Here is a 72089-nt window from a genome sequence, read left to right as displayed (position 1 = left end):
ATATTGGCTTCCTATGAGGTATTAAAAACACGATATGGAAAATTATGATGACATATAGTAATTCCAATATTGAACAGAAGCGCATTGTGCAGCCAAAAAGTAAAAATCGCAAATAAGAGATTGTAAAGTGAAATGGGGGGAAGCCCGCTTGTCACATCCTTGGTAATCCTTAAAATAGTGTTTAAAAAATCCATGTTATATGTATATCCTTTTCTACAAAGATTAATTATTTCCCATCAACCTCTGGGTGTAGCTCTAGTAAGATATTTTTGAGTGACTGACTTTGCTTTTTCTACTAACATAAAATCTAATTTAGTTTGAATATAAATATATATTATATATTTAGATTAACTTTTTAGAGAAGTAGATACATAAGGCAGCTAAGTATAAGACTGTGTCTTTTCTGCTCTTTCTTCTGATGTGCTCAAGTTGAGTTTCCCACTGTGCCAAAGACAAAGCTGAGTTCTGAGGGGTTTCCATATTACGCAATGTTTGCCATAGACATTTACACTTCATTAGCATATTCCACTCCGCTCGAAATCCAGCTGAATGCTCTCAGTGAGCTGAGCTAATCCTCTTTAAAGAGCTGCAGGCTATGTTACATGTGGCCCAGCAGCCCGGCCATCCTGCGTCACTTTGAAGATGGTGAACAGAGTTCTCTTGTGCGTCTGTGTGTTTGCCACCTCATAAACCGCTGCTGTCTAAGCTGTGAAATCCTTGTTTTCATCAAGGAGAATTATGAGGAGGCCAGAATCCACGTTACCATGTCAAAGCTGGACTGCACTTGAAGAGGCGATATAATGATGCTGATTTCACTTCTTCCTAGGTGTCTATCCACAGTCTTTTTCAACTAGGATTGAAATGAACTATATCCAAGTATTTCTGGTCCTTTGATTAGGACCAAGTGCTCCCGGCATCTCTGTCTGGGGAATCTAATCCTGGTTAATCAGGGGAAGGAGACTCAGTGACGTCACAAGTCTTTTTTCCTTTACCCGTAGTTTTATAAGATAACGTTAAATATTTAGATACAGGAATTCATTGGTAACTCACTTTTCTATAAATAAAGATGGCTCGGCTGAAAATACCGAGCTAAGCAGCAGATGGAGAGTTCAGTCAGTATCCAATTTCAATAAAATATAGAAGACAGTAAAAACTATACAACAGGGCACAAAATGAATGTAATTTTTTTGTTAAAAACAAAGGATAGCAAGGGAAGTCTGTCATTCTACTGATGACATTCTCTCACTAATGCTTAGATTATTTTTTAAAAAGGAAAGTGCTATGTTATGAACAAAACTGATTTTGTTTGTTTTTCTTATTTAATGATAATTTGTAAAAAATTGTTTATAAATTTTTGTAATTTTGAAATAATTATTTCATAACAATTACTATTGAAGATGTTCATTATACTGCTTACTGTTATTTTACTCGCAGTCCCACATGGTAAATTCTCCAATGATTAGAGCAGGAGACACTTTGGTTTTCATGCCAATCGGAATTATTTCTTTTTATTAGAAATAACCATTTTTTCCTTTACTAATGAGCATTTTTGCCTTCACCTAATCATTTCACTCTTTAGTCACAGGAACCTCAGAACCAGATTTTGTGATCAGTTCCATGGGCGTCCGTAGTGCAGAGAGTCTGGTATGAACCTTCTAGAGTAGGTCCTATTGACTTGGGGTAATGGTTCTACACACATCAGTGTGTCTCCTTAGAGATCATTGCAAACATTGTTGAAGGTGTGTGCATGTTAAAGCACATTTTGCAGTTGTGTTCCTCATTTAATTTGGCCATTTTCCTCACCAGCACATGCCAGAGAGGCTTTATGGCGCAATGGAAAGAAGTCAAGGTTTGAGTTAAATAGGCTTGAATTTGTTGCACACCTACTATGTGCAGACATTATGTACCTATTCTTCTGAGGTGACCAAGCTGTGAGGCAGGTGACCCAGTATTTCTCTTGCTGGGGGCCAATTTGGCACTTTCAGACACTAAAAGGAAACTTCACTATGCATTTTCATGCGGTTCTCCCCTTAATTCTGGCAGCAGCTAAGTGCAGTCATGCAGACATTAGCAGATACCATTCTCGGTGGTGTGTCTCCATTCTGTATGAGTTTCCCGCTTATCTGTGTACCTTCCTCCCACACATCTAATTTAAACAAGGTAGGGAAAGATGTAGAGAGTGGGGTATATTTACAATGGAATATATGATATTTTTACCCCAAAACTGTAGACCTAGGGAAAGAAACCCTAAAATAATGAAGACTAAACTATGTCTTAAAATGGCTTATTAATTTTAAAATGCAAACCCTTCAACTCTTATCTAGAATAAATTTATTTTACTACTAACATTTATAAAATTTAATAATAAAGACCGAAAAGAAACTTGACAAATCCTCCAAAGGAAAAAAAATTATTTGACCACAATGCTTAAAAAAGCTCTAAATCATTAACAAAAAATTAAAATTGGCCCACTTGGAAATTTCAGTAGCACTCACAAGTCATTTTCAACACGTTTTTAAGCTTAAGGGTTGCAACCAAACCCACACTCAGAACAAGAGTCATTCCTTGTTCATCTTTTATAACAAAAACAAAGGAGTATAAACTGTGCTTTCATCTTAAGAAGTAGAAAGGGAGCAACAAACCAAGTCTTTGAGAAGCAAAAGGAATGAATAAACATAAAATGTGTAAAAATAGTGATTTATAAACTGGTAGATAGATCAAAATGGTAGTTCTTTGAAAAGGCCAATGAATTGGCTTTCAGGAAAAGAAGAGAGGACCCTTTCAGAAAAACCACTGTTAGCATTAAGATTTTAGGAGTATAAGAGACTATTATGTACAAATGCATGAAGTGTATATTTTCTAGTACAATTTTGATTTACTATTAAAACTGAAGAAAAATCTAAGATTTCATTAAAACTAAGAACAAGTGAAAAAATTATCTATTATTTACAACTCATTCTCCAAAATCGTCTACGTCTTCAATAAACAGAAAAAAACACCAACAGGATAAATGTATGGTAAATGTTTAACAACCGTTCTCCAGGAGAAAAAAAAAAAGCTCTGGTTTGCCAATTTCTGTGGTATAAACATCCCTACCAGGGCTGATTTCAAGCGATCAGTGTGAGGTTGCTGAACAAGAGTTGGGAAGAGACGGGCAGTAGCCACCATTATGTCCTGTGCCCAGCATGCAAACACAGTCGACATAAGTAACCTCAAAAGCATAGATAATAGTAAAATGCCACAAAATAAGTTTTGTTTTTGTCTTCAAGTAATTAACTAAAGTTTATTTATTTAATTTTTAATGATGACTGTGTTTAACAAATGGCTCACAACATTCCTGAAAATTTAATAATTGTCTCTCACAAGCCAGTACAAGACAGCCCCAGCATACCACTGAGAGGAATCATGAAAAAGTTTTAATAGAAGAGGAATTGTTTAAAAAAATAGAGCTTTAAGAAGATTAATATGACAGCGAGTTAGTTTTTGCTTCTTTTCAACTTTTATGAATTCCATTCCAAAAATTTTAAATGATCCCAATCATACTTTAGCCATCACCATTTCGTTAGTGAAAAAGCATAAACACATGATTTTTTTCTTCATAAAATTATGTTAACTATAGTCCAAAAGGCAGAAAATAATAAAAGTTGGCAAGGATATGGAGAAATGGAACTCTCGTCCTCTGTTGGTGGAAATGAAAAATGTTATGGTCACTTTGGAAAAACAGTTTGATAGTTTATTAGAAACTTATACATAACTTGATCAGAAAACCCTGTAATTCCAAGAAAAATGAAAATATATTTCCACCCGAAGACTTGCCCACGAATGTTTATCACAGCATTATTTAAAACAGCCAAAAAGTAGCTTTGGTGCAGTTAGTTACAGCTATGAGGGCTCATTCTTATTTGCTCTACTGTTGGTGGCTGCTCATTCCATTGCTTTTCTGCTGGGGAAGCTGTGTCTAAAAGGACCAGGTAAAAACCTAAACTTGAAACTTGTGATTCATTGTTCATTCATTCAGACATCCAGTGAATATTTAATGAGCACCTACTGTGTGCCACACCTGTTCTAGTCACCAAGGCTGCAGCAGTAAACCAAAGTAGACTTAATAGTTTTGAGAGACAGAGTCAAGTCATCCTGGATTTGTTGTTTGTTTGGTTTGGTTTTTACTTCTTTGTTTTTCCCGAATGCGAAGCCCATGAAAGCTGCATGGCAGGGGACTTTCGCTGTAAAAATAAAGAAGCCTTGCCCTTCCAAACTGAATAAACATCCCAAGAGCTCCTACAGTGACTCAGAGCTGCTGGACTGGACCTCTGAGAAAGCCTTGCACCTGCCCATCAGGACAAGTCCAAGAAAACCCAGGACTGCTGGAGGAAAGCCTTTGTGACTGGGGTCTGCTGCCACGTGACTAGGAAAAGCATTGCTCACCCAGGGGAAATGCATGCTGACACAGAGATTATATTGGCAAGTGGGACTGGCTATCACAATGTGGTCAGAAAGGAACAGCCGCGTAAGACACCATGACTAAGGGTGAGACGCACCATGAAAGGTCAGAGATCTACAACCCACCAATGTCCCTGGGGGTCTAGAGAGCTGGGTATCTTGAGGTGTCACCTCCGAAGTGGCTGCACGCAGTTTGGCCATGAAGAGAGGGGCACACGCATTCGGTGGGCTTTGGGGGTCACAGATGTGAAATAGCGTTACCCGGGTGTTGTTCCTTCCTGCTTACTGAGTAAACATGAGGTTTCTGTATTTAAGGAAGGCCCAAAGGAGCACAATGTTCTCCAGCCAATTCAGTTGACAGAGCAGGCCACTCTTGCCACTTAGACTTGTGCCCCTGAAGTGTGAAGTGCAGGTGCCTGGAGCAGCTCCCCGAGCCTGTGGAGCCCCAGTGGGAACAGCCGACCCGAGAAGATGGGTGACCAGCGTGGAGGTGCCGGGCTCCAGAAGCGCACGCTGTGCGGCAGGGGCGGTGTGCACGCAGTAGTTACGGCCGTGGCGAGAGGCAGGACCAGGCCCCACAGCCCAGACGTGCCTCGCGTCCCCCGGCGCACGAGCTGAGACCCTCGGGGACAGAGGCCCTGCTCTGTGCGCGGAGACCTCGCCGGACGCGCCCGGGATGTGCCCGCTGGCGCGGTGGCCGTGTCCCCCACAACAGAACCAACACGCCGGCTCTGCCCCGTGGGAACAGACACTTACTTTCCCAAAAAGTACGTATTATGTGCAGTTGTGACGTGGGACGGTAAAGTGGCACCCGAAGTGGGGCTGTAGGGAAAGGAGATGTTTCCCGCGTGGGGCAGTCAGTGGGTCGGTCCCCGCGGACTCCGGCGCTTGGAGGGCGTGGGGCCCGCAAAGCGTCTGCGGGGGAGGAGGCCGGTTCCCCCGGGCTTCTCGGGAGGCGGAGGGACCACGCGGCGGCCGGTGAGGGCTCAGTGCTGACACGAGTCCTTGTCCGTGTGCGGCGCCTTCAGATAAGCGGTGTTAGCGCGCTGTTCTGCGGGGTGACACGTGTGTCCCCTTGAGAGGCTGGCGGGGGCCCCTCTGCTCCCTGCCGACTCCCTCCTCGCTGTCCTGGCCCGAGCTGACGGTCCCCGGAGCGCGGTGGCTCCCCTGGGCCCACGCCCGCGGAGGAAGGTTGCTGTGTCACCGGAGCGTGCGCCACCCCCGGGCCGGCGCCACCCCCGGGCCTGCGCAGAGCGCCCGCGTCCTGCTCCGCGGGCCTGGCTCCGACCGCCGGCCACGCGCGCCACCTGCCGGCCACGCCGTGGTACTGCGTCTGGGGTCCCCAAGACACCCTGTGACAACGGGGGCGGCTCTGACGGCTCCCTCCTGATCCGTGCCGTGTTTCCCCGAAAAGAAGACCTCGCCGGACCGTCAGCTCTAATGCTTGTTTTGGAGCAAAAATTAATACAAGACCGGTCTTATTTTACTGTAACGTAAGACCGGGGCATATAATACAATATAACGTAACATCATAACATAACGTAATATAATAATATGACACCGGGTCTTATATTAACGTTTGCTCCAAAAGATGCATTAGAGCCGATGGTCCGGCTAACACTTCTTTTCGGCGAAACACAGTACCACAGGGACGGCTACAGACTGTACAACTGCTGCCCTGTTACTTATTTTCTGCGCTCTTCTTTTACCTTCCTCCGCCCTCTGGGGATTCATATTCACACGGTCATGGTGAGGACGAGCTATTAAGTATGTTTCTCAATTTTGACGATATCTTCAGTCTACCTTCTGGTGCACACAGGAAGAGCACACTGCCCATTAATGCTGTATCACGCAGAGCTCACCGTGCCAACCATCCCTGCACTCGCTGACCACTTAGCTTGGTACCACTGGCCTGGGAGCTTCCAGACTCCATCTCTCTTTATAGTCTCAACAAACTTGGTATGAGCTTAGTCATTCTCATTCTGCACAGGAGAACTCTGAGGCTCCACTGGGTCAGGCAGGGTAGCCGAGGACACAGAGCCAGTTAGTAAGTGGGACAGCGGGTTAGGGACATCTGTGTCACCTCAGACCCATGCTCTTGGCAAACCTAACATCCTCTTCCTCTTTCTCTCCCTCCCTCCCTTTCTCTCTTCAGTCTGTTTTATTCGTTCCACCAAGACTTACTAAGTGGACAGTTCCCCAACCAGCATAGGCCGGAGAAAGCGAAGGTCATTGTGGCCCTGTGGGCTGGGAAGTGCTTGCTGAGGTCCTCACCCCCAGGTTGGGGAGGACTCGGAGCCCTCGCCCTGCGGAGAGGGCACACGTTGTGGGGCTAACATACAGCTCTGGCGAATGACTGTGGACTATGGGGAATGGGCTCCATCCCTAATTTAATGGACAGCTTAACTGTTTGCTTGGGAACGTACCACCATGTAGTGGAACTGGCGGATGTTTGCTTTTGTGTCTCGACCAGCTGCCATGGAAAATATGTGAGAAAGACTGGCTGTGCCCAGAAACACTGGTGGTACCCTGAGAGGCCCTGGCTGTGCCCAGGAAGTGTGTCTGTGACCAGAAAGAGTGGCAGTGCCCTGAGAGCCCTGGCTGAGTCCAGGAAGTCTGGCTGTGCCCAGAGAGAGTGGCAGTGCCCTGAGAGCCCTGGCTGTGCCCGGGGAGACAGGTGGTGCCCTAAGAAGCCCAGGATGTCTGGCTGTGCCCAGAAGTACTGTGGTGGTGCCCTGAGAAACCCTGGCTGTGCCCGGGGAGACAGGTGGTGTTCTAAGAAGCCCAGGATGTCTGGCTGTGCCCAGAAGGACTGGTGGTTCCCTGAGAAACCCTGGCTGTGCCCAGAGAGCCTGGCTGTGTCCACGATATTGCATTCACCTCCAGGCTCCTCGCACAGGGCCCCTCGTGGAAGACGCTTGTCGCGTAGATTGTGAGGCGAGACCCTGCAGGGGTGGAGTGTGGGGACAGAGCAAGGAGTGCAGTTTCCAGGCTCTCGGCCTCAGGTAGAAAGGTGCTGGCTCAGGTAGTAAATGGCCATCAACCGTGACTGGATGGCCATCAGCTGTGGCTAGTTGGCCGTCAGCTGTAACCAGTGAGCCATTGGCCACTAATATAACTGCCATGGCTTCACTAGCAGAAAAATGGGGGCTAGCAAGAAGATGGGGGCTGAGCCTGCAAGCGGAGCAGTGAGGGTTGCGAACAGTGTGGCTCCTGCTTCCTGTGTCTCCACCCCAGCCGCCAGCGAGAATATAGTGGCATGGCTACCCTATCTATGGCTCCGTGGGTGTTCTTTTTGGCCTCACCACATCCTGCGTTCTTATGTGGGGAGCGGGAGCTGAGACCCCGCAGGCCGCCCTGCATGACAACTACATTTCCTGGTGCCTTACATTTTCCAATCACCCGGAAAGTCTCTCAAGGGGCAGCTTACACGCCTCCAGCCCCCAGTGCACGGGTTCTGGGTCGGCGGCCTCCTTCACCGCCTTCGACGGTGCCTTTACCCCCCTTGTTTAGTCTGCACACCCAGCCCCAGTGTGAGCATCTCCGATCATCAGCCACTGCCCCTTGCTGTTGGGGTCCACTGTCGCTGCCCAGAGCATTTTAGTTCCTGGATCCCTGCTATTCCACAAACCACTCCCATTCTTGGAGATTTCGAGGATTATTACCATTAACGCTAGTGAGCAGGGCCTCTAGGTTCCTTGCTATCCTTTGTGCAAAGATCACATTCTCCCCCAACCCCAAGCATCCACTCTTCGGGTGGCGCAGCGCACACCTCAGGGTTATTGCAGAGCAGCTCTTCCACACTCTCCAATCACGGAGCCCACTCTCCTCGCTACCACCCTCTCTGCCCTTCTGGTCTCCCAAATCTGACAATTCCCAGGCCCCAGTGGGACCGCTTACCCACTGATCCGACCACCTTTCCATGGGTGCCCCCAGGCCCAGCCCTCTCTGCACCCAGGCTGATTTCCATGATCAGGCAGATAACTGCCACCCGCACACACCCTTCACTCCTCATTTGCATGTCAAAATCATCACTCTAGTTAAATACAACTTTACACAGCTGAAAATGCTGGGAAAGAAACCATAACCACGCCTGTCTCACTTTAAATGGCTGACTCTGAACCTGGGTGATGCCGTCACTGCGGCCAGATGGCAGCAATGCGCTCCTGGGCCGTCCCCTCCCACTGTCAGGGGCCGGTCACACTGCGCCGTCCCCTGTACTCTCACTCTCAGCATAAGACTGGCTGCCACAGCCCAGCCCCCCACAGCCCAGCGCCCCTCTCTGCCTGCCACCTGCTGTCACAGACAGCCGCTCTTCTGGTCCCCAACCCATGGCTCCGCTGTCACAGTGGCACTGCCCAGCGGCCTGTGCACAGGCTTTCACTGAGCATTGTCTCGGTCTCTTCTGCCATTGAGTTTTTGCTCCTCATTAGCTTATTCCGACCTGTTTACAAACATGCCATTGTTTTCTCCATCTGAGACAAAAGTCAGTTAACTTCATTTCATCAGCAGCTATTGCCCTTTGCAGCAAAATTCTTGACAGGAAATGTTCCAACCTGAGCTTTCAGCCTGTCTCCCGTTCTCTCTTACATGCACTTGGGTCCGAATTTTGCTCCCTAGTTCTACTGAAAGTGCCCTTGTCACTTGCTAAAAGCAACGGTCAAGTCTCACACCTCATCTTAGTGGACCAAGCAGCAGCACGTGACACAGAGCCTGCCTGCTCTGTCGCCTTCCTGGTCGCCACACCCTGGGGTTCTCCTTTCCCAGACCCCTCAGTGCTGGGATGTGAAAAGGCCTGGTCTCCAGCCCTCACTCCTTGGCCATTCGCTCAGTTCGCAGTTTTAAATACCATGCACTAGTTGACAAACATCAAATCTCTATCTCCAGTTCAAATCTCTCGAACTTTCCATGTGCTTCTTTTCATCTGTTTATGTTTATGTTTATGTTTCTTCTTTTTCAAAAAGGAAACTTGCAAATAGGAAGGCCTCAAAATTCATTTCCTGTCAGCATGTTCTCATCAGCAGATTTGTAACAGAAATACATGCTGGAAGCCTGTAACATCTACTGACCCTTCACCGCATAACTGAAGTCCTATTGTGTTCCTTTAAGAGCAAAGACATTTAGATTATCAAAGAATGGTGTTTGTGTTTTTCTATAAATGCTATCATTACTCTGTTTAAACTTTGACCTTACCTGGAGTAACAATAAAAAAAGTGAAATATGTAATAAAACTGCAAAATCTCATTTAAAGATGTTTTTAGTGGTTTTACACAAACAGAAACAGTAATAAAATAAAGCACATATTACAAATTACTTTGCCTGATTTAGATATTAGTGATTTAAAATCGCTTCTTTTAACAGTATGCCCTAGTATCCTCAGAAAATTCAATAAATTGAAATTACGGTAAGAAATGGGTACATTTCTTTTTGGCTCTGGCCCTTCCAAGCTTTTAGAAGTTTCCTAGTCCTTCTGTCGATGTCCGTGTAGTTGGGGAGCCAAGTTGCAGATGCCACTGGGGGTGGGGATGGGGGGATGGCCATGGCCACCGTAGGGGAAGGGACAGGAAGTGTCCAGGGCACACTCGGGTTCTTTCTCGACTTCCACAAGCCATTTACTTGTAAGGCCCATTATTTTTAACCAGTTGTCAGAGGGAGAAAAACATACTGAGATTAGATACTGATCTGGATTTGAAGTCTTAGTCAAAGTCTCATTTTGGGTCAGTTATTAAGTCAAGTCATTCATCGTAAGGGAAACAAAAAATCAGCATCATGAATTTTAGGAATTGTTGCATTTTCTTTATTATTATTATTCATAACATCTACTTAAACAATCCTTTTCCGTTTCAAAACTTAACCCCACCTCAGAACCTCTTGCAGGTGGCAATCATCAATTTTATCGCTAGTGAAACTGACCCTTAAACAAGCACTGTCCGGAAGCCAGGACAGAACCATTCAAATGGGTGGCTTCCATGCGACATTCAGCAGAATTGGTGGGCGGTGTCCCAGGTGGGTAAGTAGGTCACCACAAGCTTTGGCGACCCTTTACCTCCTCTAAACACCTGCTGTCTTTAGGCTCTCCCCACTTCTTCCAAACCTTCTCCCTGAGGCAGAAAAATCACCCTGTCTGCTGTAGGGTACTTCCCATTGCACCAGGCAGACCCTGGGTGTTGCGTGAGAACTCCCTCCAGGTGTGGGGGGAGGGAGAGCAGTGTGGAATCAAGTGAGGGCAACTGGACAGTTGACAGGAACTCTGGAGCCGGTGCAAGTTGTGGGGACAGAGTCCCAGGAAGCAGTTTCGAGGCTCCTTGTCTCAGGTGGAAAGGTGCTGGCTTGAGTAGTATATGGCCATCCGCTGAAATCAGATGGCCATCCGCTGTGGCTGGGTAGCCATCAGCTGTTACCAGTTAGCCACTAGCCACTAATATAACTGTCACGGCTGTGCTGACAGGTGGGTTGGTTGGCAGAGAAGCGGACATCAGATTATGGCTCCTGCTTCCGGTGTCTCCGTATCTCCGCCGGCCGCCAGCGAGAATATAGTGGTATGACGCCCCTATCCTGGCTCTGCTGGTGTCCCTTTTTGGCCTCGCCATGTCCTGCGTTCTTGTGCCGGGAGCAGGACCAGAGGCCCCGCCTGACAAAGTCGTGTCTCTGCTCTGGCTCACAGACACGGCACAGTCTCCCGGCCTCAGTTTACTCCGCTGGAAGGAGACCTGCTCTCCCGCGGCAACAACAGGAGGAAACAGCAGGCTGCTCGGTGGCCGACTCGGCTGGCCGCCCCCCGCCCCCCGCCCCGAAGTCCCAGGCCCACACTTGGACTCGAGCGGGGGCGCCTTTATGTTTGAGTGATTGGTCCGCGGCAAAAACCTAGCTGTAAAGTCACGCCGTCCTCCGGCCGCTTGTTTGAGGCGGTGCGGTTCCCCACTGGTCACTGCGCCTGCGGCGGCGCGGCCGTGGCCGGGTGAGTGGCGGCGGCGCGGGTCGTGGGCCGGAGGGTGGGGCACGAGGCTCGCGTTCGTGGGCGGGGTGGGCGGGGCGGGGCTCGGGCGGAGGCGGCACGGGGACCCCTGCCTCCTGGTTCGCCCCGCGGCGCGGGCGCGGGGACCTGCGGGCTGGGCGAGAGCCATCCGTCCGCGTGAGCCCGGCTCCGCCCCTCGGCGTTATTTACCACGTGGGGTGGGAGGGTCCGGAAGCGACGGCAGGACACAGGCGGCGTTTTCGCTGCGCGTGGCTGGGCTTTGCGAGGCGCCTCCCGCGGTGCGGGCCCAGGCTCCCGGGGCAGCCCCGCGTCCCGCGCGCGGCGCTCGCAGGCCGGCGTCTCGCCGGGGCCGCGCGTTGGGAAGTAGCGGAGCCAGTCGTTTTCCGGGACTTTCCCTGCTTTCGGTTGACAAGTGGGAACCGCCCTGTCGTCTGCAGGCCGGAGTGCACTGCCCCGCGGGCGTCCCCGGAGCCCGAGCGCGGAGGGGGGAGGGGGAGGGAGGGGGGAGGGGGCAGGAGGGGGGAGGGGGGAGGGGGGGCGCCCCCCCAGCTCCTGCTGTGTCGGCGACGGAAGCTCTCTCGCGAAAGTGAAATTGCTACTTGGTAACAAGCAAAGGCGCGCGCTCGCTCTGTGATGGGGGGACGCAGGGGGTGGAAGTAAACACTTTAGGGGGATACACACACATCACCCAGAACAAACTGCTTTACCGTGGACCTGGTTTTAACAAACAGGCTCTTAAACGTGAGACACCAGTGGCACGCATGGCCACCAGCGGCGCCGGTTAACTGTTTCTGTTACACAGTTTGGCCACCCGGCTCTTTTCAGCAAAAATATCTTTGTTGATACCGGTTGAAGGCCACACACCCCTCTGCAAGGCGAGGGCCGAAGGTGTCTTCGCGGGGTTGGCACGACCTGGGAGGGTGGCTGCGGCGTGTGGGCTGCAGAGGCGTTTTGCGAAGAACCATCCCTGGCTCCCCGACCCGCGGCCTCCGCTCCCCGACCCACGGCCTCCGCTCCCCTCCCGCCCCCGCTCCCCTCCCGCCTCCGCGGCACAGCCACGCCCTCTGCGGTCGGCTTCCTGCCTCGGAGCTCCCGGCAGTGGAGCTTCCCGTTTGTGTGCTCATTGTAGTTCACTGAACACAGACGTCACTGTCAGACATCATCACAGTGCTTTGCAACTTTTAGCTGTCTATCAATTTACAAGTTTAATGATACTTAGCTAATCTCCAACTCCATTTTATTCAATGAAAATGAGATGGTTGGTAATTGTGTAAAGAAAATATTTGTGAAATGTCTGAACAGACATTAAATGCACCTGGTATAAAGTTCCAAAGGCACAATGTGCAGTGAGAGCGCCTCCACCGACCCGAGGTGACCTGTTCCCACTGGAGAAGCTCATTGCACTGATTTCTTTGATAACTTATGTCAAAGAGATTTGAAAAAGCTGCTTTTCAGCACCTGCGCACTAGTGATTTTTAAGATCCACCAATTTTAACTTTGTTGTAGTTTTTTTGTTAGTTTGTTTCCTACTGACCACTCTGAAATGTCAGGGATTCAGGCCACTTTATGGAAGGACCTTGCAGCTCTGCAGAGACCATGATTCAGTCAACTCAGGGCTCCCTAACAAGCTGCCTTAGCCGCGAGTGGGCGGCCCCTGCTAATGTCTACACAGCCAGGCTGAAAGGGGGTCATGCCCAGTGACCTCCTGCCTGGAGCTTTTTCCTCTTATGAGGGGCATCCACTCACTGTATTTCCCTCCCAAGTCTCTATTCAGGTGGGCGTCTTGCTGGTTCCAACACAGGGCTCCATGGCTCCTTCTCTGGGGGGTTCGCTGCCAGTTTGTGAAGTAGCTGGTAGCAGGGGTGGTGTTTCGTGGGTCACAGGGCCCATTGCCCATCTGAACCCTGCCTTTGCCACTGGCTTGTGACCTGGGCTACTCAGTGCCTTCATCTGTGGAGTGGTGAATCATTCTGAAAATTCTGTGTGTGGCACATGAAAGACACACAGTAAGTAGTAGCCTTGTCACTGTCAGATCTGATCCAGTCACACCTTCCTAAGGTAGGTGAGTGCACATGTCAGAAACAAGTGACTTCCTTGTAGAAGGGCTCATTTCTTGCTCTGGTCCTTTGTGGCTCAGTCTTTACCTCTTCCCGCTGGGCCCAGGCTGACCTGCTCCTTTTGGGGACAGCCGATGTGGCCGGGGAAAGAGGAAAGCTACACAGTAGCTTCCGTGTCTTTCACTCACGAATCATTCATACGGGGGTCAGTGGAGCGAGAAGTATCATCTTTCAAAGGGGCAGAACCAGACACGGGCCTGGCAGGGAGGGCAGCCAGTGCCTGACAGTGACAGTCCACAGTCCTGGTGGGAGGAGCAGTTGTGAGCCCAAGAGTTCGTGGAACCCTGAGAACTCATTCACACCGAGACAGTTCCCACAGTTCATGCCGACAGCCAGTGATTTATACACTGGAATGCCGCCCTCCTCCCTGAGCCTGTCTGGTGCAGTTTTCTCCGTGGCAGATGTGCTCACAAGACTGAATTCTAAGCTAACAGGTTATATAAGAAACACAAAACAGAGTCCGGGTGTTACCAAAACTCCGTCCAGAACACAGCATGGTTTTCATGCAGGTCTCCTTTTGCAACTGTTACTGTCCAAAGTCCAAGAATGAACTAGAATGCTGGCTGTGAACCCTAGAAAAGGCTGAGACCACTGACAGTCTTGCTCGTTGAGACTGTACTTGTTAACAGATCATTCTTTTCTTGCCAATCACTAATTGAATCATCTTAATTTATTATAATTATGCTTTTGTCTGCTTCTTGAATAATGAGTTTTTAAAATCATAAAGTATCTTTAAATCACAGTATAGGATGGATTAACCATTTCTACCCAGTATGTGTTTTATTCTTGCTGTCTTTGGTTTCATAGTAATTTTTACCACAAATTGCCCCGCGATTTTGCAATATGATGCAATAATGTCGAAAATAATCTATGGAAATTAAAAATTAAAATATATTTCCAAATAAATAAAAATTCTGCTTAGCTGTGTCATTTAGTGAATTTGTAGTTTGACTTTTAGCTGTGAAATAAAACAAAAAAATGTATGTTAAAAGTAAACAGCAGCAAGCATAGAAAGAAAATGAAAGGATTCTGTTTTTGCCAACCAGCATAATTTTGATACTAATACCAATGGCAAACAGAAAACAATAAAATTACTAATTAACCTCACTGAAGGCAGTTGACCTCCAAGCCCCAAATACAATAGTCAGGGAATGCAGGCGCACCACCATCTGTCGGTAGGCGAACTGGATGGGAAAGGTCTCCACGCAGCTAGTAAAGAAGTATGTGTGTGTATAGTGTGGCATGGAGAAAAACCACCCATTTGGATTATTAATTTAAAAACGCAAGCTCTAGAACTGAATACAGTATGTTCCTGTAAGACAATTTTGTTCTCTGCGTGTAGAAACGTGTGTCTGTGAGGACATAGTTATGCTTGTTGTAGAAAGAAAATTTCTGTGAGGATGACAGCAACTTGTACAGCATTGACTCTATAAGAGGAAACAAAGGATTAGGATGGAGGGAAGATACTGTTTAAAATAACCGTTTTACTCTTTGAATTTTTTAATCATTTGCATGTAATTCTTTTGAAATATATATATATATATATATATATATATATATATACATATATTTTTAAATATGTCTTTTTGGGGGAAGGGGAACAGGACTTTATTGGGGAACAATGTGTACTTCCAGGACTTTTCCAAGTCAAGCTGTTGTCCAATCAAGCTTAGTTGTGGAGGGCGCAGCTCAGCTCTAGATCCAGTTGCCATTGTTAGTTGCAGGGGGCACAGCCCACCATCCCTTGGGGGAGTCCAGGAGTTGAACCAGCAACCTTGTGGTTGAGAGCCCACGTGCTCCAAGCAACTGAGCCATCTGGCGCTGGCCCAGGTGGGAATCAAACCGGCAGCCTTTGGCGTTAGGAGCATGGAGCTCCAAACGCCTGAGCCACCGGGCCGGCCCTCAAATAGTTTTAAAATGGCAGTTGTGTCAAAATAACCTCTCCAAGATTTCAGTAATCAACCCCCGTCTCCTGTTCTACCATGAAATTGCTCCCCGGATGGCGAGGGTGCTGGCCAGGGGCATGAGGGCACGTGGGACACAGCTAGATGTTGCCGCCTGAGGCTCCTGACCATGTGTCCAGCCATTAGGACCACTGACAAAAATAAGTAATTCCAGGATGAGTACAGACTATGACATTTACAACTACCTCAGGGAGATTTATCTTTTTAAAAAGTATGGAATGTCTAAAATTTAAAATTATAGAATAACCTCTTATAGCATTTATTGTTTTTAACCATTTGCCTACTAGAAATCTACATGAGGATATAAAGGTAAATGTTGCGATTATTTGTTTTTATTCTTTTTTAAACCATGTTTCACAATTCATAGTATATCTAACTATAATTCGGTTTAGAAGCTGTAGGTTTTCTTTATGCCTCTCCTCTGAGGGCATTCAAACCAAAGGGACTTTTATCGGGACTGTTTTTTCCTGATTTTCTCTTTAAAGTACAGCTGTCATATTTTCTCTGGACCTAAGTTGGTCTATTTAAATAAGAAGGGAACTGAGGTTTCGCTATGCTCCCACAAGTCACTTACTTTTTTTTTACAATTATTTTTATTTAAGTGTGTTTTTCCAGGACCCATCAGCTCCAAGTAGTTGTTTCAATCTAGTTGTGGAGGGCGCAGCTCACAGTGGCCCACGTGGGGATCTAACCGGCAACCCTAGTGTTACAAGCATCGTGTTCTAACCAGCTGAGCTAACCGGCCGTCTCCACACAAGTCACTTATTTCAACAGTCATTCCTTTGGTTGTCTGAATTGTCTCTATGGCCTTATCATCAACCAGAAGTGAAAAGTAAAGAGATAGGAAAAGGTAATACATCAGTTCCTGTAGGGTTTGGTTTAAGATTCCATGTATAATTGAAAGTATTCTATGTAGTATTTTCTGAATTTAAAATCTAAATAAATAACCTCTCAGAAGCTTTTCATCAAGATATTAGAGTCAAAATCTAACGCCAAAGTCCGTGCTGAACTAACGTGCTGCTATGACCATTGCAGGTGGTTTGGGTCAGAGGTTGCACGTCATGTCTGCTTTCGAAGATGCTGACACAGAAGAGACGGTCACCTGTCTGCAGGTCACTGTGTACCACCCTGGTCAGCGGCAAAGCGGAACATTCCAGTTAATAAAGTTTCACCACCGAGAGAGACTGCCGTCCAGTGAAGTGGTGAAGTTTGGCCGCAACTCCAACACCTGTCGGTACACTTTTCAGGACAAACAGGTTTCCCGAGTCCAGTTTTCTCTGCAGCTGTTCAGGAAGTTCGATGGCTCTGTTCTCTCCTTTGAAATTAAAAATATGAGTAAGAAGAGTAGTCTGCTTGTGGACAACACGGAGCTGGGCTACCTGAACAAGGTGGATCTGCCACACAAGTGCATGGTCAGGTTCGGTGACTACCAGCTTCTGATGGAGAAGGAGGACGGAGAGTCACTGGAAGTCTTCGAGACTCAGTTTCTCCTGTCACCAAGATCACTCCTGCAAGAAAACCACTGGCCGCGAGGGAGGCCCGTGCCTGAGTACGGCGGTTACCTATCCTGCTGCCCCCCAAGCACGTCTCCTACAGAAACGGACGAAAGTGAATCGTGAGCAGAGGGCGAAGGGCAGTCCTGGATGAGGACTACAGACGCTCCCCATACTCCACTGTTCAGGGTTTATTAGCGCAGAATGTTGTCGCCACAGGCAGTGCTTCCGCATGGTGAGATCTCATATGCCACATGATGGTATCTCCACAGTCTAGACGATTCTGTCTTGACTACTTAATGCACTGACTGACTTGAAAGAGCTCTAACACGAGTGTTAATGTTGCTTCCAACATTGCCTTGTAGAAAAATTAGCCATAGTCTTACTGTCAGGAGATAACTGCTGTTACGTTGTGTGTGTGTGTGTGTGTGTGTGTGTGTGCTCATCTCAAGTTCTTATTTTTACTTTTTCAGTTATCTAACACTTGTTTAATTCCTTACAGTAGTTATTATGTTAAAATAGCAGGTGTGGTTACTGTTTTACAAACTGGGCCCTGATTGAAACAGTCAACTGCCATTTCAGGCAGTGAAGAAGGATGAGCACTGTGAAATGTGTGCCTGGAATTTACTGGGCTTCTAGTTGGTTGTCCTCACTTGTCCCCAAACACTCACTCACCCTGACACTGTTTCTTTGGCCTCGTATCTCTGAAGCGATGACTTGGGGCCGGGGACACTGGGGAGGAGAATGCTGTGTTGCTGGTGGAAGGTCGCGGAGGATCCAGTGGTGACCTGTGTGGCACCGCTTGCTACCATCTTCACAGAAGAGAAAACCCAGTAACGAGTAGCTTTTGCAATACTGTTAGTGAAATCCCGGCTCCTAAGCCAAAACCAAGGCACTAACGTTTTAACCCAGACAACTTCTGAGGTCTGACAGCAGGACTTCACCTTAGATGAGGGTGCCTTTTTATGACATCACTTCTGTTGTCATAAAACAATTTTTCAGTCATCCAGAGTTAGACTTTTTCTAACAGCTAAAAAAACCACCCCAAACCTAAAAAAATCCCCCCCAAAACAACACTGGTGTAATCTCTACAGAAAGGCATCGTGTGCAGCTTCAGAGGTGGGCTGACTCACTGTCCGGGGTGGCTAATCCACCGTTTCCTTTGCGATCTGTCACGGTAAGCTTTAGTTTCCTCTTCTGTAAAAAAGAGGTTGAAACGGTGTCTCCCTCACAGGGTTTGTGTGAAAATCAACTGAGACAAAGTAGAGTCCTCAGCAGTCCCCCAGTCACAGCGTCCACGACACCAGGAAAGCACAAGCACCAGTGGGTAGTCGTGGTCACTGAGCTGCAGAGGACAGTCCTGTGATGCGATGTCAGAAACCACTCCCTTAAATCATCTGTAATACAAAATACTCATGATAACTTAATGTCATTTTCCTAATTTCATTTCAGCATTAATATTTCCTAAGGAGTCAAGAATCACCCCGACACAGAATAATCTGTTTTTCACTAAATTTTTTTGTGATCTCCCTTACTGACAGATAATTAACCAAATGTACCAAGTGAATGAAGACGGGAAAACACTATAAATTTGATATAAAATCTTTTTCAAATGTGTCCTTAAGACTGGATAGCTTTAGATACTTATAAAATGAAAACTGGCCTCCACTAGAAAAATGTTATTTTTCCAATTACTGGAGGAAAAAAGCAGGCATAATTCCAAGTCATGTCATTTCAGAAGTTTGAGCATTGTAAACACCCTCGCATTATGGCAATCCCCTGTAGCTACCCTATTTCTGTCCTCTGACAGCACTTTTCAAATAATTGTCCACACTGGCCATTGTGACTTTTCTCCGCTTAGCTCGGCCTCCATGCCTTCACCTGTGCACATCCTGCCATGCACACTAGTCTCCGTGTCCCCAAGCCCACTGAGGCCGCCGTCCTTGCCTCTCGGTGCCCCAGCAGCACTTGAGATTGTGCCCCTCAGTCACTGGCTCGGGCTCCCTCCAAACCTCCTGTGTCTGTTTCTTGTGACCCTTTCTCTCCCCAACTTCCGAGTGTCTACACTCAGCCGGCTTCTCTGCCTCGATGCTCCCCGGGATGGCCTCAGCCACCTACGAAGGACCCTAAACCTATACCCAGACCTGTTCCCTGAGCTGCAGACATATACCCCATCACCTGCTTTCTTCTTCATTCCAATTTCTCATAAGCACCTCAAATATAATTTTCCAACCAGGAAGTTGTCATCACACAGGTGCAGCTGATGTGTTGTTGTCACACTTCTGTAGATTTGGCCATTAGGAAGAAAGACAATGAACCCAAATAGATTTAGAAATTTTTTATTACTTTTTATGACTTGCAAAAGCAAGGTCAGCATGGAACCAGCTTCCTGTATCCCTGGTCCCCAGGAGGGCACTGAACCAGGGGCCGGTCACAGAGGTCAGAGGGTATATCCACCACCCAACTTTGAATGACTGAGGTGGGGACCAGCGAAGTGGGTGAGAAATTGCCATATGGCAGCCTTCTGCAAGACAGGAAGCAGGTGACAAAGGGCATGTGACAGCTCCTCCAGGACTGCGTATCGTGCCACGTCCCAGGGAGCAGCACAGGCCGTTCTGTCACACCTGGGGCCTGACTCTGTGTGTCCCTGTGGACGTGGGCGGTCACCAGGGTGCCATGGTGGACGCGTTCCCAGTCACCCGGCTCCACCCATCTTTTGTCCCCATGTCTAACCCATTAGGAAATCGCGTTGGTTCTACCTCTCTGCATTCCTACAGCACTGTCACCCCGAGCCACACCAGGTGCCAGCAGGAGCCGTGCGCCCCCTCCTGCTCTCCACCCCATTCTCTTCCAAGCAGTATGAGAAGTTTTCAAGAAAGCAGATGTGCTCACTGTGTCCTCCAGCTGAGAGACGGCACTGGCCTCCCATCACCCTGGACCATGGCCTGCAGGCCCCTCCTTCCATCACCTCACCCCACTCTGCCTCCCTCGGGCGGTCATCTGGCATATTTCCTAATTGTAATCTGTGATTTTCTTATTTGTCCGTTTACTGGTTATTGTCTATCTCTCTCATCAGAATGTAAGCCAAAGAGGAGAAACTTTTATGTCTTTTCACGGCTATGTCCCTAATACACTACCAAACATAGTAGATTCTCCAGTAGCTGCTGAATGAATGTTAACTTCTAGTGTGTTTATAAACATACAAAGAAAATTAATGTCCTTTTCTTAGCAGTTAAAACATAAACAATTACAAGTTTAGTTCTAGACTGCTTTCCTAATTCACTCCTTTTTCTCTTCAAAGCAGATTTAATAAAATTACATCAGGAGTCAGAATTTTTACAGAGTACAAGTAATAATCAAATAATTTAGATTTTAATTCTAAAAATGTGTTTATTCACAATCCTTGAGAAGTTACCATTCCTTCAAAAATTTCTCTATGAACAAAATTCCAAGAAAAATTATAATAGTAGCTTATGCCAAACCAAAAATATATGTCCGATGTATACAAACTGTAAAAAGCATACCACAGGCAATGTGAATATAGGGTCCCTTTACAATGTTTCCAATGGCTTAGCTACAACTGAAATTACAGAAAGACAGAAATGCAGCATTACCTAATATGCTCACATATTTAAAGTGTCGGATTTAGTTCTATGAGATAAAAAGAGATGAAGCTATAGATGTCATGGCCTCGCAGGTCAAATATTGAAAGGACCACATGATTCTTTGTTTTTTCTAGTACAGCAGCAAGAACTTTAAATTACTATTTATATCTGGACCCTCCTATGTTTTTGAGAACATGCACTGTCATTGTTGCAAGAGATAGAAAAGAAAAAAGCACTACAGAAAAATCAAGAGTTTGCTTACTAAAATCATAATCCTCAGCAAAATCAAGACAAGCGGTTAGGAAATGTCGTATATCCTTGGCCTTTTAAATCGATACGTCAACTTTAGAGAAAAGAAGAGCTCACTGTACGTCACAAAATGTAGTTTTATATGTTGATACACTTAGTTCTGTCCCATTACTGCCTTGTATTACAAGGCAAAGGAAAGTTTAAGAAAATCAACGGACCTTTCATACCAGAAAGGATTTTATTTACTTTGAAATACCCGTATTATCTTTTTAGGTTTTCCTTTCTTACTAAATCATGCATAGAGGATGTTCTGTGTGAAATCCTTCTAAGACCAGTCATTGGAAATATAAAATTTAAAAACAAATGACACCTAGAAATTTAATATATGAAGTAACTTAAAGCCAATATTCATGTATAGTGGCATATAAGAGGAAGTGAAAAACCTAAGTATATTTCCTTTCCTCAATATTAGTTTTGATTACCAACTTTAAGGCCCAAACTCTGAAAGCTCATTTTATCATATGACACCCTGTGTTTCAGCCTGAACCGACATTATCATATGAGGATATGCAGTAAGTATAGGAAGAAAACGATGCTTCAGCGTTTCTCTAGGGTCATCTAGTCACATTCATTGTGCTTCCTGTTAGGTAATCACACTGAAATAAGCAGAGGAATGGGGAAAGGGACCTGCTCTAAATCTGACCGGCGCAGGCCGCTGCTGCCCTCCACATCTGCTGAGCACTGACACAAACGCCTTCCTGGTTTCATAGGTAGCTACAGAAAGAAGCTTACGAAAACACACAAAGTAAAATTTAAAAAGCTATGCTAAAAATGAAAATCTAGAAATAGTAAACAGGAATGCTATAGAGAAAAGATAAAATAAATTTAGTTGATAACATGACAGAACCATCAAATTGCTTTTGAAGACAGAAGGTAGATGATGAAATTGCACTTAATTCTGAAGCGAGTCAGATACAGCCTATCATCCCGATGCCCTTCTAACGAGCGTTTAAACACAGGTTCCTACCTGCCTCTTACAGAAAGGCTCAGCGCGACACTCCATACATTCGAGGTGGCTCTGACCATTGTCACAACGGCCGGGCAGCTCAGGCAATCGTACCGCTTCTGCTGGCGTCTGTGGGCTGCTTCAGGCCGGAGTCCGGCAGCTCCAGCACAGGATTGACGAAGCCCGAGTACTCGGAGTTGCCGTTGCCATCTACCTCGGCACTCACGAAGTCGTTCTCCCACTCCAGCCCGTTGGAGTCGTCGGAGGTGGACGCAGCGTTACTCACCGGCTTCGGGCCGCCGCACGTGAGCGCCGCCCGGAGAATGTCTTCCTCCGTTTTTGAGCGCTCTCGCATCGGAAGCATTCGGTTCATTCCTGTTATTGGGCAGTTATTAAACACCTCATTAAAATTACAAAGATGTGTTAAAAGACTTCCCTGTTTCACAATATAGTTTTTCTTTAGCAATCAGACTTGATTTGTGCACTAACTTAGTCCTACGGAGGCCTTTTGGAGGGTAACTTCTGGGGCCTAATCCTCGAGTGTGTCTTCGATAAAATAGACATTAATACTCAACAAATGACGGCTTGAGTGCAACACTGATCATTTAATAAGATGAAATTTCTGAAGAGCCATAAATAAAACAGTGGTTGGCAGACCTTAACTGCTGTCAGTCTCACACTCCAAATCCCCGGAGCTCAGATGACAGCTTCCTTTCCCAGAGGTGACAGTAACTCTAATGATTACAACACACACTGTTCCTGCTCTGAGGAGCTTCCAGTTAATGCTCACCGATGTTAACTAATTTAATCCCCAACAACTCAGCAGTTACGTGCACTGCATTCATTATGCTCCATCCTACAGTCAGGAAATCGGGGCAGAAAGAGGCAAGTGACCGGCGCAGGTCACAGGTTCTGGACGTGTGGGGCGTTCATTCTGACTGCAAAGCCCAGGCCCCTCCTATTCTGACTCCAGGACCGCAAAGCAGGGGACTGACAAGCTATCCAGGTCTCATTCTGAGCAGAAAGAATTGGTACACTGAACGTGCCAAAAATCTTGGAAGAAAAAAGCAATGTCATTTTACTGGCTGAAGGGAGGACAGAAATCAGAATCTCTAAGTGTAGAATCAACATGGTGATAGAATTAAAATCTAGAACTAGAAAAGAGGTTAAGCATATTTCTGCCTGCATCATGGTTGTCGGTCACTCCCGAAAACTCATGGAGACTCAGTGCAGCAGAGCAGGCTGTTCTGATAGACAAGATAAAAATATGAGCTGGATACTAATGCAATTTTGAGGATCAGGAATTAAAAGGTCCGAAAGACTTTAGATCAAATTGAACAAGATGCTAAAATAAAAATAAATTTAAAGTTTGCTGATTGGAATGCAAATGTGCAACAATGGAAACACAGAACTGGGGAAACTGTTTAGCTGAAAAGACTTACCAATCTTTGGTAAAATTATTCAAGTCCCCCATGTATTGGTTTCTTTACTGATAAAACAAATAGCTTGACCAGGGGATATCTAAGATCTATTCTATCTCAAAATTCTATGAAAATTTTAATGCTTATTAATTTTCTTAAAGTCCTATCCATTATTCCTTGTTGGACTATTTATTTCTTAAAATGATAATGAAACCTTGGGCCTTATTCAGCAAGAGAGCCTTTTTAAAAAAATCCACACTTCAGTTATCATTTTGAGTACTGACTATGTGTACCACCTGGTATGTAAATTTTATTTAACCCTCACAGCGTTTATGCATTCGTGTGTTTCAATACTTACTGAATGCCTATTATGCGCCAGGCACTGAGACCACACCAGTCAATAAATCACCCTTCAAAGCAGTTTTATTATGTGAACGAACCAGCTCAGAGAGACTAAGAAATCTACCTAAAGCACTACAGCTAGGAAGGCATGCCAGCTAAAGTCAAATGCATGCCTGTGCTGTAGCTTTTGTACTACCAAAGAAACTAACAAACTGCTGATTTACAACGAATGGAGGTGATTAACTGTTGGCTTTCGCTTGCCCCCAAGGGGTTAGTAATTCTTCTTACTGAGTAATCTCAGAATCGATGGGCTGGATACAAAACCCTTAAAATGAGAAATAAACATTTATTTTCTAAGTCTTAAGAAAGATTAAAAATTAAGCAACTTTCTAAACAATTTATCAACAAATGATAATCACTAGTACAAAAAAAGTTCAAGAAATTTTTATACTGATTTTTCAAAACCTTGCATTCATTTCAGTTTAAATAAAGTAAAATACCAAGCTGATTTCTATAAATTAACACAAGTTAAACTTTTTCAGGGAAAACTGTGTCCATAAAGTACCTTCTTCATCTTCCCACTCTAGGTCTAAGGAGTTGCTGTCATCGTTTCCACTGGTCGATTTAGTTTTGGTCATTAAATCACAACTGCTTTCTGTATTTGGTGTCAAGACTGTGGCATCTGATGAGAGTCCTAGAATATACACCAAATATAATTAAATGTGGTCATCTGACTCTTCACCACAATCATTTGTTTTGCAATAATTGTTGCTTTTCAAATATTATTATCCCTTTTAATGTCACAAGAAACAATGATTGAAAGCATTACACTGGTAAGTTTAAGAATTGTATAAAGGGCTTTTTTCCCTTTCTTTTTATGTTTTTGCTATCCAGCAGCACACTAAACATGCAAATTTAAATGAACTATAAACTTTTCTAATATGATGAAATCTAGGTAATATTTTTAATAGTCAATTAAAAAGGAGGGAGGCAAAACACAAATGAAAAGATAAAAATGAAAAGCAGTCTATCTCTTCAAAAGGAACCACAACCATGCTTCCATTACCAGGAAGAATAGGAGTTCTGACTTTTGAAATGTGAAGAAAAACATGTAATTTTATAAATCAATTTGTAATCATGAAAATAACTGCACTTTTGTACTACTTTCTCCCGCCTTCCCTTTTTCTGGGAGGAGAGGTGGAATCTGAGCAGAAGTGGGAAAGTCCTTCACTCCCTACATGAACCTATAGAAATAGCCTGAGACTGTTCTTTCCTCCAATTCCTTTTTAAAAGCAGAGCTGCGATTGTACGATGGCACTGGAACTGGCCTGTTGGGACAACATTCAGCGAGGGCTGTGGGAACAGAGCTGGGGTCTCCAATGATCATGCTCGATGTGGCATCGAGTCACCTTAAACTACACATATAATACTTTACAATTAGACTTACTACTACTGCGAAACACTTCGTACTGTGACTTCATATTCCTCAAACAAGATTCAAAGTCATCTTCTGGTCCTGGGCTGTAATAAAAGTGAAATAATGTTTTAAAATATGCACAGCAGACGTAACATAATGCATAATTAAGCTAATGATCCATTTTTGCTTGAAGGTCTATCCCACAAAAATTTGTAATTACTGTACAATCAGAATAACTGAATGAAAATAGGTCTTAATCCTCTTGATGCTGGCAATAATTTGGAAATAGCAAGATTTTGGTGAATCCTAACGCCAAATGTCCAATGCTAAGTCGTCAAGTCCAACTGTACAATTTGCAATAATGAAGCATGGACGAGGTTGTTTGAATGAGTAGGAAACAGTCATGGAAATGTGACATAAAAATATGTCTTCCAAGAAACGATCACACATAAACTCTGCTGTAAGCCAAGAGAGGGGCTAAGGAAAACACCAATAACCTAGACAGACACAATTTCTCCAGAGGCATTCTGTGTACTATTGCATCATTTCCTATACAGAAGATGTGACCACTCTCAAAAAATGCAATGAAGTCAATTTAAACAAATGACGATCACTTGCCAACACAAGGAAAGCTAATATTCTCAGAATCACCACAAGGCAGTGTCTTTGAGAAGCAGTAATTTTTCAGGGAGCACAAAACACACATACTCAGGGAGAACGTATACGAACGTGCTAAAGGCACTGGTTCTCTGGGAATAACATGTTCAGCCACAAAAAGCATGTCTGCCACTCACCTTTGATACTCGCCATTGTTGGGGGGATGGCTTTGCTGCACAGCTCTCTGCCTTTCCTGCTGTGAAAACGAAATGCAAGACAAAATCACTCTGTGCATAATATTTGTTAGAGCTGTCCATGCTTTCTAGTTTCTAAAGAAAACATAAGAAGGTACTCTGTGAAAGTCTTTTTCTTTAAATTCACCGCTGTTCATCTCTGCATTTTCTTACTCCTGGATAGGAGTTCTCTCAGTTTATCAGTGTAGAATCCGTAAGTGGTCAGAATATTCAGTATTTTAAAAAACAACTTTAAAAACAGATACAGAAACACACACACACACACACACACACACACACATCATTCTCACTGCACCTAGGACTTTCAGCAGCTGTAGGATGAGGGTCAGTAATGGAATAGTTAAAACAGTGCCTGAAGGTCTGTTCAGGGTGAAGTGAGCAGCACAGCTCTAGAGACCTGGCAGACGTGTGGCTCTGACAGTTATCAGCTGTGTGTCCCTAACAGGTCCTTTACTTTCTGTTTCTTCATCTGTAAATTAGGGACTGTAACACGGCCCTACATACTCATAGCGATACTGTGAAAATCAAATTAATTTGCATGCATCTGTATATCTTTTGTGTGTTGTATAGGGTACAGACTGTTATGTGTTCCTGTATCAATATTTAGTCAGGGAAAACTCAGACAAGCCAAATAGACGCTGTACATGAAGTGCTTTCAGTCTTTAAAAGGTAAGCAGTAGAGAACAGATTATGGTGAAAAGAGTTGTCTAAATTAAACCAGAAAAATTATTTTACTTCTTATTAGAAGGTGAGTTAATGTTTAAACTTTCCCACTATTTAGTACTAAAAAACAAAATACCGCCCACCTAACCTAATTACTCTGCTGAAACACACACACACGCACATACACACATCCCCGAGAGTGAGAGACAGAACTCACACAGCAATATGACAGACAACGGTTTTCTAAGGCACAGTAATTACGTGTGACCGGGTCTCTGCACTGCAACGGCAGCGGCCCCTACAGGCAACGTGTGGAGCAAGACGCTGAGGCCACTGGCTGAGTGGCACTCGCTGGGCCTGAGTTGTGGCTCTGCCGTTTAATGGCTGCAGTCTCCAGCAAGCACTTTGTACTTCTGTCCCTGGTCTCCCTTTCTGTTAGACGGGGACCATAAACACTCCTGTCTACTAGGACAGGACTAAACAGGTAAAACATGGAAACCATTGGGAACAGTCCCTGACACAGTCGCGGCTCCACAAGAGCTTGCTACTGAGGGCTGCCTGGCTTTCCGGTAAGGCTGCGACATCATCAGCACATGGCAGGATATTAGATCCGTTACCTTCTCCAACAACATGCCAAAGGTATCTCAAGACCCAAAGACACAAGAATGAAGGTGAGAAACATAGACATTCCTATGGGGCAAAACTGCGCAGCGTCCCAATTCTAGGAAGTATGAGAAAGTCTAGCAATTCAAGGACTTGTTTTTTTTAAAAAACCCTCACAGAAATAAAGTAAAAAAAGCTGGTTTGGTAGCATTTCCGTCTAAGAGTGTATTGATTCTTCCAAAAGAATACAGGATTTTAGAAAACTAAAGCTAAGAGTATTCACAACCGAGCATAAAATCTGATGCCATCTCCAGCTGTTAAAAGTTCAGCCCATTTGCCTTTAAGTCCCTAAAAATAAGGGCATAGCTACATTTGCAGTTGAACAAGAAGCCCTGACTGAGGGGGGAAAAGTCCCAACTGGGATTTGTCAGAGAGACTCAGAAGAAAGGTAGCCTGACACACGCTGGGTCTCTTCCCCTCACCTCTGAGAGCTTTCGGCGCTTTGCAGCCCTGGCTGCTTCACGCTGGGCAGCGTATAAAGCTTCTTCTTCTAGTCTTAACTTCTCTTCTCGTAAGGCTAACTGGACATGAACAAAACAGTAAGGGTTAACAAAAACCAGAACCTGTCTAACTGCTCTAAAACAAAAGGTTCCTATTTATAAAATAAAAAATAAATTATTAACAACTGATCTCTCTATAAATAGAATTAAATTTTTGTGAGTTCTCATTTCAATTGCTCCTTTTCAAAATAACTCAAGTGGTATCAAACATATCACAGAATTCTCCAGAAGCTGAAGTTGTGAGGTAGTAGCATCTAATTCGCATAAACACAAAACTGTTTCTTTCTTAGATTATGCAGTGATCAAGTCTCCACCATTGTTCCAATCCTGCCACCAGACTAGTGTCATGGCTCTGACACTCCCAAGTCCAAGGTCTGTAAAACTAAGGCTGATCAAATGCCCACCCACCAAAGTGAAGTACGTTTTCACAAAGTTCCACGTCTCCTGAATTGTATTACTATCATGTTGTTCAAAAATTACTTTCAAATTGAACTTCTTACAATTCATAAGAGCATACAAACTGCTTTAGTGATATCCTAGTGCATTTCAAGTAAAACTTAAGCATCAAATTTCAACACAACTTTTTTTCTTTAGCCTAATATTATTACCTATTATAGATTACCTATTGTAATTACAGTCTAGCCGTGAACACATTAAAATAAATACAACTTTTATGACTGTTAGAAGTACTTGGCTCACTACAAACAAATAAATAGAGACAAACAAAAGGACGTTAAAAAACTCATTAATTGTGAAACAGTCATTTTTCAAAGTTGGTTTTAAACACAAAGGCGCATGTACCCCACCAGAGCCCTACTTGTGAGTTAAGACAGGATTTTTAGGGTAATGTGTTATATTTATTTTTGGCAATATGCTTTCTGATAAATTAAACAAAACTAAAACAAACTATAGTAGACTGAAATTCTTGTTCTAACTTTAAATGCCTTTCATTTGTATATATCTATAGGTCCAATGGCTTCGACGGCGATCTATTACTTAATGACAACTTTCCCCTATAAACAGATGCTTTACAATATACATGTAAGTGACAGAAAAGACTGTTTACCTCTCTTTGAATTTTCATATCAAGATCCTTCTGCTTTTCAGCAATAGAATCATAATGCCTCTCTCTTAGGTCAACAATTTCTTCCTCAGTAAGAGGCCTACAGAGAAAAAAGAGGGAGAAAAAGAAAAAAACAAAACAAAAAAAGCTTTTGATGAGCCTGAGTCCAAATAAAACCAGTGAAATTCTGAATTTCTACTATAAAAGGTGTATTAAAGCAATGTGATGCTATCACTGCGTCAGAGGACAGGCGGACGTCACCCGGGCACTGTGCTGCACTGGCCACCTTGAGGGAACGCTAACTCCGCTTCCCTTCACGGTGGCTCTGCTTTGGCCTCTGACCCCTCCCAAGACGCGCGCCCTGAGACACCAGGAGCCCCCCTCACCCCTGGCCTCACTGCACCCCCACAGCGTGACACCACGCAGGCCCGAGCTGTTGTCTCACCAATACGCTCACCTTCTCGCCCACCCATCCTGTGCCTCAATCACCCAGTTTCCTCACTCTGACCATGGCCCATGCCGAGGACTGCTAGAGGAAATCCGCCATCGATGTGGTCCTCAGCTCCCAGCAGTGACCCTTTCCGTTCACACGCATAACTCCCTCTCACACCCTACCCCAGCCTTCAACATCTTCACAGGATCCTTAAGTTCCTTATACAAACTCTTCTCCTGTACGTCAGTTTCCCTCCCCTTTGAGAAACGGGGAATACCAACCACCAATTCCTTCACATTCCCGCCACTCCTCCTCTCACCTAAGTCACCCTCTAAAGAGATGGCGTTCCTTCACCTGCTCCACTGATACTCTTTATTCACCTCCCACTGGCGCCACCCCACCCCATTCCAAAGAGTTCTCTGGGGCACTGCTCCGCCAATTACTACTTCACTTCATCTTTAGCCTACTCTTTTTGTCTGGATTCCCCTCGTTTCCATGTGAAGGAAGGAGGGAAAACAGGAAATAAGGAGGAAGGAAAGCCCTTCTTCCTACCTATCTCCAGGTACTGCTCCTTTCTCATTTTCATTTCAGCCAAAATTCCAGAAATTAAATGTACTACATCACATCTAGCACTTACTAGTGTCAGGCTCTCTCCTTTGTGCTTCACACATATTAACTAATTTTAATACAACGACCTTAGAAAGTAGCTATAGAGATTATACATATAAGGGAAATGAGGCAAAGACAGATTAAGTCATATGGTCTGCGGCAGAGCTACAATTTGAACCCTAGTAGTCTAGCCCCTTACTCGTAACTACTGTGCTTCTCTTACCTTCTCTGCCCTTACCTCCCATCTTCTCATCAACTCAGAGCATCTAATAATTCTAGCAAAGGGCATCCATGGCTTCTATGGTGCCGAGTACAATACGGCATTTTTAAGTCCTACCCTTCAGTCCATGCGACCTTCCCACACCCCACTGGTTGGCGCATCTGTGTCCACCTCCTCCCTGGGCTTTCCACGCTCTCCTGGATCTTTTCACCCACTCTGTCTTGCTGTCTTCAGACTCCTTCTCCCATGTCTGCCTAGTAGGCCCTCAGACCACTGCACGCTCTGTGCCCCAGCCAGCCAGCCCTTCCTCCTGTCCCCAGACCTCTGGCAGATGTTGATAACTACCATAAGGCAATGTTTATACATACTCACTGCTGTTCCTCTAGCCCTGACTTCCACCTAGGACTTTAGTGGGGTTTTTTGAGGTATAGCTTACATAAAATAAAGTACAAAGTTTAAGTGTGCAGTTCATTAACTTTTGACAACTGTGTACCCTTCACAAGGTTCCCCTGTGCCTCTTTCCAGATAAGTCTCCCACTGTATTCATTCAATTTTTTCTGTGCAGAAGGCTCTCCCTATCTGGACAGCTATCACTAACCAACCATTCAAGGGTTGGCCCAGGTGCTATCTCCTTAAAGAAGCCTACGTGGACACACCTCCCTTACATTGTGGACAAAAGGGTCTCCTCTGGGTTTTCATAGCATGTTTTATATCTGCTGTTTAATTATTTTTCCTGCCTCCTGTTGAAATTAGTCACCTCCAGGAACTACCTCCCAGACCAGTGTATTCTTTCTTCTAATGTAGAGAACATGTCAGATTTTTAAATCATGTCCAGCAGTGCCTGGCCACATGCTATAGTTGCTTCATAAATGTTTGCTAAACTAAAAAGGTAATGAAACACACATCGAATATGTGAAACAATATCTGTTAAGTATTCACTTAAAAAGAGAGTAAAGAACTCTTTTTTGAGTTAAAGATAAATGGTCCTTTTTCAAGCAGACAGCTCATGTAATTTTAAAAGAGCATAAAGAGGTTGCTTAAATAGATTAGAGTATCAAGGTTCTAGTTATTATGGAAAGGTAACGACAGAGCCTGGATTCTCAGAGAGCTTCTGCAGTTCAAACAGAAGTTACTTAAAAGACAAAAACAGAACAAAACAATATCTTACCTATGACTGCTTCCTGGGCTTTCCCCCTGTACAAAAATTAATTAAACAATTAAAAATTTTCATTAGCTGAATATTATTTCAGTCAAGCCAATCAAAATTGTATCTAATCAAAAATATTTTTCATTTATCTATTTTTATCATAGTAAACAAGTTTCATTATTAGAAGTGTTTAAACTAAAAGCTTTAAAATTTTACTATTTTGCAAAGGCAAAATTTAGTTTAGCATCTACTTAATTAGTTAGCATCTACTTAATTATATAATGACCAATTGCTGGACATGCTTCTTCTAACAAGCGTTTCTTCTACACCAAGGGAATTCTGGGGTCAGGACGGTAGCAGACAACACAGCTCCTGTGCCTTCACGGCGCACAGCTGGTCCTCACTGTCACGGACTGTTTCTGCACATTCCCCGTGAGCTAAACGGTGTTTGTAAGTTCAGAAGCAAAGCTCCCTGTAGCTCTGCGCTAACTCAAACTTGCACAGAGCAGCCAAAACCCTGACCTGCTGGTGTGGTCACTCCCTGCTGAGCAAACTGCGATGCTGTTGCTTCCTGTTCAGCTCTCAGACTGTGTCCTCTTCCCAGTCTATTTCATGCCACTTTTTGCATTTTTGTATTTTTACTGGTGCTTTCACTGTTTAAAATGACCCCCACGCAGAGTGTGAAGTGCTGTCTAGTGTCAATAATAAACACAGCAGAGCTGTGACGGGCCTCATGGAGAGAAGGCCATGGGTCAGATACATTTCATTCCAGCAGGAGTTCTGGCCAGTTCAAAGTGAATGAGTGAATAATACAGATTAAAATAAGGTGTCAAACAGAAAGATAAGGCAAAGTTATGTACTGGTTAGCAGATGACCAAAAGTGTGCAGGAACCTAACTCTTACCTCCCTGTGGAATGTTCCAGCACTGAATAAGCATCAGCAACTCAGAACGTCACTTCTGGGAACAATGAGAATCAATGCCTTTGCTTCCTTTCACAGGACATGAAAGTACTTATAGTCTTTTTCTCCAAAGCAAATCAGAAATAATTTCAAGACTGGCTTCTGTTTATGCGTCTTTCTTATATAATTAAGCTATTCACATCTGACAGTCAAAACATATGCCTAAGTGACAGCAAATAAAATTCCAAATGAATTTAGGAAATCGCACGACAAAATAGTTCAACCAAACCAAACACAAAATATGACATGAGAGAAAAAAAGACTGGTTAGCAAAAACAAAAACAACCGAACAGAAGCCACCTTAGGAAAACATACAGAACCACAAATTCTTTTAACAAGCAGTAGGGTCTTGGGATGAACTATAGTGAAAGTTGCAAGACCTCTTACATTTATTTATCATTTGTCAGAAACTTAAAATGTCACGTTAACTGTTGGCTTACATTGTTTAAAAAAACACATGGAGATTAAAGTGACCCTTGAAAAGGGAAAGAAGCTAGGCTCTCTGAACCATTAAAGTATTTGGAAGAAATTTTACTGGGAAAACAAAGGCTAAGGTAGTTTCCCAAATATGTTCTATCAGATGGTAATAATATGTATCGCTATTTAGAAAAAGGATTTAGACTCAAACTGAATTTGAGAAATGCTGAGTTGAACAAGTTTAAGTAATTTTCTTCTCAGAACCAATCTATGTTCTGAGACTAACTACTACTCTACACCCACCCATCGGGCTAAGGAAGAATTTAAATTTGGTATATTTTTCTCTTTTCTTAGAAAACAAAAGTGACAAAGGGTCGCAGCTTACAGTGTTCTTCCAGTCTAACTCATTTTTAGAGACGTGGAATGTAGGCCTAAGGAGGTAAAGTGATTTGCACAAACTCAAAAATTATTTTAGTGAAGTTGAAAATACCACAAACTAAAACTCTTCTAACTATACCAGTACATCAGAAATAGACACCACATTTCACTAATCCTAAAAGGTACTTTTTAAAAAAATCTTAGTATTTTTGTATTTAGGATGCATCTTAAAATTGATTGAGTTGTAAATGAAAGGAAATGCAAAAATTCAACCAAAAATAACTGATAAAAAAGATAATAGCTAAAGTTAAAAAATGACTGTAGAATGCACCCATGTAAATTCCACCCACAGAAATTATGGTTACAGAATGGGTCTGCTCTGGATTGCTGAGATTTTACCTACCTATGGCAAGAGCTTAGAAATATCCTTTTAAAATGCCTTGACTTCTAAACAGTGCTTTAAAAACCTGTTTTGTGTACCTGATGTATATAATATACATAACTGATACAAATTAAACTACATATATAATGTTATATATGTTTTATAGTAGTACATTATGAATTATTTGCTGATAACAATTAACAACAGAAGGAGGAAATAAGAAACTAAAAAATAAAAAGTAAAAATAAAAACCAAAAAATAAAAAGTCTAAAATACAATGAAGTAAGTGCTACTTAAAAATAATTAATTGTTGAACTAATTAGATGAGCAATGAGAACCATATGAATTTTGCACTTCTATGGAAATACTTACTTCATCACTTTCTACTAGATTCTCAAACTGAAAGAAGAAGAAAGTAAGTGTTAGAAGAGATATCTGTCTAAGGTACATATCCCACAAAAAATTGTCACTTTTTCACCTCAAAAATAATGCACCTTTATTTGTATGATACTTGGATCAAGAGCCTTTGTATACATCAGTTCATTTGATATATTCAACAATCCCACAAGATAGCCAAGATATCTTTTTATGACTTTACATAAAACAAAAAGAATTACAGCAATTTTCTACTTAAAGCAGAAACTCATCAACAAAACTTTCACCTGAACTTCCAAAATTCATGGAGATATTTTAAACCCATACTGCCAGAATTTTCCATGTGAGTTCAGAATAATTTAATGTCATAAAAAGGAAAATTACACAAAAAACAGGGACTGAAAATACACCCAAGCAAGTATTTCTCTTATAATGTTTATATTTATTTATCTATTCATTCACACAACTATTTACTGAAAAATCTACCAGGTCATAGTCATTACTTTCAGTACAATGTCTTTCTAGAGATAGGAATGTAAATAATTTGATCATAATGAGATGAATGCCATGTCAACTCATCTAATAAAAGTGATTACTAGTATTATACTATTAAAATAGTTGTATTTTAAATAACCACTTGAAAAAAATTTTAAAAATGTTTTATTGTTAATATATTTTTGTATCTAAAGATTCAGAAAACAATCAATTCAAAAGGTTTAGAAAACATAGGAATCTTAAGGGATCACTTAAAACCTTAAAATTATTATCTTGAACTTACTCTTTTGTATTGGCTTGTGATTTAAAACAAAATAATTTCTGGTTTATTTGCTTCCTTATTTAATAAAGAAGGCAGGAAAGGTGAAGACGGGTGGCTCAGTTGGTTAGAGCACAAGCTCTGGGCAACGAGGCTGCAGGTTTGATTCCCACATGGGCCAGCGAGCTGCGTCCTCTGTAACTAGAATGAAGTCAATGAGCTGCTGCTCTCCCGGGTGGCCAGATGGCTCAGTTGGTTGGAGTGATGGCTCTCAACCACAAGGTTGCCAGATAGACTCCTCCACTCCTGGCAAGGGATGGTGGGCTGCGCCCCCTGTAACTAACAAGGGCAACTGGACCTGGAGCTGAGCTGCACCCTCCACAACTGAGATTGAAAGGACGACACCTTGATTTGGAGAAGTCCCCGAAGAACACACTGTTCCCCAATAAAGTTCTGTTTCCGTTCCCCAGTAAAAAAATAAATATAAAAAAATAAAAAATATAAAAATAAAGAAGGCAGGAAAGTACAGTGTTCAGGCTTTGGCAGTTTGGGGCTGGAATTTAAGTTCTGCCACTTCCAGGCTGTGTGATCCAGCCCAGCTTCTTCCCGTGTCTAGGCCTCCGCCGCTCATCCATGAACTAGAAAGACCACCACCATTCACTAGGATTGTGGCAAGAATTCTGTGCGATGACATCATAACGCACATGGTGCAGGGCTGGTCCCCAGGAGGGACTGAGACAATGGCAGATTCTGTTCTTGTGTTTTACATACAACGAAAAAGTGACTCAGGCGATTCTACCGGGAGTTGCTTCAAATCAACTGGGGACCGCGATTCGGCTTCGGGTCAGCCTCTTTGGGGGCAGGCAACCATGTGCCTCGAGCATCACTGCCTTACTGAGCCATGACCTCTGACAGGAGTGCACCTTGTCCCTGAGTTGTGCAGCGTGGGGAGAAAATGCAACAGCCACTTCTTAAGTAGAAATAGCAATTCTATTTGAACAGATGGTACACTTCTGCAAACTTCTCCCTACGCCCCCTTCCACACTCCAAATCGGCCCCTCTCATCAGCGTCAATGACACGGCCATATAAACAGTCCTTCCTAATCTGGACCCAGACCCTTCTCCCTTAATAAAACCAAGTGCCCCTAAGGTACTGTTATCCAATCAGACCGATGCCTGTACTCACCTCTATAGTTAAATGTTCACCTCTTGAGCACGTCCTAAAGTACTTGGATCTTGGAAGAAAACCAGAAAAACAACTTTAAAATCACATTTCATGCTAAAACTTAATTAACACACTGGGATAAAAACATTTCCTCAAGAGAAACTTTAAATTCCTTAACAGATAGCACCTTATATTTATAAAGATGACCCACCAAATTGGTCTAAGAATAGAAATATTCCAGATTTTCAAACTCAGGAGTGTTTAGTCAACCAATATTTCTCTACTAATATTTACTAAACCTATAATAATAAATTCAGTGTCCTATATTTACTACATAGACAGAATACAAATAAATTTAAAAATATATCCATCTCCCACCTCTGGGGGAAAAAAATCAATATAGACAGGAGACTGCTGTGCACTTCTGACAGTTATAAGAAAAAAGGGTATGAGTTCAGGAACTAAACACAATACAGATTTAGCCCTAACAGCTCCTCTTAGTAAAGCAGTCCTTCTCACATGTAACAATCACCTTGTTAAAAATGAAGATGACGGAGCTCCCCCCGCAGGTGGTATGGTAACTGTCCTGCTCACTACTTTGTTCAGCCTTAGAGCTTGTTATCTGTTAGTGCAAGTCCCCTTCTTCAAAATTTGCAGGCCATTTTTGGTCCTTTCCATACACGTTGCTAGAATCAGCTTGTCAAGTTCCAGAAAAATCCCACTAGTATTTTAATTGGAATCGCACTGAATTCAGAACTTTCTGTCTTTGAACATGGTATTATCCTCCGTTTATTTAGTTATTTTTGTTTTTAAATATTGTTTTGGTTTATTCCTAGTTTCTTATATTTTTCATTGGTAACATAGAAGGTAATTTATAAAATATGCATTATCTGTTTGTTGCTGGTATATTTTATACAAATTTTAATATTTAATACAATTAAGTTTTGATACAAATATTAGATATCATTTCACATTAACAGAATGGGGAAAATATCTGACAATACCAAGTGTTAGGAAGTGGAACAATGAAAACCTACTGTTTGTGAAAGTATAAACTGGTGTAATTATTTTGAACAGTTTGACATCTAATAAATTTGAATATGACCCACCAATTCTGCTCCTGGGCATATGTCCCTAAATAATCTCTTGCTCACTGGGACAAAGAGACACTACAAGAATGTTAACTGAAGTCTAAACTAATCTAATGCTCATCAACAGGAGGAGGGATAATTAATTATGGCCCAGTCACACAATGAAACCCTACCTAGTAGGAAAAAAGAATGAATGAGCCATAGCTACATGTATGAAAAGAGGAATTCTGAAAGAATCCTTCAGTTGAGAATCACTGCCCTAAATCAAAGACTTAATCAATCAGTGTTTACTATATTTAGAGTGACGATAGGGGAGTAAGAACACCCTTCTTTCCTTCAACTTGGAAGAGTAAACTTGGGTCCCGCGTAAGAAGCTGAGCCTGCCAGTGCCAGGAGCCATGTGAATCTGAGACGAGTGGGCGGGGATAAATGCATACAGAGGAGTGAATGCAGAAGAACGTGTGCAATTAAATTGGCGGCAAGGCAAGAAATGATGGGAGCCTGGATCAGAGTGGTGTCAGAGAGAGAAACACATTAAAGAACATTTAGAAGGCAAAAGTCATCTGGCATGGGGATGGACTGGAAAGTGAGATGGTGGGAAGGCACTTCCGAACCCCAAGGAGGACGGGCTAGGAGAGCAGCGGGAGTCAAGAATGCAGGTGAAAGACAAAAGTAAATGCGGCAAATCCAACACATAACACACACCAGGGGTGAGAAGAATAAGGGGCAAGTGATGGGAGACACTGGAAGAGTCCCCTAAGAACACGCCAGTATCACATCAAATAGAGCTGAACTGTGACAAAAATCGTTCAAGTCACATGATATGTACACAACTCTCATGAATATGTACACTCCCTAAAGGGAAGGGGGAGGTGAGAAATGATTTGGTCAACAACCCACCCATCTATTCAAGGGCATGTACACAGTATATGCAGGTGTATTATAATGAAAACTGAGCTGCTGAAACAAAGAGGCCTTCAAGAACAAAGAGTCAAAGAAAACAGAAGTCTACCTTCCCTGTTTCTGAAGAGTCTAGAGTCCCCCCAGAGCCTTCAATGGACACTCCTTATATAAATATGCCGTACGTCCCTGAGAGCTGCCTGTAAATGAAGTAGAGTGAGTTTCTGTGTCCTGTTCTGCTTCTGAAGAAGTGGGCTCAAACATGCAACGGACACTCGCGAGGTAGGAAAGGCAGGCCACACACTTTGAATGATGGTGGCATGTCAAGGAGTTTGGAAGAGTTTGAAAGTAATGTGGTACAAAAGTGGAGATCTTGCATGTTTATTTATTTATCAAGGTCTATATCAAGACAACCTTTTATTAAGGGCAGTATCAGTCTCATCAAGAATAGGCTGAAAAGGCAGGTTTTCACGCTTCTACATGTTCTTTTGCATAGCAGGTAAAAACTCCTACACCAGAGTGACAAGTAAAAATAACCGACATGTTCTCACAAATCCGACATTGGTATTGTTCCTTTTCTTCATATTCTATGTAGTATCTACTAAATTAGTAAAATCTTTCCCTCTATCTTCTGTTTGACATTGTAAATAAATGATGATGAACCATAGTAAACTGTTCCAAAGTATTAAAAATTAAAAGCGGCCCAAGACTCTTTTTTTCTGAACATTAGGTTACAAATCAGATTCCTGGCAAAAAGTATTACAATCAAGATGATGAACACATCGTTTTTCAATTATTACCAAATACTTCAATGGAGGTTTAACCATTCCAAGCTCAAGGGATGACCCATCAACAGATTTTCCATGTACAGGTAGCACCGACATAGGTCTTAATAATAACGTAATCATATTTACTGTTTAATAAGCCCCTCCCTAGTGAAGGCAAATTTAGAAAGAATGGGTGTTCAGAAATTTATTTCATGTATTGGAAGAGTAGAGACCAATCTTCCTGCTAAACATGAAGACAGAAAACATGGCTTAAACAAAAGTCACTGCCCTTTAAGAGAAGCCTGATTTAGAGGAAAATAATAGCTTGAAGGGCATCTGATACTGTGGGCCATCCGGTTCTTTTAGAAACTGCTGTCACTTACATGTTTGTGACACTGAGCCTTCTAATTCCTACTTCCCTGGGTTACTGAATAAGAGACATAGCTATGTATTTAAAGTACAAAAGTGAATAAAAATTGACCCATGTACCCAAGAGGCTTACATTCTAACAGGGTACACACACAGGAGAATTAACAAGTACCATGGTCTGAGAAGGATGTGTTCAAACGAGCGGCACCAAAAATCAGCTTGAGGAGGAGGAATTAGCTGGCTCCGCAAGTAGTAAAAAGGAATGTTTCAAGGAACAGCAGGTACCAAAGCAAGGGAAAGGGAAAAGATGAAAATACATTGAAGAAGCCATACTCATTCATTCTGTCAACAAGTATTTACTGAACATCTACTATGTACAAGGTATGTATCTTGAAGCTGGGTGTTCCACAGAAAGCAAAACAGGGGGGCCGGCCTGGTGGCTCAGGCGGTTAGAGCTCCATGCTCCTAACTCGGAAGGCTGCCGGTTCGATTCCCACATGGGCCAGTGGGCTCTCAACCACAAGGTTGCCGGTTCAACTCCTCGAGTCCCACAAGGGATAATGGGCTCCGCCCCCTGCAACTAAGATTGAACATGGCACCTTGAGCTGAGCTGCCGCTGAGCTGCCGCTGAGCTCCCGGATGGCTAAGTTGGTTGGAGGGTATCCTCTCAACCACAAGGTTGCCAGTTCGACTCCCACAAGGGATGGTGGGCTGTGCCCCCTGCAACTAGCAACGGCAACTGGACCTGGAGCTGAGCTGCGCCCTCCACAACTAAGATTGAAAGGACAACAACTTGACTTGGAAAAAAGTCGTGGAAGTACACACTGTTCCCCAATAAAGTCCAATACCCCTTCCCTAATTAAAAAAAAAAAAAATACATGAACTTTAAAAAAAAAAAAGAAAGAAAGAAAGAAAGCAAAACAGGCATGGACCCCTTCCTTCCTTTACACTGAGCATAGGAGACAGGCATGAACCAAATAATCGCAGGGCCTGGTATACGAGGCCTGACAATTAAGTTCGCGAACTCATCCTAGAAAAAGTGCTACATACCTCATTGCTGAATATCACTTTGGTCACCTTCAAAGTACTCCCCTTGGGAAGCTATGCACCGACACCTGCACCTAGTCCACCTAGCAATTTTGGGATTCTTTTTCTGGAATGGCCATCAGAGCTGTCATCATATTACCCTTGATGTCCTGAATGTCATCAAAATGTCTTCCTTTCAATATTTTCTTTCTCTTCAGGTAAAGAAAGACGTCATCGGGGGCCATTTTAGGTGAGTAGGGAGGGTGTTCCAATACAGTGACTTGTTTACTGGCTAATAGCTCCCTCACAGACAGTGTCGTGTGAATTGGCTCATTGTTGTGATGCAAGAGCCATGAACTGTTGGCGAAAAGTTCAGGTCGTCTAACTTTTGCATGCAGCCTTTTCAGCACTTCCAGGTAGTAAACTTGGTTAACTGTTTGTTCAGTTGCCACAAATTCATAATGAATAATCTCTCTGATATCAAAAAAGGTTAGCAACATCGTTGCTACAAGTTAGTGAACTTAATCGTCAGACCTCGTAATTAAACGCTCAGAAGAAAGGAAGAAGGTTCCAGGATGGTGGGAGGACTTATCTCCTACAGGAGACCATTTGGGAAGACTTCTGTAGAAAATAACCCTGGAGCTGGCATCTAAAGATGGGTAAGTAGGAGTCATCTAAGTGAAAAGGGCAGAAATGGATTCAGGGAAGAGAGTGACACCGATGAGGATTTAAAAGGTAGGCAAGGAATAGGTAATGCAAGGCTTTGAAAACTACATTAAAGATTTAAGTCTATTATTGTAAAGCGCTACTGAATTTAAGCTGTGTCTGTATCATAGACCTGCATTTGAGATCACTTTGACTCCAGAATGCAGGATAAACTGAAAAACGTCAGGAACAGACGTGGGTAGACCAGTTGGTACTCTGTCTACTCAGTCAACAAATATTTATTGAGTGCCTGCTTTGTGGCAAGTTCATTGTTGGGGCACTGGATATATAGGAATAACCAAATCCAAGTCCCCGAACTTATGGAATCGAGACTCTATTAAGGAGCGGACAACAGACAAATGAACAGTCTACAAAGTCGTGGAGTGGCAAGTGCTATGAAGGAAAGTGGTGTCAAAGAATGATGAGAAAGAGTGCTATTCTAATACAGGAGAACTGAGGCAAGAAAGGACGGTAGCCTGGACTAAAGCAGCAGTAGAGAGAACTGGGGAGGCGGAAAACCTATTTAGGACGGACAGAAAAGTCTGGTTTGGGCAATGGACTAGAAAAGCAGGGTGATAAGGAGTAGTGTCCAGTGCTCCTAGGCTAGTGGCTATATGTTTGCTAGTCTTTAAGGAGCATACAACAGGAGACATGTGTGACTCCAACACAGAATGACCAGGGCGAAGAAAATGAGCACTCATAGGAGACAGGATACAAGCATTCAAGTCCACTGCCCAGGTGGTAGATGCAAAACACAGTGAGTGTGAAATCACACGAGATAGGAAGGAGTCAAGAGTACCCAGCGCTGCTACAAGGGCAAGTGTTTTGATATTATCACTATAGGAATAAGAAGGGGAGCAGTAAGAGTAAATGTTAGATTACCTTGAAGACTGAGTGAGAAGGAAAGCAAAGAAGATAAAGACTAGACAATTCTTTAAGTTTTAAAAGGGAAAAGACAGAAGACAGGGTAATAGCTAGATGGAGATGCGGGAGTCTAAGTAAGGTGTTTTGGTTTTTTTTGGTTTTCAGATTAGAGAGGCACACACTCCAAGTCAAAAGGGTAGCTGTACGGAGAGGACTGACGTTTCTGTATTAAGGCAGCGAGGGTGTAGAGGTTAGAAAGACGTACGGGCCACTTCCAGGGTATATGCCACAGGGCTTGATAACCTGGATTTGGAGCGCAGTGAAAGGGAAGCGTTTAATACTCAGGCTCACAGCTGCAGTGACAGTTGACCACGCACAAGGTAGGGCACAAAGTAGCAGGAATGGTGGGCTTTTTAAAGAGAAAAAAAGAGGAAAGGACTGTGAAAAGAAAGATGAGCTCAGTTTTACAATCTAAGGTAATGTCTGATATCCAAGTAGAAATATTCAGTAAGCAGGTATTTCTGACCTCAGGCCAGGATCACTGGGCTTATTAGTTTGCCGGTAGCAGATAACGCCAAGTTTGCAAGACATCACTGAGGGCAAGTACATAAGGAAGGAAAATACGTTGAAGAACAGTGTGGGGACAGAACCCCAAAAAGCAGTTTCCAGGCTCTCGGCCTCACATAGAAAGGTGCTGGCTCGGGTAGTAAATGGCCATCAACTGTGATTGGATGGCCATCAAGCTGTGGCTAGTTGGCCGTCATCTGTAACCAGTGAGCCATTGGCCACTAATATAACTGCTGTGGCTACGCTAGCAGCAAATAGGGGCTAGCAAGAGCAGATTGCAGAGAGGCAGATGCCGCCAGTGGAGCGAGAGAAGATAAACACAGGAGCTCTCAGCCAGTGCCATGGTCTGTAGTGGGGCTCAGCAAACGATGGCCGAAGGGTGGCTCAACGCCTGTGCTGGACGTAAGTCTTACTGGAACAGTCATGCACGTACACACTGTCGATAGCTGCTTTGGTGCTAAAACGTGCAACCTTGAGGAGCTGCAACAGAGACTTTACGGGCCTGCAAAGCCTAAAGTGTTATCTGACCCTGTACAAAGAAGGTTCGCCAATCCCTGATATAGAGCAGATTTAAACCTGGAGTAAATAGTATTTACTCGCGGAGGTAACTGTCTCAGGGGGCTGGAGCATATTTCAGAGGGAAGGTAAGTAACAGTTAAGGATATGCAAAAGCTTACCAAGACAGGAAGGGGACCAGCATACACAAAGGCGAAACAGGGCCGAGCCCCGTCTAGGTGGTACAGAGGGGAGGCTATGGAGGGCAAGAATGGCGCTGACTGCCCCCTGCCCCTTCCCTATGCTGCCAAACTCATGCTCAGCAAGTAAAACCTACAATTCTAACGATACAATCTGAGGAAAACATAATCACGGCGCTAAAAAAGATTAAGGTACAATTATCCTGTCAGGAGTTTAAACTTGATACAACCCTTAACTGGAAGGTTATCATTTATCAAAAGAGTTAAAGTACTAAGGTTTAGGAATGACTTAAGTTTTTTGAAATTAGACTAGATTCAATGTTTTCCTTGTAATGTTATTCTCACTGATTTGTATGATGACATGATTTTCTGAATGAAAGAACAAAGACTACACTGTTTACCCAAATGCAGAACTGCACCTAATCCTGACTACATGAACAGACATTACGTTGCTCCTTTGAACACCCTGTGACTCATCAGCTGTCACAGAAGGAAAAAAGGCTGGGCAGTGGAGCGTTCGAAGTCATTCGGCAAGGGGAGGGCATGACCCCAGGGTGGGTGTCAGAAAGCCTCAAGAGTGACAGGAAGGGAGATGGACTGGAGTGTGAGTCCCAGCAGGGAGAGCGGTGGAGAAGCGGTGCCCCGCAATTTGAAAGACAATGTGTGTGGCCTCAGAGGTAGGGAGGAAGGAAACAGGCTCAGTGTGTATTAAGGCGAGATTAAGCAGCTGTCAGAGAGGTGGAGGACAGTGCAGTGAGTAGTCAGAGACTGTGAATGAACTCTCTAAGGGAACTAGGGGGTATGGCAGAAAAAATCTGGAGGGAAGAAGATGTGCTGTTTACAGACGTTAGGTATGTTATACAGGCTGACTGAGGAGCCTTGGTACCCCAAGTGCATCTCTTCAGGAGGCAACTGAAAATACAGCGCTGAACCTTTGAAAAGAGGTCTGCTCAGACGACATGACATCTGCACCTGGCGGATGAAATTTCTTCACGATCAGGTACACATGTGAAGGGAACTAAACAAGGAAGAGAAGAGACAGAGCAAAATTCCTAATTTAATTTAATAGGCAGATAGGATAAGAATGTCCAGGACAGGAACAAGAAAACAAGAGAAAAGTGATGCTGCAGAGGTCAAGTGCACAGTATTAGAGAATAGCTTCTCACACAGACTAAAGAGCTAAGTTGTTGACATAGATGCATATGTGTTCCAGTGACAAAGTCCAAAACGATGCACTGAGAGATAACAGCAACCAAATCTGTATCTAGAGAATAAGGCCCAGGAGCCACTAGTGGTTCCAGTAAAGGTCCTGAAGTCAGAGGGACCTGGGCGGCAACCCCAGCTCTGAGATGTTGGGCAAGTTAAACTTTTCAAGCTTCAGTTTTCAACCTGCAATCTATGTAACAGTACTTAGCTTCCTAACAGGGTTGCAGAGAGGAATAAACGAGGTAAGGTGGAGTCCTTAGAACAGTGCCTAACACATGGGAAGTAATCGAATGTTGGTAGCTATCATTAGGATCATTTTTACTAGGAAAGAAAACAGCGAATCCTCGTAAATTATTGCCTGAAAGCAACTTTGCTCCTAGAGCCCACATGGCCAAAACACGATCCTACCTCTATGTAAAACTACAGTACATACTGGAATCGCTGTGGGGAATTACATGGTAAGATTAAAATGGGAATTAAGATAAAACAAATATAATTGGGTCTTCAGTTTGAGAAAGAAAAGGAAGAAAAGAACATACTAACTGTCCATACAAACACTTCTAGCACCGCCCCGTTAACAGGAAGGTTGGCCAGCAGGTAAAGCGGTGGAGAACGTGCTGGTTGGCAAAACCCACACTGAAGAAGGATGACTCACTAAGATGTCTCAATTTTATTACTTAAAGATATTTAACTCGCTCTGCTTAGTTACCAAACAGCTTTATTAGTAGTAATGTTTCCCACATGCCTCAACACTCACATTGATTGATATTTTGACTAGATGACAGCAGACTCTGGCTCATACAGGCCCTTGTGGTATCTAGCTTTAATCTGCGGGAGAAAGTCCAGGGTTCTTCTATCTGTGCTCACCATAGTGACAAACATAACTCATATCAAGTTTTTTGTGATTACTCCTAAATTTTTTTGCCCTTACATGAATTATTAGTTAACTGTCTAGACCCAGAGCTGAAAGAAAATCAAAACTATTAGTTAAAAAAAAAAGCAACTAAAATGAGGTAAGGTTTAACCTTGTTCTGTAAATAACAATACACTATATCCACCTATCTCTGCACGTTTACTAGACGCTCCTGAAATAATTTAAAAATAATGCAAAATAGTAAGTTAATCAGAAGATTCAAGTAAGGGAACTGTCCAAACCTATGTTTATGGAACAAAAGAAACAGGACTAACATCACCATTACACGATTTTAGATGACAATGTCCACAACCCACAAACTCCCGACAGCCAGCGCTACTCTGCTCACGGTATTTTGTCCGCTGGTCCGTTTTTATGTCACACCACAGACAAGCAACCTTGGCTGCGCTGTATCAGAGGTGACACATGCCCGATGACGGAAGGAATCATGTTTCAGAAGCACTCCATCACCAGAAGACCCAAATTATAAATCACTTGGCTTCAATTTGTTTACGCCGAACATCTTATTACCTAATAATGTTGGTTACACGGAACAGAGCCTGAAAACTGAGCAATCTGTTCCAGAAACTGCAAAATAGTCTCATGTCTTACACAAAGTGGCCCGGCTCGGATTTCCAAGTCTAAGTTTGATTTCCCGGGAGATACTTATTTAACAACAAGGCTAATTTCTAAGCTCTTCAACATCCTACGAAGTAAACACACAGATGCAATGATACGACGTTGTTAGTCCGTGGCTCGTGGGAGTGGAAACCCCGGGTACGTACATCCCAGTTTGGGCGAAGAGAAGAGAGGTGCAAACGACTGTGATTTCGCAGGTGCCACGGGGCTCAGGGCAGCACCAGGGCCTGGCATTGGTCCCCAAATGTCAGAACAGTGAAAAGGCTCCACGCGCGCCCGTCGTTGCCGGAAGCCCACGGACTCGGCCAGTCTTCGGACACAGCCCAGCCATTCGGCGTCCGGAGCGCCGCTGAGCTCCAGCGTCGATTCTCCAGGAAACCCCCGGCGTGCACTTGTCCGAGCCAGGCTGTCACCGGCTCCGTCGGCGCCAAAGGGGATCACGCGGGAGCTGCTCCCTTCGGCGTCGCCCGCGGGGCTGTGGGCCGGTCCCGCCGCCCACTCGCGGGCGGCCCTGCTCCCTGGGGCACGCCCCCGCGGCTGTCCTCGCGCCCGCGCCGGCCCTTCCCCGGGCAGCCCTCCGACTCCGGCCTCCGCGCGCACCGCCCGCCCGCCCGCCCGCCCGACGCCGCGAGGCCGCCCCCCGCCGCCGGGCTTACCCTCCGCCGCGCCGCAGCCGCCCCGCTTCCCTGCGGAGGCGCCCGAAGCACTGCGTCCAGCAGCAGTTCCCCATCGCATGCCGCCCGGCGCCGCCGCCCCTCCGCCTCCTCCCGCTCCAGGCCCAGGCCCAGGCCCAGGCCCGGCAGCCGCATCCGCGCCGCGCGAGCCGAGGGGGCCCGGGACCTCCGGCGGGCCGGCGGCAGCGAGCGGCGGTGCTCGGAACAAAGGCAGCGGCTACTCCAGACGCCGCTCAGTCGCCGCCGCGCGAGTTGGGAGCGCGGGGCTGCGGGCTCCAGACCCGCCGCCCGTCCGCATGGCACCTCGCTCGCCTCAGCCCCAGCCCCAGCCGGGCGCCAGGGGCCGCCTCCCGCCGCCCGGAGGCCAGGCCCCGCCCCCGGCGCGCCCAGGCCCCGCCCCGTACGCTCCGGGCCCGCCTCCCTCCACGCTGCCGCCGACGCCACGCCTCCGTCCTCTCCCGGGTCCCAATAGGGCGCGCTTCCTCGGCGGCCCCGCCTCCTCCGGCGCCTGGGCCTTGCGTCACTTCCGCCAACTCCCGGATCGGCGCTCCCGCCCTTCCTGCGCCCCCAGCCCAGCTGCTGGGCGTGGGTGTTTGTTTGATTGGACCTTGCCCTGCCTGGGAAGTCTCCTCTGCACCTAGTGTCCCGCCTCTGGGTCCCGACGTCTCCAGGTGTCCCGCGGTCAAAGCTCAGCTTTCGCGCTTTGTACCAAAGCCTCGCGCCCCAGGCCTGGCGCCAGCGGGAGTGGAGGGGCGCCTCTCTCTGCGGGGCGGGCTTCGGTTTTGGTGACATTGCACCGTGACAGTCAGGGGACTGACTGAAGTTTTTTTCAACGCCCCAAGAATTTTCTTCTGGTGTGTAGTTATTGCTTCAGTCGCCATAGTGTCATCATTGTCGCGTCACTTATTAAGGGTGCCGTGCTGGCCTCGTTTTGTTTAACATCAAATCCTCAAATGATGTACGATGGGGCAGTTGGGGTCCACCCGAAACGCGCTGGAGGACCACGCTGGTCAGAGTCCCCAGCCCAGCCAGTCCGAGCGTGCTGCCCAGGCCGCGGTGTACAGGAGCCGCTCCGACGCGGCCTGGCCTGCAGCACCTGCCCACGTGCTCCGTAAAACACGGGTTTTGTGGTCGCCTGAAAATGGGACGTACGGCGGGGCTCAGTGAACTCCTAGTCCAGTGGATGGGGGTGCTTTTATTTACAAACGAGCATGTCAGTTTTTAGCTGTTTTTAATTTATCCTAGGAAAATTGTTATATTTTAGAAAATTGGTATTGAAAAGTGTTCTCGCTTCCTGAAATCTAAACTCATTTTTCGCTTCCTGAAATTTAAACTGACCTGGGTTTCAATCTTAGTACTGATAATTAATTTTGACCTTTTTGTAATCAAGTGCCCAGTAGTCTTCAATCAGTGAATGTTGGTGGAATGACTGAATGACTTCCTAAATAATGACTATATTTTCTTTCCCCCTTTCAGCCTCTGAAATCAAGCTAATGTATTTCTGAAATAGTCTTTAAAATTCAACTATAAATGTTTAAAGAAACTGGTGTATTCATCCTATGGGATACTACACAGCAACAAAAAGGAACTTACTATTGATACACTTACTATTGATATCAACTTACTATATCACCTTAAATGAATCTGCAGGAAAGCATACTGAAGAGAAAAGCTAAAGCTTACATATTGTATAATTCCATATATAGTACACTCTAGAAATGACAAAATTGCTAAAGCTTACGTATTGTATAATTCCATATATAGTACACTCTAGAAATGACAAAATTATAAAAATGGGAAACCAATTTCATGCTTGTCAAGGTGTGGGGATGGATCCCCGTGGTGATGGAAAACCTGTCTTGGTTGATTCAGTGTCAGCGTACTGTTTGTAATATTGCACCATAGTTCTGCAAGATGTTACCATTGGGGAAAACTGGGTAAAGAGTACATGTGATTTCTCTATATTATTTTTACAACTGCATGTGACACCTCAATTATCTAAGTCAAAAAGCTTAATTTTAAAAAATAGAACAACACGCATTAGATAGACACGTGTCTATAAACATTTATTGAAAGTAAATCTGGTCTCCGTGAAGGATATGAATGATCCTCAGAATCGATACAAATGATTAAAACATTAAAAAATTGACTTCACTAATCAAAACAATGCAAATTAAAACACAGTAAGAACTCATTGTTTACTTGTCAGATAGACAAACATTTAAAATTCAAATGTTCAGTCTTTGCAAGAGTACAGTGAAATAGAATTCTGAATATCTGGGGATAGTGAAAATGAACAATCTTTTGGAAATATTTATTGAGAATTAGAAACAAACTAAATGCTCAACAATCAAAGGACGGTTAAATTCACTGGTATGTTCTTACAGTATTATGTAACCATCAAAAATGTTTTTTGAAAAAACTTGAATAACATGGCAAAATGCTGCTGAATAATGTGTGGAAAAATCAGAATAGAAAATATGTATTATGTATTCCAAATGAGGTTTAAAACAGAGCATATACATTCTTACAGATTCATAGGGGAATATAAAGGCTAGATGGTAAATATCAAAATATTAGCAGTTATTATCTCAAGATTGTGGATTTGGGAGGTTTTTAAATATATTTCTCTGTGTTTTCTCAATTTTTCCACAATGATCATTTAATACTTCTATAATCAGAAAAGATATTTTTTAATCTGGCGTATCAGCAGAAAGGATTAATTGATAGCCAATTCAATTAAGTTTGATAACAAATGGAGACATTTAGAAAGTGATGAGAACTTGAATGTGGGTAGATTATAATAAATTGAGTTGAGATACTTAATTTTTTTTCCTAGAAATGTGTTAAATATTTTACTGCCGGGGTAACACGGCATCCTGTTTTACAGAAAATGTGTTACCAAGCTGAGATAAGAGGTTATTGGAATTTACCATGCAGTTTTCACCAAATTTGACATCAAGAATCTTATCTTTTTTGTAATGTAGCTTTAACTTTTTTTAACTATTTAGTTGAGTGATGATCTATTAGTTAAGCAGGATTAGCAGGGAGAAAATCCATAACTGGAAGGGATGTTTGAACTCCATAATTTTACTGGTGAGAAAGAGGACTCCTGTCATGTACTACATAACAACAGGGATGGGCTCTGAGAAATTTGAGTTTTGGCAGTTTCATCATTGTGTGAACATCACAGTGTAATTACACAAACTTGAATGGTGTAGCCTATTACACACCTAGCCTGTGTCACCTGGCAAAAATAACTCCAGAAAATACACCAAAAGAGTGGTTTATTCAGGAAAAGAAAAAGAAACAAAAACCTCCAAGTCAGGGCTGCAGCCAGCTGCCCACCGTGAGATCAGCCCCGGTCCAAGGTGGCTGTTCTATGTATTAGCATCCCTCCCCCAGTAGTTTCCACAAAGTCCAACAGGAAGTCAGGGCTGTAGAGTCAACCAGGGGCCCAGCTCTATCGTATCCTCCCAGTTCTATGGTTAAGCATTTTTTAAGATGCCAGTTCACTTTTATCACCTGTATGGTATAGCCTATTGCTCCTAGGCTACAAACCTGTAAAGTTTGTTACTATACTGAATACTGTAGGCGATTGTAACACAATGGTATGTATTTGTGTATCTAAACAGAGAAAAAGTACAGTAAAAACATGGTATAAAATATAAAAAATGGTACCCCTGTATAGGGTAGTTACTGTGAATGGAGATTATAGGACTGGAGGTTGTTTTGTGTGAGTCAATGAGTGGTGAGTGGATGTGAAGGCCTAGGAGATGATTAGACACGACTGTAGGCTTTAGAAACACTGTCCACTTAGGTAACACTGAATTCATAAACAAGATTAAGTCAAGCACAAGAGAAAATGATGCAATAACAGATGTGATAAATGGAGACGCTGCCAGTGTAACATGGCGCACTGCTGTACAGCCAACATTTTGTAGAAATAGAGGAAGCACACCCTAAAGTAATGATAGTATAGTATCAACATAAGACACGTCCAAACCTGTAGAGAATTTTTGTAAGAGTTTATTTGAGGCAAACTGAGGACATACGCCGGGGATCCCGATCTCAAATGCTGCGGAGAACAACAGTTTTGCAATTTCTTTTATGTATTTGAAATTAAGGAGGGGGTGTAATGAAGACTGGAGAAAGCAAGGCAGGGATGGATTACAGGATAGTCAACAAGGGTATTACTCTGGCATTTCAGAGATGTGTTAACCTGGGTATACAACAACTACGGACAGGGCTGGCTTTCAGACTGTCACAAAAGAATTTGTAGGTCAGGAGGGGTAGAGGGGCAGGACTAACCACCAAAACCTGCCCAAGTAGGAATTTATGATCTTATCACTCTTTGTGGCTACTTTCCACAGAACCCCTTTTTTCCATCCACATAGTAAATACATAATCCAGTAATATATTCCTTTATCATCATCATCAGGCATTCTACACTGTACGTAATTGTAAGTGCTGCACTTTTTTTATATGACTGGCTGCTCAGTGTATTCACACCAGCAATGCCACAAACACGTGAGGAATGCACTAGGACTTTACGACAGCTACAATGTCACTAGGCAATAGGAAATTTTCGGCTCCATTACAAGGTTAGGGGATCACTGTCGTATATGCAGTCTGTACTCTTCAGTTGTGCAGCGTGACACCATTGTAGACAGTAATTAAAAATAGCGAAAGTTATGTTTTTATTCTTTTTTGGTAAAATTACGGAGAAGTTTCTAATGGCATTTGGGGTAACACTACATTGTAAATAGTTCAGAGAGTGATCTTTATTAATCACTTCCTTACAATTCTGGGGAGTTTATCCTTTATAGGAATTACATTTTCATATGTTCAGCCTATTAAGTTCAGTGGGTACTTGTTATATTTTGTGATGGATAATTTTTCAGCTGCTTTGCCAAAAATGATAGGTTTTTTTTCTTGAAGCATGGTCAATGACAAATAAGGAATGTTACATCATTCAAAAGATACAACTTTTCAGGGTTTGAGGTATTTAAAATTTTTTCAGAGTGATTTGAAATATGCTGTAATATTTTCTGTGGTAATATTTTAGCTCATAATTTCTTGCATGATATAAAATGACAGCTGTTTGAGGAGCAAGAGAGGACAACACAAAAAAGTTCAGAAATCAATTGTCACCCCAATAAATTTAATTTAAAAAAAAAAAGTCCAGAAATTTACGGCAACGTGGTCCTCGACCTGTGGACAAAGGTGAGGCCTACAGACACTAGAATGGAGCGGCAGGGTGAGCAGCAGGTGGGTCCACAAGACAGCTGTGCCGTTGGCAGAGGGCTGTGTGACATGAGGGTCTAGGTATGGGGCCGCGCTGGGCACGTGCTGGGCAGCTTCCCGTGACCACACCGCTAAGGTAGGATTGGCAATGGAGGACATTGGGGTTCTATGAAGAAAAAGAAGCCAGCGAGAGAGGTGTCAGAAATAGGTACCCTTCATAAGGGATGGAGGATTTGATAACATTTCTCATCCCGGGGGTCCTTTCTTCCAGGACTGATGCTACACAAGTATCTGCAGTAGCGGGCAATAAAAAAAACCCCAAACTCCATTTGACAAGAAAATCAACTTCTTTACAATGAGTGAAGTTAATAACATCGGCAAACAAGGCAGCTGCATGAGGAGCTCATGGGATGGAAATGCAGTAGGCGCGGCTTGTGGGTTAGTTATTAGGCCAAAGTCCTCAACACTCGAACATTCTTCGCTGTCAGAGGGGAAATCCTTCACTATCAACATAGTTTATCAAAGACTATTCTGTTTTAGAATAAAAGTTAATTATAAGGCAATTTCTAGAAAATGAAGCCTAATCTCTACATGTTTCAATCTTCAGGGAATTGTTGAAAAACTTTTTATTATGGAAAATTTCAAACATAAACATGCGTAGAAAAAGAAAAAGAATATGCGTCTCCATCTGCCCATCACTGTTAAGACAATTATCAACACTTCGTCGGTCTTGTTTCATCGGTCTCTCCACACAACCCTCATCACAAAAACAAACAACAAAACACGTTGCTCGCACGCCAGCCATGAGGAAAGGGCAGGTAATCTACAGAAACCAACCCTTCCCGAGCCTATCAGAGAACTGAGGTGTCAAGGCAAACAGATCGATTCTCGAGGGTGACAAGTCCCTCGGAGGAGAAGTGGCTCACACTACCCGGTTAACCTTGGGCAGAGCGCAGGAGGAGGTCGCTGCCATAGAAGCGGGCAAAAGAAAACAGCTACAGTTGCAGCAACCCTGCACTGGCTATTTGGGATCCCGGGCCGCCAGAGTCCTCAGTTATTTGTCTATCCTTTGCCACGGTCCTCCACGTGCAAGATTGGGTGCAGGTGGGGAGGTCTGAGCCCACGTCCCCTTGTGGCACACAGACGTGGAAACATGTCTAACTTCTAGACTTTTCTCACTGCAAAGCCCAGGCCGGAAACCCCTGGGGGAGGGGCCGGAGCCCTTCTCCTCCGAAAGGGCTTCTGCCTCCTGGGAGCGTGAGACGCAGAAACCGCCGCAGCGGGAGGAAGGGAGGAAGCCTCCGGCGCCGGGCCCAGGCCCAGGCCCAGGCCCAGGCCCAGGCCCAGGCCCAGGCCCAGGCCCAGGCCCAGGCGCTGCTGAGGCGCCGGCAGAAGCCCAGGCCGAGAGACACGGGGACGACGCGGGAGCCCTGGACTCCGAGCACCAGGGACGGCCGCGCAGAGAGCTGCAGCCCGAGGCTCCTGGGCCAGGACCCGCGGAGACACGCGGAAGCCCACCCGTGACGGCCTGCCTACGGCTGGGGGAGCGCGAAGAGCGGTGAGAACCCTTTCCCTCCCTCCGGAGCCACCCACCAAGTACAAGCGATGGCAGTCTGGTGCTGGGGGACAAGGAAATGGATGTCAAGGTATAGACGTGAATTCAATCATAAATAATGTAATAATTCACTTATATTTACATTAAACATGTTTCAATAACCCACTTGATGATGTTGTTAGACTGAGTATAAAAACAAGACCCAACTATATTTTGCCTAAAAGAAGCCCACTTTAAATTTGAAGACATAGACCAACTAAAAGAAAAACGGGGTGGCCGGGTGGCTCAGTTGGTTAGAGCCCGAGCTCTGGGCAACTGGACCGCTGGTTTGATTCCCACATGGGCCAGCGAGCTGCACCCTCAACAACTAGAATGAAGTCAGAGAGCTGCCGCTCAGCTCTAGCGGTGCCAGATGGCTCGTTTGGATGGAGCGCGTCCTCTCAACCACAAGGTTGCAAGTTCCATTCTGGCAAGGGATGGTGGGCTGTGCCCCCTGCAACTGAACCTGGAGCTGAGCTGTGCCCTCCACAACTAAGATTGAAAGGAGGACAGCTTGACTTGGAAAAGTCCAGGAAGTACACACACTGTTCCCCAATAAAGTCCTGTTCCCCTTCCCCAATAAAATCTTAAAAAACAAAAACAAAACCACACGCACCCCAAAAAGCAGGTGGCACAAAGGTAAACCAGGCAGTAGCTAATTAATAGTAAATTATCAAAGGAAGTAGACTTTAGAAGAAGAAATTTTACCAGGGATAAAGAGAAACATTGCATAATGATGAAGCAATTGATGCCTGAAAAAGATATAAATTTGTACCCATCTAATAACAGAACTTGAAAAACGCTGAAGTAAAAACTCATAGAACTGAAAGAAGTAGACAAATCCACAAACTGAAGTGGAATTTCAACATTTCTATCTTAGTAATTGATAGAAATATTAGCCCAAAAGTCAGTAAGGAGGTACAATTAACTTGACCTAACTGACATTTATAGAGTGCTACAATAAATAACAGCAAAATATATATTATTTTTAAGTACAGATAGACTATTCACCAAAGTAGACGGTATATATAAATCTTAACAAAGTTAGAATTATTGAAATAATACAATGTATGTTCTTTGACCACAAGAGAATTAAACTAGGAATTAGAAGTGGAAAGGTATCTGAAAAGATCCTGAAGTATTTGGAAATGACACAGTGCAATTCTAAATACAGCTACCATGGGTCAAAAGAGAAATCACAAAGTAAAACTGAAAAATACTTTGAGTTGACTAAAGGTAAAAATACAACATATTAAAATTTGTGGGATAGCTAAAGTAGCTATTAGAGTGAAATGTATAGCATTAAATGTGTTTGTCAAAAATGAAAATTCTCAAAAAAAAAAATGAAAATTCTCAAATCAGTGATCTCAGTTTTTACCTTAAGAAACTAGAAAAGAACAGCTTAGTAAGCAGAGGGAAAGACATGATAAGAACAGAATCAGTGAAATAGAAAACAGAGATATAGAGAAAGTCAGTGAAATAAAAATATGGTTCCTTGAAAAGATTAATAAACTTGATAAAGAAAAAAAGCAAGACACAAATTACAAATATATGAAATAAAATAAAGGCTATCACTACAGATCTCACAGACACTGAAAGGGAAAGAGGCAATTCTGAACAACTGTATGCTAAGAAGTTTGACAGCATAAATGAAATGGAAAAATTCCTTGAAACACCCAAACTACCAAAGTTTACACAGGAAGAGATAGATAAACTGAATAGTCCTGTACCTACTAAAGAAAATGAATTTGTAGTTAAAAAAACAGAATTGCTCTGATTCCAAGATCAGACAAACATATTTCATGAAAATATAATTTAAATCCAATTACACAAACATAGATGCAAATATCTTCAGCAAAATGTTAACTAATTAAATCCAGTAATATAGAAAAAGGATAACACTTCACAACCAACTTGGACTATCCCAGGAATGTTAGCTTGCCTCACGTTCAATAATTATCATTGCAATTCACCAAGCCAATAGATTAAACAGGAAAAGCCACATGATCCTCTCAGTAGATGTAGAAAAAAGTATTTGACAAAACATAACATCCATGCATTATAAAAATTTTCAGCAAAGTCAGAGTAGAAGGGAATTCTCTCGACCTGATAAAGGGATTCTATGAAACACCTACAGCTCTCATCATACTTGACGATAAAGGAGTGAATCCTTTCTTGCTAAGATCAAGAACCAGGTAAAAGATGCCAGGTCTCAAATTTCTATTTAGCTGTTAGTCTTAGACAGTGAAATGAAGCAAGAAAAAGAAATGATAGGTATACCGGTTGGGAAAGGCAATACTTGTGTTTATTCAAAAGTGGCATTATCATCTACATAGAAAATCCTAATGTATCTCCAAAAAATATACTAATGCCAACAAGTGAATTTAGCAAAATTTCAGGATACAAGGTTAATATACAAAAATCAGTCATATTTCTATGTATACTAACAGCAAGCAATTGAAAATGAAAATATGCTATTTGTCAAAACAAAGCCATATAATAACTTATGGATAAACACAAATCTACTGTATAATTTTCTCCTTTCATCTTCTATCCCCAACCTCATTCCCTCTCCTCCAGAGACTAGATTAGTGCATGTGATTATACCCTTCCAATATACCCTCCTAATACTGAGAGATATGCGCATCACTGAAAAAATATACAGTGGTTTCTGTATATGTTTAACAGTTTTAGTATAATTAGTATAGTGCTATGCCACCCACACAATCCTGGCATCCCATGATCCGGCCTAGAGCACACCGGGGAGACCTGACAATTCAAAACTTGCAAAAAACAACAAAACAAACCAAAATAAGACACAAACTCAAGAAGTTTAAGAAGCAACTGACAATTGCTATGTTGGAAGAAATATACAAATATTTGCTATTTTCTATTATGCCCTGGAAGGTATTTGTTTTATGTTTTTCTTAGAATTGAAGCTATTTTGAAAAATTCCTAGTTTGGTACCATATTGAGAAGTGACTGAAACACAATTTTGGCTTCTTATTTTATTTATTTATTTTTTTTAACGGATAGCCTGGTTTCAGTTCTCAGGATTGCCCATGAGAGAACAGTGTGGAAATGCTTTGGAACATTCCTATTATGTTATATATTAGCAGAGGTGCCACATGCAGGCAAAAAATAAAATAAATTCAATGGGCCTTTTTCTTTTTGAATGGGATTGAACTCTTTATCAGCACCCGTTTTTCTTCATTGAACATGATCTGGCACCTTCTGTCTCCCACTGACCTACTAGTTTTTCCTGCTTTCCCTTTGTTGTCAGTGTTTCTGATTCTCAAATCTTTCTCTCATTCTTTTGAACAACATCACCCTCTCCATCTCCTTTATTCAAACTACCCTTTGTCACAGAAAAAAACGCATGTGACAAGATTTCTGAAAGATAATGGTTGAACCAAGGAATTTTATTTTAGAACATTTATTATGTAAATAGCTTGGTTTTGTCACATGCAAAATATAATTTATCTTAGATTTTAGTCTCCGAAGATTAGGAATATGCTTATGTAACAGATTTCTTTCTTCTATCTTCCATGAATTATTTTGTGTATTAGATTCAGCTTTAACTTTTTCACTGCATTAATTGATTTCAAGTTTGTTCTCCATAATGTGTCAAAAATCTACAGAAAATAGTTACAGTATTTATATTTTTAAGTAAATAGTTACACTGCTACATTTTATTAAAATAAATGATTACTTTAAAGTATTAAAATTTCCTATTTTTATTAACACTTGAAAAGCACAAAAATATAGAAAAATGTACATCTGCTTTCCTAAACTTTCTTTGTGAAATACTGAGCTCGTGGGGTAAAGTTGAACACCACAGTCAGTGGCATGGAAATATCATTCGACTATAGACGAACATCGCAGCAAAAACGTTAAATATCAATTTAGAGTGAATTCACACATAAGGTCATGGTCTTCTTTTACCTTTTTTCAATGTCTGGGTTTTTCTGAGATTGAATTGCCAACGTTAATTCTTCCTCAAAGTTTCTTTGTACCTGAGGCTATTTTTCTTTTGGTCTACAATTAAATCATTGCTAACTGATTCAATTTGAGGCTCAACTGACTGGATTTAAATATTCGTGTGTCAGTTGCTTTTATTTACTCTTGAAAGGAAGTTAACTTCAAACATGGATAAAAACATTCACGTAGGACGCAAGAGAATTGTACTTTTAAATATTTAAGTAAAGTGTTAGCAGTATGGATTAATCACTCTATGCTATACTATGCTGTATAAAAAAACAATCCCTCCGTTTTGGGGGCTTAGAACAATGAATGATTCCTTTTCATCCACAACACAGTCCAATAATCATTGGGGTACCTTCTACTTGTGGACCTCCCAGCCAGAACGTGAGGTTCAAGAATGCATGGCAGAGAAAGACAGAGCTAGAAAAGGGCAACTCAGTGCTTCACTATCCCCCCATGAATGTGACAGCCGTCAGCACCACCTACATTGTATTGGCCAGAACGTGTTATACAGCCTCAACCTCACTGTAGGGAAGACCATGAAACATACAGAAGCATGTGGGTATTCAGTGAGAATGAGTACTCTCCGTCACATTGCTTTTATTGTTAATCCTTTTGTTACTAAGGGTAGTGATATATGAAATGGAGAAAAAAGTCCGAACAAAAGAATTAGAATCCAGAAAATAAAAGTCTCAGGACAGAAAGCAAATGCTAGGTGATGTTACAAACTGCTTCCAGTACAAGTGTCATCCCTGTGCAGATGTGTGGCTAATGTGTGGGTCAGAAATTTTTACTTTGATCTTTGCTTTGAAAAATATTGAGAAATAATAAAAACTTCTACAAATTTGCTTTTTTTTTTTTTTTTTAACTTTTGCAGTTTTTAAACAACTTCTGCACAAGTTTCCAGGAGAGAAAAGGAGGAAAGCAGGGACAGGGATTGGTGGGTGGATGTTGGCTAATCACTTGCCAGCTGGGCCAATTCTTCCCTTTCTGCTGCTGCACCTGACCCCGGGCTCTCCTCATCACCGCAAAGCCCAGCAGAGCCGCCACAGAAGGAGGAATTAATATTTAAGAAATAAGAATTTTGTATCTGCTGTTAACCTGATTAGTTAGATTACAACAGGCATTATTGCCGACTTGAGGGGACCTAAGGGGACTTCGGAAGAGACTTGCGTGTCCTTGGTTTGGGTTGTTGTAATGCAGGGACTCAGCTCCCGTCCCCTGCACAAGAATGCAGGACATGGTGAGGCCAAAAAGAAACACCCATGGAGCCATACACAGGGGAGTCATACCACTATATTCTCACTGTCGGCTGGGTTGTAGACACAGGGAGCCAACATCCACCAGTACCCGGACAAGGGGTCTTCCGGCACCCCAGGCGGTTAGGTGACACACAGAAGTAGAATACACATGATGTGCAATCCGCTGCTGGCTTTTCTGCCTGCCAACCAACCAACCAATGCAGCCACGGCAGTTATATCAGTGTCCAATTGGCTAACTGGTTACAGCTGATGGCCAACCAGTCACAGCTGATGCCACCACCCAAGCCAGCACCCCTCCACGTGAGGCCGACTCTGTCCCCACATGTTCTCAGGGATTTCAGAATTTAAACTTTCATTAGTGATCCCAGGTATGCAGACCATTGAACAATAAACTGTGTACAAATCAGGTTCACAGCAGTTGCCAGTGACAAACAGTTCTGAGTTCAGGCTTCAGTGCTGCCTCACCTTTCCTCACTTTAAGCTCAGCTCCCAGCAGCCACTGGTGATGTCACCCGCGGAGCACCCTGAGCCCCCGCGGAGCACCCTGAGCCCCCGCAGAGCCGTGCATCTGAGCCTTATGCCTCTGTCGTCCACGCATGGCCAAGTTTTCCCATCTGTTCAGGCGCCACCACTCATGCAATTTTTATAGTACCAAGTGAAAATAGTTTGGAAATTTCCATCTTGAAGGCCAACACCTCATGGAAAACTTTGCAAAGCCTTTTATTTAGACAGAAACTCAGTTTATTAACATTCTTAGTATGTATTTTTGCAGCACCTGTTCTATTTAATTAACTCGATTATCTTTAAAAAACAACAACATGTTTCTGTCAGGCAGGGAAGAGGTAGAAGGTTGAGAAATTTCATGCACTGATGCATAAAGTAGCATAACCTAAAAGCAATGCCCTTTGACAGTGTCCTCGGCGGCCCGGAGCGGTCTTGCTTCAACAGTTTGCACAGCACAGACCCAGCCTCCGCCCATCCTCGACCTCTTTTCTCCTCCTTTCCAGTCGCAACCTTTCGAGCCACTCGGGCCTCCGAGACCGGCCAGCGCCGTTGTGGGAGCTTAAGTCCTTGCTGCCCGCGCCCACGAGCTCCCTCGCTCCTCAGCGTCGCTCCGCCCACGTGGAGGCCCCGCCGGCCGCCTGGTCCCCCCACACCCGCGGGCCTCTGTCTGGGCTCTGTTTTCCACCGACCGTGTGGCCCGGAGCTGGCCGAGCAGACGCGCGTGGAGACGCAAAACCAGCGTGGCGGCCGAGACCCGTGGGGTAAAACTCGGCCTCCACGGCCCCCCAGCAGTCCCTGAACCAGGGCCTCACCCCGGCTCTGCGCCCTCCCCGACAGCATGTCCTAGACGAGGAGGCTACACTTATCGGGGAGCTGGGCGAGCCTTGGACCTCCGTGGGCTGCCCCCCGTGGGGCCGCTCGGGTACCCCCTCCAGAGGCTCCCCCTCAAGCGCCCCCGGGAGTCTCGGCGCCAGCGGCCTCTGGGGGTTCCCCGCGCGCCCCTGGCGTTGGGCTTCTGCCTGGTCTCTCCCTGCAGCCCCCAGGCAGCCCTCTGAGCACCCTGCCGCCCTGTCCCATGCCATGGGCCAAGTGGATACAATAAAGCTTTTTGCAGCAAAAGGGGAAAAAATAACCTTTTATTATTACTGTACATGTACTGCAGAGTAGAAAAATTAAGCAAAAATGATTAAATAAAAATATGCACACCACTCAGATCACCACTCTTAACAGCTTGCTATATATAGCTCCTGGAAAATGTATATAAAGTGTATACTAAAATAAATAAGTATAATAAATATTCATAACAAATATATAGATTTAACATATAAATATAACCAAATTAGTTTAGATTTAATATTTAATCGAAGTCAAGATTTTTCTAAATCTTATCTGATAATGTCTTACATCTTTGAGAGTTAAAGTGACATTTACAAACCAGAAAACCAAGGCACAGCCCGATCCCCAGAGGGCAGGACTCAGAAATAGATTGCAAGCACAATTCTTTTTTCTCTGTCACCTGTTCAACGTGCAGATATTCTTCATAATTATCACTGGATGGTTGGAGAAGCCAACCTTCAAAAATGAGAGCTAGAATACTGGAGCTGCTTGGGCAGAAATGTTCTCATATTCCCATAAACCAGGAGGTCTGTTGATGAGAAGAAAGCATGAGTTGCTGTCAGAGAGGCTAGGAGGCCTCCAGAAAAAAGCCTTACTCTCCAGAGAGCACCAGGAACCTGTTACAGCCTGAGAGGGCCTCTTGGTGACGTGCAGAGACATGGAGGACACCCCATGGCTAGACGTGAGTGCGAATGGGGCTCACCAGGCTGCAGGACCCACCCTGCACATTGATGTCAACTCAGGAAGCCATCCTGGAAAGATTTTGAAAGGTATTTTCAGCCTAGGTATTCTCTTATGGGCAGACTGGATCTGAGGCGAAGATTGTTCCTTGGGGAATCCCTGGGAAGCAGAGGGTGTCGGTGTGTCCTGTGCAGATCAGAGTACTCAGCAGTAGAAAGGCACATCAGGACCCCTGAGCCAGCCCTGCCTGCTCACTACCAGGCAGACCCCACCCCCAGCAGGAACCCCGAGAACTGGAGAGGTGTGTGTGAAACCCAGAGACTCGTGAGTGTGAGCTAACTGCTTTGTGTTCCGACATTCGGATACCTATTCTTTATTCCTCCCCTGGAAAATTATTAAACAGTAATCAAATGCTCACATGGAAAGGTACAGATCAATAATTTTTCGAAAAAGTGTATTACTGTAAATTTTATATGACTGCCATAAAATAATGTATAAAAAGAGGAGGGTTATAAAAGCCATTGGAAACTGAAGTTGTCTGACAACACAAATTACTACGTTTAACATTAAAGGGGATAATACATGGCTACTGACATGATTAAGCAGTCGGGCAGAATTTGTTCATTTTTAGAAAATAAACTTTTCACTTTGGAGTAGTTTTATATTTATGGGAAAGTTGCAAAGATCGTACAATTCCTGTGTATCTGGCATGCAGTTTCCCTACTGTTAACATCTCATGTTTACATTTGTACTCACAGTACATTTGTCAAACTAATGACCGGATACTGACCCATTTGTATGAAAAGTCCATGTTTTATGCAGAATTCCTTAGTTTTCCCTGAGGTCCTTTTCCTGTTCCAGAATCCTTTCTATGACACCACGTTACATTTAATCCTGTCTCCTTAGCCTCCACTGGACTGAGACAGTTTCCCGGACTCACCTTGTTTTTGATGACCTTGACGGTTTTGAGGAGGACCAGTCAGCTATTTTGTAGAATGATTCTCAATTTCGGTTTGTCAGATGTGTTTCCCATGACTAGCTGGAGTGCAGGTTTCTTGAGAGGAAGGCCACAGATGTAGAGTAACCGGGTCATCCCCTATCCGGGCCTGCTGGCAACCTGGCTCAGGGCTGCCGAGGTTCAGCTTGTGATGTGGCTAAAGCAGTGTTTATCGGGCTTGTCCACCGCAAGGTCGTCCCCTACTCCCATCCACGCAGCACTCTGGAAAGCCAAAGCCACACACAGACGTGGGAGTCATGCTCCACCCTTCTGAAGGGCCGTCTCTACACAACTATCTGCAATTCTCTGTCCAGGAGCTTTGCCTCTTCTCCCCCATTAATTTATTTCTGGAACCATCTATCTGTATCAAGATGAACTCCAGCAGATGCTGTCCCACAGCGAGTTTTGTGTTTGCATTCTGAGCACACGCACCAACTCTGCTCAGAGAAGCCCGTCCAGTGTCCAGGCGACCCCTGAAGGTGCGGTGTCCTTGAACTCACTGCTGGAACGGGAAGGGCGGTGGTCGCTGGGGACAGAGGAGCCGGGTGGTGGGCGGCGGAAACACGGATCCGAAGTCTGGGGTACCTGGGGACTCGCTGGGACACTCCTGCCAGTCGCCGGTGACGTGCGTGGCTGCTCCGGTGAGCAGCGAGTGTTGGCAACGGTTTGCTCTGATTTGGCAGAGGAAGCAGTGGCAGGTGGCACCTGGAAATGGCATCAGTAAAACGTCCATAGCTTAAAACAAGTATTAAAGCGTAGATCTTTTTGTGTCGAAATCTTTGCATCGCAAAAATAACATCTGCTTTGTTAGCCGGAGGCTTCTGCAGGCCCGATAGCCGGAAAAGTTGTGTGTCAGACACGGCAAGGGAAGGGTAGCACAGAGGTCTGTCTGCATTACAGACGGGGGCAGCTGGGACCATCCTGTCGCCAAGCATGGAGCTCTTTAGAAATGGTTGTTACAACTTGACAAACAGAGAAATGCCCGAGGACAGCTATAGTTAGTTGATATCAGCTCAAAATGAACATCTTATAAAAATATCTGAAAGCAAAACTGACAGTGAAGGAAAATGTGGGAGAACGTTTTGAAATGTGCTGGGAGGTGGCACTAAAGATTCTCCATGGCTTATTATTCAACATTCATATCCATAAACACCTGAGTTGAAAAACTTTCACTTTTAGGTGGAGAGGAAATATGAAAGCCAAACCTGGGCTGGAACAATGTAATTGAATACTAATGGAAACATTACTTACGATCATAGTCTGATTTAGCATGTCCTTGCAGACTAATAGGATGTTTACGAAAATATTGATAATCTGTTAAAAACTACATGTCAATCATCTTTACTGACTTATCCCAACTACCTGTATGCACAGTGTCCCCATGGGAACTGGCACCTACCAGATTTTTCATTTGAGAGCGCTAGTGTACGATTGTATTTATTTTGGGGAAATATTTTTAGTGCATATTGAAACATAACATTACATAACATAAACCAACAGATTAGTCTGAAATTTCACTTTGGAATAAAAGGAAGACACTGTCGGCAACTCTGTAAATGTGACAGAATACTCTTGGCCTATACAATGGAGTAAACCAAAGAGTATTATCAGATATGAGCTCATTTTGTAAATTGTTCCAATCCAGAGCAGAATTGTGCAGCACTGGCAAGTGTGCTTCCGCGCCTAGTTCTCAAGGACAAAGGAGCGACAGGGGCGCCGGTGTGGAGTTTCCATGTTTGCCGACTGTGTGCTCCTCACCAGGGCAGCTCACACAGCACATTTCGTCTGCATTCAGCTGTTTAGGTTCTTCATGCCTTGCTTTTACGATCATTTTGATTCATGAAGCACTAAGAGTTGAAATGAATAAGAGACTTCACAAAGATTTCTATCGTGAGGCATTGGGGTCACAGCATTATAATAGAATTTCCTTGTATTAGTCTTTCTTTTGGCAACAATAAAACAATCAGACCTTAATGGCTCTCACTGTATGAGCTTTCCACGTATTTACATTTCATAATGGCTGGCACTTACTGAAAGCTCAGTGTGTAAGGTGCTACCAGAAGACATGCATTTACATACTCAGTCCTAACAATCACCCCAGCTTACAGGTGTGGGTCCTGGAGTTTGGAGGTGTGGGTGTGACTCAGATTGTGCAGTCAGTGAATGTGTCATAAGACATTGTTTTATCTGCACATCTGTTTGTACACTGTTTTAGTATTTTCCTGTGACCACAGCGAGAAATTACGCCCAAACAATGCTGTGGTTTCAGAGTGTGACAGGCTTGGGGTCATTGTTTTGTTTGACCTTGCCCACTGCTAAGATTCCAGGGATAAAAACAGCAGTTAAAATTACTCTTATGGGCCCCGACTATTGTGGGCCAAAGCTGGGCAAAGCTTTTCCCTGCCGAATTACCACATCAGTCTGCCTGAAAGTGTGATGAGGGCCCAGTCCCCAAGACATAAATCAGTAGCAGTAGTGTGTTGCGGGTAGAGGGTGAGATTTCTTTATAAATGAGTTCTGCGCTTCCATTTGGATTCTCATTTTAAACATGTTCCAAAAGTTTGACGATTCCAAATGCTTTTGGACTTGGGGAAGGTGGCAGAGTGCAGACTTACCTGCCTCTAGGTGTGAACCCAGCCAGCTGTGGAGAAACGCCCTGATGGCGGTTTGTCCCGCTGTCTGTGAGGGTCTATTGGACTTGTTTGTTCACGAAGGGCCTTGTAAAACATACCAAGGAGTAAGGACTTTATCACAATGGCGCCAGGAAGCCACTGGAAAAAATTTGGCCAGGAAGGTCAGAGTCATGTTTAGAGAGATTATTCTGACCATGAAGTGGAAAAATGAAGGCAGAGAAACCAATTAGGGTTCTGAGATAGCATCTGGGTGAGACGACTGGTGCTGTGGACTATGAAACTTAGGGAAGTGGGAATGCAGAGGGTGGAGAGAGGAGAGACATGTTTAGGAAATGTGCTGGGCAGGGCCTGGCGATTGGTCGTGCGTGGCTATTGCAGGAGAGGACGGTCGTTTGCTGAGCCGGGAAACACAGGAGGAAGAGAAGGGTGCTGAGCCCTTTCCTTGGACACGCTGCATTGAAAGTACTAGGGATAAACAAGTCCAAATGTCCACCCAGCAGGTGGAGGGCGGCCCTCATATTCTGTCCGAGGCTCTGACAGGGCAAACTGCAGAGTGGTTCGGAGGAAAGGTAACTGAAGCCATGGGAGTGCTCACACCAGCCAGCACTGCTGCACAGAGCGACGAGACAACAGGCTGTTGGAAGGAACGCCAAGGACCCCAACTGTTACAGGCTGGACACAGAAATGGGAGTTACAAAGTAGCCCAAGCCCAGCAATAACCCTGAAGGCCAATATGCTGCTTGGCCACCTCGGTTACCAGAAGTGCTAACAGGTATCAAAGGCTGACTTTCCCCTCTTTCACCTTGTAAAGCCATGAACTGGCAATGCAAACATTTTAAGTAGCTGAAATCAAGCAACACTTGTAAAATAACTTGAAGTATAACCCATAAGCCAAACAAACAGCCGGTGATCGCGTTGACTGTGCTGAGCGTTCACTTTCCAGCGGCGCTAACTCACGCTGGAATTCGCCCCGGACTGGGTGTCCTCCTCCTCTAGAGAAACAGACCGCGGCCCTGTGACAGCCCCGCGGGTTTGCGCGGGTCAAAACATGTGACTAGTAGAGATGTTGGTCAGAAAACCGCCATGTCCGTGACGTCCTCATGGAAAAGACGCACAGGCGGGAGGAGGGCACTGGCCTCGGTGTCTTCCCGTCACGTCTGCAGGTGCAGCCGTGGGGCTGCGGTCTCCAGGGCGAGCCCGGGCGTGGGGACACACCGCCAACACTGGCGCGGGGACACACCGCCAACAACTGGCGCGGGGACACACCGCCAACAACTGGCGCGGGGACACACCGCCTACACTGGCGCGGGGACACACCGCCAACAACTGGCGCGGGGACACACCGCCTACACTGGCGCGGGGACACACCGCCTACAACTGGCGCGGGGACACACCGCCTACAACTGGCGCGGGGACACACCGCCAACAACTGGCGCGGGGACACACCGCCAACAACTGGCGCGGGGACACACCGCCAACAACTGGCGCGGGGACACACCGCCTACAACTGGCGCGGGGACACACCGCCTACACTGGCGCGGGGACACACCGCCTACACTGGCGCGGGGACACACCGCCTACACTGGCGCGGGGACACACCGCCTACACTGGCGCGGGGACACACCGCCAACAACTGGCGCGGGGACACACCGCCAACAACTGGCGCGGGGACACACCGCCAACAACTGGCGCGGGGACACACCGCCAACAACTGGCGCGGGGACACACCGCCAACAACTGGCGCGGGGACACACCGCCAACACTGGCGCGGGGACACACCGCCTACACTGGCGCGGGGACACACCGCCAACAACTGGCGCGGGGACACACCGCCAACAACTGGCGCGGGGACACACCGCCAACAACTGGCGCGGGGACACACCGCCAACACTGGCGCGGGGACACACCGCCTACACTGGCGCGGGGACACACCGCCAACAACTGGCGCGGGGACACACCGCCAACAACTGGCGCGGGGACACACCGCCAACAACTGGCGCGGGGACACACCGCCTACACTGGCGCGGGGACACACCGCCTACAACTGGCGCGGGGACACACCGCCTACACTGGCGCGGGGACACACCGCCTACACTGGCGCGGGGACACACCGCCAACAACTGGCGCGGGGACACACCGCCAACAACTGGCGCGGGGACACACCGCCAACAACTGGCGCGGGGACACACCGCCTACACTGGCGCGGGGACACACCGCCTACAACTGGCGCGGGGACACACCGCCTACACTGGCGCGGGGACACACCGCCTACAACTGGCGCGGGGACACACCGCCTACACTGGCGCGGGGACACACCGCCAACAACTGGCGCGGGGACACACCGCCTACACTGGCGCGGGGACACACCGCCTACAACTGGCGCGGGGACACACCGCCTACAACTGGCGCGGGGACACACCGCCTACACTGGCGCGGGGACACACCGCCAACACTGGCGCGGGGACACACCGCCAACAACTGGCGCGGGGACACACCGCCAACAACTGGCGCGGGGACACACCGCCTACACTGGCGCGGGGACACACCGCCTACACTGGCGCGGGGACACACCGCCTACACTGGCGCGGGGACACACCGCCTACACTGGCGCGGGGACACACCGCCTACACTGGCGCGGGGACACACCGCCTACATTGGCGCGGGGACACACCGCCTACACTGGCGCGGGGACACACCGCCTACACTGGCGCGGGGACACACCGCCAACAACTGGCGCGGGGACACACCGCCAACAACTGGCGCGGGGACACACCGCCAACAACTGGCGCGGGGACACACCGCCTACACTGGCGCGGGGACACACCGCCTACACTGGCGCGGGGACACACCGCCTACACTGGCGCGGGGACACACCGCCTACACTGGCGCGGGGACACACCGCCTACACTGGCGCGGGGACACACCGCCAACAACTGGCGCGGGGACACACCGCCAACAACTGGCGCGGGGACACACCGCCAACAACTGGCGCGGGGACACACCGCCAACAACTGGCGCGGGGACACACCGCCAACAACTGGCGCGGGGACACACCGCCAACAACTGGCGCGGGGACACACCGCCTACACTGGCGCGGGGACACACCGCCAACACTGGCCTGGGGACACACCGCCTACACTGGCGCGGGGACACACCGCCAACACTGGCCTGGGGACACACCGCCAACAACTGGCGCGGGGACACACCGCCAACAACTGGCGTGGGGACACACCGCCTACACTGGCGCGGGGACACACCGCCAACACTGGCCTGGGGACACACCGCCAACAACTGGCGCGGGGACACACCGCCAACACTGGCTCGCCAGGGAAAGCAGCCGTGTCCGCGGCCTGCCCACGCGTACGGTGCAGACGCTCCGCCCAGACAACTCCCAGCTGCCGGCCGACGTCGCTGGAGGCGCAGCCGGGCAGCCGCGCACCCACGGGACTGAGGGCCTGGCCGGCGGCGGGGGCCGGACACCTGCGCGCGGGAGGCCCGGGATGCGCGGGCGCGGCGTCCACGACACGCGGCGTCCACGACACGCGGCGTCCACGACACGCGGCGTCCACGACACGCGGTTTCGCCGCAGGAAAACTCATGTATTCATCTCGTCAGTTTTTTCATTTTGCCTGAGCTTTTCCCTTTCAATTAGGGCTGGGGGTATGAGTGATGTTTGCATTAAGTCTAATAACAGTGTTGTAACTTTTACGTTTTTATTCATAAGCAATAAGTTTCTAAAATTGGCTTGTCTCTGTGATTGAAATGATGGAGAATCATTTTCAATGTAATTCCTTATAATATAAACCCCCCAAATTACCAGTTTCTTTTCATTTCATGATATCAGTATAATCTGCATTCTAATATATTTCATGAAAGAAAATATTTCCATCAAATAAGCAAAGTTATTTTTCTTATCAAAGCACACAACGTGATGGTATACTGCTCTAACAATAATATATAAAGAAACAGCAAATATCTCATTTATGTAACTTAATATCTACCCTATTAGCTACATATATATATATATATATATATATATATGTATATATATATATATAAACAAAGTAAAACTTACTTTTAAAATATTTTTAACATTAGGCACTGGTGGAACCAGAATTGTTATTATGCACATTATATATTTTGTTTTACATTCTAAAGGAAAATTAAAATTCCCAGTAGCATTAGACAGGAATGTACTTTTACATATTTAATACAGATATAAAAAATCTCAGGACTTGTATTAAAAAAACTTCACAATTCTACTGTGCACAAATGAAGATAGCTTTTCAAAGAACTTGCACTTATGCCGCGTTCATAAAGGTTACTATAAAAATATTGCAAAACCAATAAAACACAATGATCTAGTAGCCTTTTTTTTAAGTAAAACTGTAAAAGGTCTGCATTTAAACAAATGCACAATACTTTTTAGTGCCCTCTGGCATTTTGTTCAGGTTTAACTGATTTTAGAAATCTAAGTTGAACATTTGAAAAAAATCAATTTTCTCCTGCAGAATGGAAGACACTGAGAACTTATACAATAAAATTTTAAAACATGATTGGGTAAAAACTTGCAAAGTAGAATAGTAAACATTTTTTTACTTGCTTTACTTACTGCCCTGCCAAAGATAAAAATGCCCCATTTGCCTCTGATTTAACCTGAATTTTTAGATAATTATCTTAACTACCTCCCCCTTTGTCTATAGAGAAAGTTGCTAAGAGGAAAGTGTAAAGATTTTAGTTTCATTAACAATATCCAAAATGTCAGTAGTCCACTTTCCATTTTCAAAGTATACTTAAAGATGTGCTTATTTCCGTATAAAACTCCAAAGTGCTGCATTAAGATGCACTAATAAAATGGCCATTGCAGACTTGGCTTCAGCCTCACAGGAATGTTAGCACAATAGGCTGCTAGGGTCCAAATTTAAGCAGTTGCTTTTCTACTGCAATACTGTACTTTCCAATCAGATATCAAAGAAAACGAGCTTACTTTTTTCCTTAAAAGAATATTAAAGTATTTCAGCTATAATACAAATTAATTTTTTGGGGAAAAATTATGCCAAGATAAGAAATAGATTTTTAAAATCTTAGAATAATTGTTATACAAGAACTATAAAATATAAATTTCTGGAAAAAATACATTCTGAAAATGTCTCTCTAGGAAAAAATATGCAACTTGTTAGATACCAAAAAATATAGCACTGCCATGGGGTTCAGCCAACTATGGACCTGGCTTATGAGACTTTAAAAATTCACAAAAAGTAATTAGCACCAAAATTGCCTAAAACTCAAATGATACATTGAAGTGATTCCAGGCCCAAGTGTTACATCATTGAAAAGTTACATTTCATTTGGGAAGTTTCCCCAGCAATAATAAATTTATTCCTTTTGATCTTTAGAAGATGTACTAGCTGTACTGATTTTCATCCAAATATTTCCGTAGTGTATAGTAATTCTCATTTACATTGGTTAGGGCTGAGCAGGGGTGATAGAAATCCAAATTATTTCCCAAATAATTTGTTGAGGGCAGGGAGCAATTCTCCAATTAAAACTTACTTTTAGCTCCCTGTTTCATCCGTTTTCTTCTAAAATGTTTCATTGGACCGCTTTACAAGACTTATATTGCCTGATTTGCATCCTGTATCCTGTTATTTTCTCTGCTTACTTTTTGGTGGTGTAACTTAAGATTTGGCATGCGAATAGGGTGTTTAAAAGTGGGCACAGATCACAGTATAAATTAAAAAGAGTTTTGAATAAGCTACAAAATGTATATTCAACCCTACTATAATCAAGAGTTGAGTGTAATTTTAAACAAGATCCACTTATAAAGTTAACTACAAAATAGCACACAATTTGAAACAAGGCAAACTTTTCAGCTTTTGTGTAGTGAAATATGTAACTTCACTGATTACATATATGGCTATCAAATGTCAAACAACAGCTCATTTGGCCACTTTTCACTGTTGCACATAAATAATGACAAGGCAAAGAACAGCTACAAGTCCAAGGGCTTGCAGGCCAAGGAACCACAGCATAACCCAAAAGAAAACGACCATCACTGGTTCCACAATTCGTTCTCCAAAATACATCCTTGTAAAGCCCATGTCGATGAGGCTTCTGTTCACTTCACCAAAAAGTGTTCCCATCTTTTTGTAGTCATCTCCCAGAGGCTCAGCAGTGTGGTTTTGTGATTCTTCAACATCCTTAAATCAAACAAGCAAACATGAGAAATCGGTGAAGGGCTCTAAAAATAATGATTATCTCATAGTTCTATCTTTGTTTTCTTGCCCCCTTTTTTCCACCTCCTCCCCCACTCCTGTTCAAGCTGTTGTTTCTCAGTCTAGTTGTGTAGGACACAGCTCCCTGGCCCATGCTGGTGTTATGAGCTTTGTGCCCCCACTCCCGGCTGAGGTAGTTGGTCAGTCGCCTGTCATTGGTCGGCGGCTCACAGCAAGCAGCTCAGGGCAGCTCTCACAGGCAGCCGGTGGTGGCTCACGATGACAGCACAAGGTGGCCCGCAGCAGCTCGCAGCAGCTCATGCCAACCTCCCCCTGCTCACGGCAGCCCAGCTCCAGGGAGAGCCATTGTTCACAGTCTTAGCTGTAGAGGGCTCAACTCACTGGCCCATGTGGGAATCGAACACGTGATCTGGCGATAGGAGAACAACTGGCCACGCTCCAACCACCCTAGGCATCGGGCTGGCCCTATTTCTTCATTTTTATATTTTAATTTCTAAGTTATGTTTTCCTTCGCTGATGTGCTGTGATTGGCTCAATTTTATCTTTCTCAGCTTCCCATACTTTTGTGTTCCATGATAACATACTACATTAAAAAAGCACAGCAAAAAATCTTACTCTGTGAAGCCTTTCTTTTCTTTCGGAGAGAACCGGAAGAGTCTGTGATTGAGTTGGTAATTTTTCCAGGCTGCACCTTGTCTCCTCTCCAGTATCTTAACATTCTTGGCATCATTTCTGGACTCTCTTCTTCATTTCTTATTCAAGTTTTACTTTCTTTTTTACTGTTTCCAATCTAATCTTTACTCTTTTAAAAAAATCTATGTACTCATTGTACTTTGGGGTTTTCTGTCATTATTGAAGCTTTTCAAGACTTTTTTTCCAGTATTTTTGTGGTTTTAGTACAAAGAAAGTACCCTACTTTGTATGGTTCTCTCTGAAGATGTATTTTAAAATTCTTCTACAAACTGCCTGTGGGCTTTTCAGGGGAAGAAGTAGGTATAGCAACGCTTATTCATAATAGGAAGTTAGTTAACTGCCAGGGGACAGGTAGGGAAGCGGCAATGGCTCACACCTCAGATCCTGGGAACGGCCGGGGATACTGAGACTGGAAGTGGAAGACCCAGTATGGACTGGTCTGTGCAAGTTGTGGCTGCTGCAGCCTGCTGCTTCTCTTTTTAAATATGAAATATTTCAAGCACACACAAAATTAGAGAAAAGAGGACAATGAACCCATATATAACTCTCAACCAGATTCAATAATTACTAAAAATTTCCCACCTTACTGCAGTATTTCTTAATGTAGGGAATCCAAAGGAGAGGAAACAGGTAATCTCACTAGAATAATGCCTAAAAGTGGCTTATCTTCACAAATGAGGTTTGTGGAAACATCAAAGACAACCAGCAATGAACTGGATTGGGGTTCACAATCCTAAAGACACGTAAGAACATATGAAAAAGAAAACAGGCAGCATTCTCACAGATTACTCTCACTGCAGTGCTGGCTATTTCTAGGACATCCCCAAACACCAAGGTGCAGACCGTGGGTGCTGGTGAATGTGCCAACAACAGGCTTTGTGGGAGTGGGGTGCAGGTGGGGCCTTGACCGTACCCTTACCCCACTGTGTAGTGTTTCCCAGTGTCTGTGGCGCTAGTCCTTCCTCTGTGGCCAATGCTCCTGACAAGCACCTTGTAAGGTTGCTGAGAATTTAACAGTTGGCTTGAGGTCTGGTAGGACCTGGCACCAGCGCCCCATTGTAAGCGCAGAGTGAGATAAAGACCTGATGGGCGTCACGTATGAGCCCGAAGTCTCCC

At 44.5% G+C, this 72089-nt stretch overlaps 3 protein-coding genes across 5 annotated transcripts in view; 1 reads left to right on the top strand and 2 right to left on the bottom strand.

Moving 5' to 3' along the window:
- Positions 1–16102: 16102 nt before the first annotated feature.
- Positions 16103–46353, bottom strand: AP1AR (adaptor related protein complex 1 associated regulatory protein). Of its 3 annotated transcripts, none has more exons than XM_081075628.1 (10): positions 46009–46353; positions 35632–35680; positions 33689–33715; positions 31201–31226; positions 28774–28870; positions 27630–27728; positions 25825–25883; positions 25061–25134; positions 24179–24307; positions 16103–22225 (listed from the first exon to the last, which is right to left on the bottom strand). In XM_081075628.1, the coding sequence occupies exons 1-10, from the start codon at positions 46080–46082 to the stop codon at positions 21951–21953; spliced, it is 909 nt and encodes a 302-aa protein (XP_080931754.1). In that variant the 5' UTR covers positions 46083–46353; the 3' UTR covers positions 16103–21950. The 3 variants fall into 3 exon arrangements, with proteins under 3 accessions (XP_080931754.1, XP_080931755.1, XP_080931756.1); XM_081075629.1 differs by having other exon boundaries at positions 25825–25880; positions 46009–46347; XM_081075630.1 differs by lacking the exon at positions 27630–27728 and having other exon boundaries at positions 46009–46350.
- Positions 16520–17116, top strand: TIFA (TRAF interacting protein with forkhead associated domain; the record flags this gene model as incomplete). The annotated part of the gene is made up of 1 exon (XM_081075632.1): positions 16520–17116. The coding sequence occupies one exon, from the start codon at positions 16520–16522 to the stop codon at positions 17114–17116; it is 597 nt and encodes a 198-aa protein (XP_080931758.1).
- A 21814-nt stretch (positions 46354–68167) lies between the features above and the next one.
- Positions 68168–72089, bottom strand: part of FAM241A (family with sequence similarity 241 member A) — a 26625-nt gene continuing 22703 nt past the window's right edge. Inside the window, exon 2 of the mRNA XM_081075633.1 lies at positions 68168–70244. Within this exon, the coding sequence (XP_080931759.1) occupies positions 69999–70244 (246 nt within the window). The 3' untranslated portion in view covers positions 68168–69998. The remainder of the gene's footprint in view (positions 70245–72089) is intronic.

This window comes from Rhinolophus hipposideros (assembly GCF_964194185.1).
Source record: "Rhinolophus hipposideros genome assembly, chromosome: 16".
Taxonomy (NCBI): domain Eukaryota; kingdom Metazoa; phylum Chordata; class Mammalia; order Chiroptera; family Rhinolophidae; genus Rhinolophus; species Rhinolophus hipposideros.
This window is presented reverse-complemented; position numbering and strand designations above follow the sequence as displayed.

Bases quoted from the DNA above. Each gene is read 5' to 3' on its own strand.
- AP1AR (XM_081075628.1), bottom strand. From the start codon at position 46,082: ATGGGGAACTGCTGCTGGACGCAGTGCTTCGGGCGCCTCCGCAGGGAA. The intron at 35,681-46,008 runs GTAAGCCCGGCG...TTTTCTTCCAAG, and splicing joins CGGCTGCGGCGCGGCGGAGG to ATCCAAGTACTTTAGGACGT. The intron at 31,227-33,688 runs GTAAGTATTTCC...ATTTTTGTACAG, and splicing joins ATCTAGTAGAAAGTGATGAA to GGGGAAAGCCCAGGAAGCAG.